The sequence below is a fragment of the Mesoplodon densirostris genome, chromosome 10 (genome assembly GCF_025265405.1).
Source record: "Mesoplodon densirostris isolate mMesDen1 chromosome 10, mMesDen1 primary haplotype, whole genome shotgun sequence".
Taxonomy (NCBI): Eukaryota; Metazoa; Chordata; class Mammalia; order Artiodactyla; family Ziphiidae; genus Mesoplodon; species Mesoplodon densirostris.
The window spans coordinates 37,305,338-37,356,372 of NC_082670.1; the positions used below are offsets into that span (position 1 = coordinate 37,305,338).

Sequence of the window (51,035 nt, forward strand, 5' to 3'; positions counted from 1 at the left end):
TTATCTTAAATAATATCCTGTAACAGTTACCTCAACTGTTAGGTTTGAAAATTCCTAGTCCAGACATCTAGACTGCACACTTGCTCACATTACACAAGGTCAAGCTGCCTTATGGAGAGTTAAGAATTCCCATTTGAACTGTATAGTTTGCAAAACCTGGACCAAAAATGGAAACAATGTACTTTTGTTTGTTTGATCACTTGGTGCAGAATTGCCCAGTGGCTGGCCAGCTACATAACACAAACATGGAAAACCGTAGTCATGTATTATCTAGTAGTATATCTAATAATACTGAAATTCTGAAGGATGAGTAGAATATTTTTAAACATCCACAGCAACTTTAATGTGATGTGAAAATAGCTGTGGTTTCTACTGATGGCAAAGACACAGATAATCTAATGTTCTGGGGCTTGTTGCCTAATGTATTAGTTATCAATTCTGCATAACAAATTGCCCCAACATTTAGTAGCTTAAAACAACATCTATTATCTCACACCATTTCTGAAGGTGAGGAATCTAGGAGCAGCTTAGCTCAGTAGTACTGGCTCAGGGTCTCTCCTGAGGTTGAAGTCAAAGTATTGACCAGGATTACAGCCATCTGAAGGCTTGACTGGGCTGGAAGATCCACCTCCAAGCTCACTCAAATGGTCGTTGGCAGAAGCCTCACTTCCTTGATGAGCCCTTTTCAGAGTAGGTCAGAGTGGGAAGTGCCCTCTTATCTCTTAGAGTTGGTTACTGAGACCCACAGAAGCTGGGTAACTGGCTGAAGGTCACAGAGCAAGTAAAAGGTAGACTTGAAGCTCAGACTCTTCCCCATCACATTTGCCACCTACACAAGTAATGGAACCTCATGCTGCCAACTCAAACAAAAAGAAAATGTTTTGGAAGGATACAGGCCAGCTCACAGGATTAAGGCAAGGCTGGACCAGGCTGTGTCAGTCTTCTGACTCAGGTGTAAGCAACAGAAATGGCTTCTGGGCACAGTAGTTAGAAACGGAATATATTGAAAGGATTAAAGGGATATATCAGAAACAGGTTTAGCAGCTATGCGGCCAGGAATAACACCCCAAGTGGTACTACAGAACCAGTCTGGTGGTTCCATAGTCACTACTGCCACCAGCACTTGGGCATGCACAACAAAGCTTGTATGGCAAATACTTGTGACTATGGACAATGCTGCAAGCACTACTGTCACGACTGCTTCTAGAAACACCTCATCAGCCACGATTCTCACAGAACACGATTCTGCTTGTCCCAGCATCTTTGCATCACATTTCCAGTTCACAGCTTGAATATGCCTAATTAAGGCATCCTTGTTCTGTATGCAGCTCTAGCCACAAGGGATTCCGGGAAAGCAAGTATATGATACTTTCAGTTTCTTTCTGGGGAAGTGGGCTTTGCTTCATGAGGAAGGGAACTAGTTAATAATGTGAAAGTAGTTTGGGTGCTGGATAGCCAAAAAGAAGGACAAATGTAGGTGAGATAGATACAGGAAAAGAACAGGAACCAAAGACTTTTGTAACAGCATCTTAAAATAATGCTTAATTTGTTCCTGCTGTTGCAGCTGGAGATTAAGATGGAAGACAGAATGGGAGATTAAGAGGTATAATAAGAATATATTCTCAAAAATGAAGAGTTCTTATGAATATATTAATATACTATTTTAAAAATTAATATACCCATAAGGATGTATCTATAAGAACAGTGTATTAACATATATAATATTAAAATTCATATATAAATTATACTTTTATATTTGAATAAATTTATTATATAAATAAAATAATAAATAATTTATTATATAAATATATATGATCTATATAATTTAAAAGAACAAAATTATTTTCATGAGGGAGAGTGCTCATGAAACAAAGCCCATCATTTTATTTTGGGATAAGGACATCCATGTTTGGTTGTAGAACTGTTCCAGCCTTTAAATACTAAATCCACACATCAGTTCTCTGACTTCCAGCTCTCTCCTTCAGATACTGTTCTTTGACCCTGTAGATACCTCCTGCAGGCCCGGGACTCACCTACTGTCTAATTATCATCTCCCTCCTGTCTTCATTTTTCACCCTAACCAGGCTTGAATCCAAGCTCCATCACTTCAACCCCATGGCACCCCCTTAACCAAAAGCCCAACTCTGTAATGTGGGGGTGTGGGTGAAGACACACCCAGTATGCTAGCTCTTGGGTGGGTAGGCAGCACTGCTACACCACTTCCACAGAATCTGATAAAACCTTTGTGGGAAGCTTTTGACCTTTCGGCCCTTTATTAGGATGTAGCTCACAATGGCTTTTTTCTTTTGTTCAGGGCGTAAACACCTAGAGCAGTGCCTAGTAAAAAATGGGCATCAAATAACTATTGCTGAATTGAATGTATTGGAAATATCCAGAATTCAAATAGCCACTAGATGACAAAAAATTCACACCAGATTCAAGTATTCACAGAGCCCGAAGGAGGTGGACAGCAGGGATAGTGCGTCTGGAAATTGGATTTGATGTGGGGATCTGGGTTAGACTCTGGTAAAGCAACAACACGCTGAAAATACCACTTGGAGATTAAATTAATGAGCTCAGGTAACCCCTGGTGGGCACACTGTTTGGGGATATTGTTTGGGGATGCTGCAGAGGAAGGAGGTCCAGCAAATAAGCATTTATTGTGCAGGATTCACAGGCTCTTCTAAAATGAAGAAATCAGCTAAACAAGACAGTTCATTACTTTTCATCAACACAAGGCCCCATCTTCTCCTCAGGAGCTCCTACTCCTACTGCCTCAACCCCCATTTACGGAAAAAGCTAAAAGACTTGACCAGCTGGGAAGTTTTACTGGTGTTCAGAAGAACAAGCCCTTGGCCTACGCTTAACAATGGCAGCATTCTGCTCAAATCAGGCCCTGCATCTGTTAACAAGACTGCTTCTCTGGGTAAGAGACAATGATTCCAGGATTCTAACCTTCTTAGATACTTCTTAGGTTAGGACCACAATGCAAGTTAGATGTCCTTTCTCTTAATTTCTATGTCAAGCAGATTTAATTGTAGAATTTTTTAGAGGCCTAGGGGAATGAGTTGTTGAGACAAACAAACCTAGGGCACCCCTGAGTTATCCTTAGATATGAAGTGAGACGATTCTATACAGAGTCAGGCTATAAAAAGCAAACAGGCAGTGGGAGAGACCTGCCCATCCCAAGCACTCTTGCAGATGTGGTGAATGCCTGGATGGTTGTTCACAGAGCAAAAAGTAGTGAGAGAGAAGAGCTGGAGATAATGAGGGGATTTAGGTCTTTCTATAAAAACAGCAGTTTCAAATCAGAAAAACAGATAACAGGTATCCAGCTATCCAACCCACAAAGGGCAAAGTCCCCCACCCTGGCACAGCCTGATTGCTGGGATGAAGCCTGCCTAGAGGTAGAGTAAGCCCTTTCTAGGTTAATGTAATCAGATGGATATGGGACACCTGCCACTCACTGCAAAGCACTTCACAGAGCTAGCTGGCTGCATTCATCTGCTTAATAAGGCCAGAATCTGAAACAAACCCTCTTTACCCAGTTTCTCAGAGCCCTGTTTTAGAGAACATGCCTTTAATTAGAGCCAGACAGCACAGTGGTGGGGCTCAGCTATACTGTGGTTTGGTGCTGCAAGGCAGAAAAGTTACCATGTATCTTTCTAGGCAAGCAAAATGTAGATGGTGTTTAATATCAGATTTCCCTCGAGGAAAAGAACATACTGTAGCTTGGAGAAGTGATTTCAAAGTTTGGGTTAATTTTTGGTTTGTGTCCTTTAATAACAGAACATTCAAGTTTATGTTTGTGAGCAGTGCAATAACTGGAATAATTATTTAGGCCTCACTATAACACATCACAGTATTTTAGAGATGAAAAAACGGAGGCTCAGAGAGGTTAAGTTGCCCAAGGTCACACAGTTACAAATGGCAGGGCCGGAATTCAAACCCAACTAGTCTGACTTTCAAATGTTTTCTTTTTTCTTTTCTCTTCTTTTTTTTAAAGTCTGTATTTAAGAGCTCACTTTCTTAACCTGTGTGGCACACTTGAGAGGAATGTGGTGTTCTGGAAGGAGAGGTTGCAAGTCACTCTTGTGTCCAGCAGCCAAGGAAGAGAAGGATCATTCTGTGAGATCAGTCTCTGCAGACGGCCTTCAGGCTCTTTGAGTTGAGATGTATCTCCTTTGAGGATCTTTCCTCTAATGATGTACAAGGGGGTTCACCGCAGAATTGTCTTAAAGAGTAAAAAGTGGGAAGCACTGGTCCCCAATATGACAGCCACCTGACTATGCAAGAACCAGTTAACTGTACAAACTACACAGCTCATTTGTAGTCACCCAACACAATTATACATCACTCAACATAAATTATAAGAATTTCAGTGGCAATGACACGAATCTTACTAGAAATGAAGTTGATTTTCTGAAGCCCTTACCTTGTCAAAATGTAAATGGCTATTCATACAAAGTGATGGTTGCACTATCTTTTTCTTGGATTGTTGGGAGCAGATACCCTGCCTTGGCTTTATTGAAGTTTTGCACTGTAGGGTTTTGGGGAATCGGAAGCCTAACTGATTTCGTTCTTATTTCAATGTAGACTAATGGACCTTCGGATGGAAGTAGTTATACTAGATTGTAGAACCAGACTTACTAGACCATTACTAACAAAACATTTAGAAAAAGTTATATCCGTAAATATTTTAAAAAAGAAACAGATTGAGCCTCCTTGATTTTAATAGAGAACTCCCACTAGGTGGATTTCCAGATTTCCCTTTTTTCCTTCTTCACATACCACTTTATGGGTTCTACGTCATTTTTGTTGCCATTATTTTTGTTTTGTTGTTTTAGTTAAAAGTATATATTCTGACATTTATTTAATAGGACTTTGTTTGAGAGCTGTATGAAGAAAAGAAAGAGTAAAAGGTTTAAAGCAATCTGGATCTTAAAAAAAGAAAACTGGAGAAACAAATTATGGTGCAAACACATAATAGAATAATAGGCAGCTGTAACAAAGAAAGAGGAAATTCCTTACGTTCTGACATAGAACAATCACCAAGATATAACTGAAAAAAAGCAAGGTACAAAATACTGTACAGTTTGTTATCATTTGTGGAAAAGAAGGGAAAGAAGGCCTACATGTGTGTTTTTGCTAGTATAGACAGAGAAGATCTCTGGAAGGATATACAAGGAAACAGCAACACTTGTCACTTCTGTGCAGGGAAGTGTCACTGGGGGACAAAGATGACAGGCTTTTTTCTCTTTAGGTCCTTTTGTACCTTCTGATTTCAAAACATGTGACCATATTGCCTTTTCAAAAAATGTATATCTGGTAGATGGAGAAAAAACAATTTACAAAATTCAACATCCATTTATGATAAAAACTCTTACCAGGGATTTCCCTGGCAGTCCAGTGGTTAAGACTCCACACTTCCACTGCAGGGGGCACAGGTTCGATCCCTGGTCGGGGAACTAAGATCCCACATGCCACAGGGCGTGGCCAAAAAAAAAAACAAACTCTTACCAAATTGGGTAGAGAGGGAACATATCTCAACATAATAAAAGCTATTTATGAGAAATACACAGTCAATATAATACTCAATGAGGAAAAGCTGAAAGCATTCTTGCTAAAATCTGGAACAAGACAAGGATGCCCACTCTCACCTCTTCTATTCAACATAGTACTGGAAGTCCTAGCCACAGCAATCAGACAAGAAAAAGAAATAAAAGGCATCCAAATTGGAAGGGAAGAGGCAAAACTGTCATCATATTCAGATGACATGATTCTATATATAGAAACCCCTAAAGACTGAACAAAAAAATGACTAGAACTTATAAATGAATTCAGCAAGGTAGCAGGATACAAGATTAACATACACAAATCGGTTGCATTTCTTTACACTAACAATGAAATATCAAAAACAGAATGTAAAAAAAAACCAATACCTTTCAAAATTGCACCCCAGAAAATAAAATACTTAGGAATAAACCTGATCAAGGAGGTGAAAGACTTATATGCTGAGAACTATAAAACATTAATAAAGAAAACTGAAGAAGAAAACTGAAGATGAATCAAAGAAATGGAAAGATTTCTCATGCTCTTGGATTGAAAGAATTAATATTGTTAAAATGGCCATACTGCCCAAAGCAACCTACAGATTTAATGCAATCCCTATCAAATTACCCATGCCATTTTCCACAGAACTAGAGCAAGTAATCCTAAAATTTATATGAAACCATAAAAGCCCAGAATTGTCAAAGCAATCCTGAAGAAAAAGAACAAAGCGGGAGGCATAACCTGCCCAGACTTCAGACAATACTACAAAGTTACAGTAATCAAAACAGCATGGTATTGGCACAAAAACAGACATATGAAGCTCAGTGGAACAGAACAGAGACCCCAGAAATAAAGCTACACACCTACAGACAAAGGAGGTGAGAATATACAATGGGAAAAAGACAGTCTCTTCAGCAAGTGGTGTTGGGAAAGTTGGACAGTCACATGTAAATTGATGAAGTTAGAACACACCCTCTCACTATACACAAAAATAAACTCAAAATGGCTTAAAGACTTAACACATGACACCATAAAACACCTAGAAGAGATCACAGGCAAAACATTCTCTGACATAAATCGTACCAACGTTTTCTTAGGTCAGTCTCCTAAGGCAATAGAAATAAAAACAAAAATAAACAAATGGGACCTAATCAAACTTACAAGCTTTTGCACAGCAAAGGAAACCATACACAAAACGAAAAGACAACCTACAGACTGGGAGGAAATATTTGCAAATGATGCAACTGACAAGGACTTAATTTCCAAAATATACAAACAGCTCATATAATCCAACAACAAAAAAACAAAAAACCCAATCAAAAAATGGGCAGGGGGCTTCCCTGGTGGCGCAGTGGTTGAGAGTCCGCCTGCCAATGCAGGGGACACGGGTTCGTGCCCCGCTCCGGGAGGATCCCACATGCCGCGGAGCCGCTGGGTACGTGAGCCATGGCCGCTGAGCCTGCGCGTCTGGAGCCTGTGCTCCGCAACGGGAGAGGCCCGCGTACCGAAAAAAAAAAAAAAAAAAAAAAAAAAAAAAAAGGGCAGAAGACCTAGACATTTCTCCAAAGGAGAAATACAAATGGCCAATAGGTATGTGAAAAGATGCTCAACGCTGCTAATTATTAGAGAAATGCAAATCAAAACTACAATGAGGTACCACCTCACACCAGTTAGAATGGCCATCATTAAAAACACTACAAGTAACAGATGCTGGAGAGGCTCTGGAGAAAAGGGAAGCCTCGTACAATGTTGTGGGAATGTAAGTTGGTGCAGCCACTATGGAAAACGGTATGCAGGTTCCTCAGAAAACTAAAAATAGAATTACCATATGATCTAGCAATCCCACTCCTGGGCATATATCCAGACAAAACTCTAATTCAAAAAGATACATGCACCCATATGTTCATAGAAGCACTATTCACAATAGCCAAGACATGGAACAACCTAAATGTCCACTGACAGATGAATGGATAAAGAAGATGTGGTACATATATACAGTGGAATACTATTCAGCCATAAAAAAGAAGGAAATAATGCCATTTGCAGCAACATGGATGCAACTAGAGATTATCATACTAAGTGAAGTCAGTAAGAAAAAGATGAATACCATATGATATCACTTATATGTGGAATCTAAAATATGACATAAATGAACTTATCTATGAAAGAGAAACAGACTCACGGACATAGATAACAGAGTTGTGGTTGCCAAGGGGGAAAGGGTTGGGAGAGGGATGGAGTGGGAGGTTGGGGTTAGCAGATGTTAGCTATCATATATAGAATGGATAAACAACAAGGTCCTACTGTACAGCACAGAGAACTATATTCAATATCCTATGATAAACCATAACGGAAAAGAATATTAAAAAAAGAATATATATGGGCTCTCCTGGTGGAGCAGGGCTTAAGAATCCGCCTGCCAATGTAGGGGACACGGGTTCGAGCCCTGGCCCGGGAAGGTCCCACATGTCGCGAAGCAACTAAGTTTGTGCGCCACAACTTCTGAGCCTGAGCTCTAGAGCCTGCAAGCCACTACTGAGCCCGCGTGCCACAACTACTGAAGCCTGCGCACCTAGAGTTCATGCTCCACAACAAGAGAAGCCATGACAATGAGAAGCCCGTGCACTGTAACTAGAGAAAGTCCATGCACTGCAACCAAGACCCAACACAGCCAAAAATAAATAAATAAATTTATTTTTTTAATTTATTAAAAAAAAGAATATATATATGTATAACTGAATCACTTTGCTGTATAGCAGAAATTAATGACATTGTAAATCAACTGTACTTCAATTAAAAATATTAAAAAACAAAAACAAGCAAACTGTCATGGCTGAGCAGAATCTTTGGAGTTGGTCTCTGGACACAAGTCCACCATCTCCCTAGATTACCGACTTTTCTTATTAAAGCACTTTTCCTTTCTTTAAAAAAAAAAAAAAGTTTATCTGTACTCTTCTAAAAATTTATATATCCCATGCAACCTATAAACAAAACATATGTATAGGGGAAACAGGAGACTGTTACATCAAGATGTAGTTATCTTTTCCTTCTTTTCTCTGTTTCTCCAGAATTTTTTGATTTGGTTATAATGGCTATCTTTAAAGTATTATTTTCTATGTTTAACTTACTTCTTCCTTGACTACACCAGTATTTCAATCAGTAATCCCATTGAGAAAGATGAAAATGAAGACTAGGGACGCCAGAATCCCCAAATACACAGGATTCAACAAAGGAAAAACCTACCATCCCTATGAAACACATGGGGTATAAATAAAGAACTACAGAGAACTGTTCTCTAGGTAGGCAGTAAAAAGGGAGAGGAAAATACCTTTCCATCTGGAAGCAAATCATTGAATGACATAATGCACAACCAGTTTCCTACTAGAGCTCCTCATTTTAAATAACTACTCTTCAACTTCCTGTGTTTTCCTTCATTCTCATCACTGGTAACCAAGGATACCACAGATTTTCCTAAGCTCCTATTTCCCAAACATCAAACTAGTTTTCTTTGTTTAAAATGGGAAAGCAGCAAAAGAGAAATGACTTTTAATTTTTTTAAAAAAGCATATCAAGTTCTCATAAAATCACTGCCCATGTTTGCTGAAATTGGGTAAAATAGATTTGGAAACAACTTCAGAACACCAGCTGAAAGAAGGGAATTCACTCCATCCCAAAACCAGGTAGCAGTGACTCATCTCTGGAATGAAAAGGAGACATACCAGTTGGGGGCTTAACAGAGCCCATCTGCTATGGCCACGATCTTGGCCTTGGCTTCTTAGGCTGACATGCACTTGAGTCTATCATCGGATACAGTCACTTTCTTAGTTGCAATTTATGAGCTGCCAGTGTTTACTTGTGAGACTGTCTGGGAGCTGGAAGGGAAGGAAGATAAATATACCAAAGCCCAGCTGAGCAACTGATAGGTTTTATATTTTATTTCCAGGAAATGACATTGTTTTCACAAAAAAGAGGTATGCCATCCTCTCAAAGAGAGGCTGCCTTCGCCTTCAGGGGCAGCCATAGGGATACACCCAACCTGCCCAAAACGTGTATCAACAGAGGTGCTTCTGAGGTACCAAAACAATAACAACGACAAACTTAAAAAGCACAACAGAGATACATAACCTGTTCAGTGTAGCGAAGCAGAGTCTCTTAAGTACTCTGAAGCAGTCGGTGCTTCAGACAATGGCGGCAGCAGGGATGGCCAACATGGAGGGTCGTGGCGGAGGACTTCCTAACTCAGTCTCTGTCCCACGTGACTCTGTCCCATGCTCTGTCTCAGAGCGGCCCCTGACCTGTCCATAGAGAATCCTCCAGACCATCCCAAGTTCCCACTGTCTGGCAGTCTTTCAAATGCCCTTGGAGTACGGTCTTCAGAACAGTCTCTTTGCTTTGGAGAGAAAAAAAAAGAGAGAAGTAAAGGAGGAGCCTGCATTTCCCTCCCCTGGCCTCCCTACTGCCACCCTCAGTCTTTTCCCCACACAGCAGCCATGGTGAGCCAAGAAAATAGATGGCAGATCATATCACTCTGCTCAAAGCCCACTCCTCGCTTCGCCAGAGTAAAAGTCGAAGTCCTTCCAAAGGTCTATAAACCCCTATACAATTTGCCCCCTGCCCAACCTCCTGACCTCACTTTCTATTCCCCTTCCCATCGTTCACTCCACTCCAGCCACACCACCTCCTTGCTGTTCCTCCTATCCCCTCTGCCTAGGACACCCTTTCCCCAGATGGCAGCATGGCCACTGCCTACTGAGCTTTACTCAAATACCACCTTCTTCAGTGACTACCTTAACTACTCTATCAAAAACTGCCAACGCTCTCCTCATCACTCCCGACCGCTTTCTTGCTTATTTTTTCTCCATAGCACAAATCGCATCTAACTTATTAGATTTTCACTTCTCTTTCTATTCTTCATACCTAGAAGAGTGTCTGGCACAAAGCTGGCCTTCAATTAATATCTGTTGGAGGAAGGAAGGAATTACATACACAGCAACAGGCAGGGAGAGGTGCAAGTTTTTCCTCTGTCCAGAGGGGGGTGGTGCACGGGGCTATTCACTGGCCGCTAGTGTTTTCCAATAGCTGTGCTTCCTTGATCCCAGAGAAGCAGGGATCTTGGCTTACACAAAGGGCAATCTCAAGACCTTCCTTGAGGTTAAGGTCTCAAATGCTTTGGTAGGCAGATTGAAAGTGTTATTAAATTTATATACAAGGGAACAATAAGAGTTTTGGGGGAGACACATCAAGGGATAAGGCAAGGAAGGACAGTAAGTGACAAAAGAAGAGAAGGGAAGGAAAAAGGGTGGGGCAAAAATGGAAGGTGGTGATGGAGGAATAAGAAAAAAAGCTTCTATTAATAAGTCTAATTTTTGATCCCATGATAATTTTGCAAAGCATGAATTTTTAAGTCAAAATTTTTAAAGAATCCAGTGTTATAAACTATTTGAGTGCATGCAGGTGGACACCCCGACCCATGCCAATCTTGCTGAGTGCCACTTTCTCTTAAACACTGTCCTATGCCAGGCAGGCATGCTGACTTCATGCACATGACCCCCTGGATTCTTGGGGCAATACTGGGTAGATAAAAAGTACTTGCTGGGGCCTCCCTGGTGGCGCAGCGGTTAAGAGTCCGCCTGCCGATGCAGGGGATACGGGTTCGTGCCCCGGTCTGGGAGGATCCCATATGCCGCAGAGCGGCTGGGCCCGTGAGCCGTGGCCGCTGGGCATGCGCATCCGGAGCCTGTGCTCCGCAACAGGAGAGGCCACAACAGTGAGAGGCCCACATACCGCAAAAAGAAAAAAAAAAAAAAAAAAAAAAAAGTACTTGCTAACAAGGATCCTCTATGGACGAGGTCAAGCTGGCAGACACTGTTACTGCTGCCATTCCCCACATAGTCCTTTACAAGGTTCTGTCTTTCAACAAGTGATGATGGGTTAACACCAGGGAAAGCCTTCCAGGTGGGCAAGCAGATACCCTCTTCAGAGGCTGTGAGTTTCTCCTGTCCTGTGTCTGGATCACGCTCCTCCTAGCCCACAGGAAGCTGGCAAGAGCCACAGGCCGTGTGATCTTACCTGGGCCAATCTTCCCAGAGACCACCAACCTCTGGAGGGACCTCTGTCTCAGATTCAGGAAAACTATGGTTCATAAACCCTTCTCCCCGCCTCAGCACCCCTGAAGGCCAAGGCATACTCCCACCAGTAGCCTCGGCTCAATATTATAGTATCAAGGGAGCTGGGAAGTACAGTTTGAAAAAGCCCCTGTACTGAAAATCACTGTTCTAAAGGACCAACAAGATTTTATTTCTAGATAATTTGCTTTTTTCTTTTCTGAGCACAACCCAAAGAAACTGTTAGGGAAAGCTTAAAGTGAGAATGTTAACACTCTTGTCAACCAACCAACACTTAATGAGAACAGAACAAATGGGACTGGGGGAGCAGTTGACAGAAGACTCTGCTCCAGCACCTCCCCAGCTGCAGAGGGAGAGCCTCCATAGCGGATGTCACAAAATGTCTTCTCTTCAGGAAAATCTCACGTCAATATCCCAGCAAGCCACAATTACTCATGCGACAAGCACTTACTCAACATTCGTTATCTGCCCCAGCTCCAGGGCACCCTTTCTCCAAACACAGGATCTGGCATCCTAACACTCTCCTCCTCCTCCTCTCCTCTGGATAATCTGGCCTCCCAGACTTTACAAAGGATCTATGGCTAATCAGTCATGAGGCATTACTCCTTCCGTGCGGATATGGGCCTTGAAGACAACAACCAGCCGAGGAGGCCTGGAGTGGGGCTGCTCTCGGTGGAATCAGAGGCCCGTGCTGCCACAGACGGGCAGGTCCTTCTCTCTGAACTCGGGATCAGAGCAACCGCTGCCCAGCAGGAAAATGGCCCTGCCAGTGTCAGAACTCAGACAATTACAGGCTTGCCAATTCTAGTTCCCAGATCCTACATTTGGTTCTTTAAAAATTCCCATGCACTGGGGATTAAACCAGCTTTCAATTGGCAAAGAAGGTTGGTATTTGAACTGAGAATTTTCTCTGAACTCCACACTGCAGCCCAATGAAGCTGCTGATGGCTCTGGCACATTTTCCTAAATCGGGCCTCAGAACCTTCTGTCTGTCTCTAGAGAAAACCTCAAAGCTGCACTCGTTGCGATAACTGCAGAAACCGAGACTGGTGCCAGAACTGCTCTCAGCCAGTGAGTGGGACAGGGAGGCCGATTCAGTTTACTGTGTTGGCTCCTGGTGTTACTAAAAAGGCAGCAAGGCACCAGATTTAGCCTCTGCAGAGAAAAGAGGGGTCTGATATTATCTACTCTGCGGTATTAACTCTGTGTGAGGAGACTCAGAGATGAATTTAGGACACAGGGCCCTTCTTTCCTTTTCCAGTGGCTGCATGCATCTACCATGCTCGGACTTTTGAGAAGAAACCTGGACGGGGGCTGGGTGAAGAAAGTACAAATGGGTGTGTGGAGAAAAGGGAACCCTCCTGCACTGTTGGTGAGAATGTAAACTGGTACAACCACTATGGAGAACAGTATGGAGGTTCCTCAGAAAATTAAAAATAGAGCTACCACACAACCCAACCCAACAATTCCACTTCTGGGTATTTAACCAAAGAAAATGAAAACATTAACTCAAAAAGATAAATCCATGCCCAATGTTCACTGCAGCGTTTTTGGCAATAGCTAAGATATGGAAGCAACTTAGGTGCCCATCGATAGATGAATGAATAAAGAAAATGTGGTATATATATATACAAGGGAATATTTCTCAGCCATAAAAAAGAATGAGACCTTCCCATTTGCAACAATATGGATGGACCTAGAGTGTATTATGCTAAGTGAAATAAGTCAGACAAAGACAAATATCATATGATTTCACTTAAATCTGGAATCTAAAAAACAAAACAAATGAGCAAACATAACAAAACAGAAATAGACTCATAAATACAAAGAAGAATATGGTGGTTGCCAGAAGGGGGAGGGATGGGGGAATGCGTGAAACGGGAAGTGATTTAACTTCCACTTACAAACTTCCACTTACAAACTAAATTAAGTCATGGGGATGTAATGTACAGCATAGGGAATACAGTCAGTAATATTGTAATCACTTTGTATGGTGACAGATGGTAACTAGACTTATTATGGTGATCATTCTATAATGCATAAAAATACCAAGTCACTATGTAGTACATCTAAAACTAATACAACACTGTAAATCAATTATACTTCAAAGAAAAAAATAAAAACAGGAATAACCCCCAAAAAACAAAGAGAAAGTACATGGTGTCCCCACCCACACAGAGACCCAGCAAACTTAAGCTCAAAGGCTGACCTTGGTCAAATCTGGGTTCCCAGGTCAGTGTTCCTCTCAGAAAGGGAAGAGAGAAGAAAACAGAAGGCATTCACAACACCTCAGTAGACACTTCCTAAGCCTTGGCTGTCCTCATGCTCCTCTGGCACTGTGTAGACATGTCTTGTTTGGGCCACCAAGGGGGGCACTGCAGGAACAGGTCACTGCTTCTCACGCCTCTGTGCTTATGCTAATTCCTCTGCTTGGAAAGCTACATACCTAGGGAACCTTTAGGACTCAGTTCAAATGGCACTTCTTCTGTGAAGCTTGCTCCCATACCTCCACCTGTCCAGGCCGAATTGACTGTCCTCTCCTCTGCAATTTTCCAGCACCCTATTATGGAACTTGTCACATTACCTACTTGCTTTTCTGTCTCCTCCGCAGACTATGAGAGCTGAGACAATACCCTGTTTATCTCTTTATCCCAGTGCAGAGTATAGTGTTCTTATAAATGCTTATGGAGTGACGGGAGGTGGACAGGACGAGCAATGAATTCTGCCAGATTCAAGTGGCTCCTGGGAGGTAAAAAAACCTATGGGGACTCAAAATTGGGCACAAAGTCCAATAGTACATAGTTGTCAGAAAAGTAGAAAACACTCTGGTTTCAAAGAACTGCCCCACCCTCAGAATGTCTTCCTTGGGCATAACAGGCTCAACACCTGGCCTGTGACAGGCTTGCTGCCCTCGCAATGGCTGACCAACAGAGGGCCAATTCCATACCATAGCTGCTTGCAAATCAGCATCAGATTTCTGGCCCTACTCAAAAGAGGCTGACATCTGTTGAAGGGCTAGGAGAAAGAGAGTGATAGACAGAAGATCCTGTTCTTAGCAGTGTGGCTTCTAAGCCTTCAGCTTCTCTGGACTTAGAGAAGGGAACATCCAAAGACACACATGAACATGAGTTCCCGATGGCCAGGTGGTGGAAAGCACCTGGAAGGCCAGTGAGCTTTTGGTTCTTCTCCTCTGATTGGCCTTTATGTGCAACCCATTGACCTCACAGCACTCTGGCTCTGAGCTTTCCCAGAGGGTCGTACTGTACTAGATTTCTAAAGGGACTGAACATGGTAATCAGATCCACTCTGCTCCTCTTTACTCTCATCTCTGCCCAATAACCAATCCTTCGGATCCATTGGCTTCCTTGTACTTTGCCCCAGGACACATTCTTTTGCCACCAGGACATTCAAGTCTCAAGCAGAGTGGCTCTGCAACCTTCAACACAGCAGGCCCCAAGTATGATGAGATCACTTGTTTAAATTAGCAGATATTCACTATGGAAGTATGGTTCCTTGAGGAAACTCACCCACCCCTTCCCTAATCTCTTTATTTAAACTCTCTCTGGCTGGGAAACCTGTTTGTACCACATCCTATTTATAATTTATTGTATACCCAACCCAAGATTTCTGTAACACCCGGACAGCAACTAAACTGTCTTGAACAACAGCACCATCTAGTGACCAGCACAGCAAGCTGTGTGACCATGTGTTTTTCTTTTTTTTTTTTTTATTTTTTTATTTTATTTTTTTTTTTTTTTTTTTTTTCTTTTTGCGGTATGTGGGCCTCTCACTGTTGTGGCCTCTCCCGTTGCGGAGCACAGGCTCCGGATGCGCAGGCCCAGCGGCCATGGCTCACGGGCCCAGCCGCTCCGCGGCATATGGGATCCTCCCAGACCGGGGCACGAACCCGTATCCCCTGCATCGGCAGGCGGACTCTTAACCACTGCGCCACCAGGGAGGCCCCATGTGTTTTTCTAATCACATCCTTTTTTATCCCCCAAACCAAGACACATACACCTAAGCCTCCCCATTCCCTGCTGGTCAAATAACAGTTAATTCTACCTCAAGTCTTTCTTACATGTTCATTATCTTTAACTCCCTTTACTTTTCCCAATTTCTTCCACCTCTTCCTTAGCTCAAGAATCATTTATCTTACTCTTCCCGATCCAAAAAACTCTGCCTATGTTTGTAAGTCCTTTGTTGAGGGGACTTACCTCTTGTTCACACCCACTCACCTTTTCGTTCCCTGATGAGGACAATTCGTCGTTCTTTCACTTCCGAGCTCAGATTATCTACCATCTTATTAATGCAATTGTCTAGAACCAGGGAGTGGGTTTTCGACTTGATGTCCTTTCGACAAATGGGGCATTCTATCTTCCGCTTCATCCACTCACTGATACAGTAGGAGCAGAAACTATGGGCACAGTTCAAGGTGACAGCCTATAATGGGAATGTGAACACACAGATCAGAACTGTGATGCTTACTTCCCCAGGGCGGTTGCGATCTCAGAACCAACTCAGATCACACTGCCAACATGGGTTAGCTACCCTGCAAACAAATGTCACTGGACGCAAGTAGGACTAGTAAGCGTGTGAATGTTTGGTATAAATACATCACTAATTCTCTCATGAAAACAAATGTATGTCCTAATGGTGAATTAGCACCTCAATTTTAATATATGAAGGGGAACACAGAGTGAATACTCAGTATACAGAATGGTAGGAGACATCATCTTTACTCAAAAGCAGCTAAAAAAGTATATGTAAAAGAGAACTTTGGCTGGGAAAAAAATGTAATGGGTTCAACTGATAGTGCCTTAAGTAAGTAAGCCTGTGAGACGAGAGAAAGCAGAAGGAAGTCTGTATGTGAGGGGCTCCTATGAGTAATTCCAATGGTCAGCTTTCTGCCAGGACACTTTTCACTCCCCAAAACATAAACCATTCTCCTCATTACTCTTGTCTATGTACATCTCCTAAGATACAACTTTGTGAGGCTCAAAAGTCTTCCTTCCTGTTTTTAGGATAGCAGTGGAAAATAACACAGAAATCATGTATTCTTCAAATGCCAAGTTGAGACCAGAAAGCCAACTAGGAGACTTTCTTAGTAACGAATGAGATAAATTCTCATAAACGGGACTAAAAACCTGTCTGATTAAAATGAAACCTCTTCCCAACACTGATTTTAAGAGGTGACCCGCAGAAAAGGTCAGGCACATGCTGTAAACCAAACAAAGTCAAGTTATTTGTCTCTTACATGTCGTGCAGATGCTCTGGGTTGGCTAACTCATCACCCATTCCAACCACCCTTTCCTTGTCTTCTTCTATTAGGGTCCGTAAGCCACGTCAAAAGAGCACGAACTGAGTTTCTCCAAAGTAGGGAATCAAATGACTAGAAACTATGGGGGAAATTATGACCCGAAGTCAAAGTAGATCCAGAGCAAAAGAAACAGGTCTACCCAGGAGAGATTTTTCAGGAGGCTAATAGACCCAAATCTCCCTAAAGTCCAGCAGAAAAAAGGAAGCAGTGTGTGTATGCATTTTCTTTTTAAAGGATTCTGAAAAGCACTGTCATTTAACAAATTGAGTTTAACACCTGTAGTGTAAGATGAACTGGACACAGATAGTAGAATGTGTGAAAATAAAAGAGGACTGTGCAGGACTTCCTTGGCGGTCCAGTGGTTAAGACTCCATGCTTCCAATGCAGGGGGTGTGGGTTCCATCCCTAGCTGGGGAACTAAGATCCCACATGCTACACAGCATGGCCATAAAAAGACAAAAAAAAGGAGAGCCTGTGCAAAAACAAGACAGGATAACAGGGAATTCCCTGGTGGTCCAGTGGTTAGAACTCTGTGCTTTCACTGCTGAGGGCACAGGTTCAATCCCTGGTTAGGGAAATAAGATCTCACAAGCCACGTGGTGTGGAAAAAAAAAAAAAAGACAGGATAACAGATGGTAACCTAGGAGAGATGTTTCATTTTCATAAGGAGCCTCAGAGTTCCTGAAATATGTTCCACTTGGCCACTGAATTCCCAGCAACCATACATCAATGGCATTTACCCCCCTGTTCAAAGGCTGCACTGCACACCTACTCTCAGCACTGTGCCCATTCAGAGCAAAGAAAGAATAGTTTTATTGAGCAGCTTTATTCTGATGCTTCAAATTTCTAATGCCATCTAATTCTGGATTGTGCCAGAATCAAGTGGTTCCCGGGAGGTAAAAAACCTGTAGGAGTTCAACACTAGGCACAAAATCCAACAGGACATAGTTGTCAGAAAAGTAGAAAGCACAGGACATTCTGACCTGTGGGAGGGTGGGGCAGCTCTCAGGTGGTTCTTTGAAACCAAAGTGTTTTCTCCCCAATACCAAAGAGATAAAGGCTTTATTACAGCCCAAAACATTGATTCTGCCAAACAGATACTCAAGAACAAATGAAATAAGAAAAAAGACAGTGGAGGTAAAGAAGACTACAAAAACAAATGAGAAGTGACTATCTCTAGCAGTCACTTTGAGGTCAAATAGCTACAGTAAGTTCCTGGAGGAAAAACATTCTTTAGAATGTTTCCCTACAGCAGAGGCAGTCTGTGTAGCCGAGGCTCCATTCAGGGTTGGGAGAGTGAGAAGGCATGAGCCACCATTCATAATTACCTCAATGAAGTATTCTGAACAAATAATACACTGGAGCTCATTCTCTAGCACGTCATTCACATGGCTAAGAACTTCCTCCTTCTGTGCTTGCACCTTCTCCTTCTCTTCCTGCAAAAACATACAACCCCACCTGTCATTCGGGAGAACCAACGAGAATGCAAAACAGGACAGGAAGCAGGGTTAATAGTCTGCAATAGGATTAAGAAGGAATCTAAATTAAAAATTCACCCTGGCACAGCAACATGAAAATAAAACTCTTTCCGCAAGGGTTACTGTTTCTCAGAACTGCTTTCTAATATAGGACACTATCTTCCTTTTCTTCCCTCTCTCGACTTTTTTAGTATGTATTCGCATTGCGGGTTCTGTCTTCTTCCCAAAAATTAACCAAATGAGAAAAACTGAAGGTAGCATACCCACTCCACCAACCACCCAAGACCAGAATGAGGCATTAAGTATCCTATAGCAAACTGCAGTTGAGGTGATACAAAATCATCCCAAGCAACCAAGAACTCACTGGATAAGAAAGAAATGAGGAACAGTCCATAAAGGTAGGAAGCTTGAATTAGTATGTAAGGTCCCTTATGTTCTTTGCAGCTGCCTCTCCTATAAAATAAGGATAATACCTATGTTCCCTAGAGGCAGGAGGCTGGAGAGATGGCCTCTTGAAGTACCTTCAGGCCCCACACTCTATGATGCTTGTCACTTCCCACTCCTGCAGTGCAATTTCCCTGTGTTTTCCCCAAGAGGTCAGACTGCTTGTAGACACACTTTTTAAGGAGGATCTAGGTGTGCTCTCTTGAAGCCAACATTTATTAAGTTACCTCATCTCCAAAACAGAAGGGATCAGGAGCCCCTTAGGGGGAGAGGAAAAGCCATTTAGGGTATATTTGAGTGGCTCATTTATTTCTCATGTTTTACGTTCTCTTCTAATCAAAGCAAAGACTGTCAGACTGCTTAGGGCAGTGAAGAGGGACTGGACCCAGTTATAACTAGAGTCAAGTTCCCTGAAAACTTTTGAATTACTGGATTTAAAAAGATGTGGTGGTTTCCTGGAGGCTGGGGAAGAAGGAACTATGTGATTTAAACAGAGGATAAGGATATCAAACAAACTAAAAAGAGAGACTCCTCCTTTTCTGTATTTTGCTCCAGATCTGTACATGAGGAGGGGTGGGCTGAGAGATGCAGTCAGACTCAGGCATAAGTTTCAGGTCAAAGGATGCAAACTGGTGACCTGTGGACTGGATCCAGCCTGAAGACTTATTTAGTCTGGCATTCATGGTATCAAAACACTGAACTATTGCCAATACTTGAAAACTGGGATACTTTACATAAACATTTGGATTTCCATCTTCCGTGGAAAACTCAGATCGGACAACACTGGGCTTGCATATCTGCATGGCAATGACTGGCTGCATCAGAGAAGAGCTGCGTCTTGGGGTGGGGGTGAGGGTGCACCTCTGCCTCACAGATCCTCACTATGTTCTTACACCCAGGCCACTTTACTCACTTCTATTATCGGTCTGACCCCAGTGGGCACTTGAGTTTACAAGCCCTAATTTAAGAGTTCCACTGATTTGATATGGGAAATAACTACACAAATGCATCTAGATGAACTATTTTTTATTTTGACTACACCACCCCTTAGCCTATATGAGTGAGACACTCTGAAGGAGCATTTACCACAGACAATGGACTAGACTCCAGGATGTGTCTTATTCCCAGCATTTTGCTTCTGGATAAAGGAAGGAAATAGATGTTGTCTTACAGGCAGAACCTTCTACAGCCCTAACTAATTTTACAGATTATTTCCCTTGAGGAAGGAAACGGCCATAACCTCTCCCTTCATTCACCATACCAACCTTTGCACTGTGGAAAATGCTGAGTTGCATGTGCCTACCAAATTCTAAACCTTCACCTTCTTTCCAGTACCTTGGTCTGCTCCAATTCTTTGTTCTTGGCTTGAATGATTGCTTCAAAGTCCTTCTTGCTGCGATTTAGCTCTTCCATCAGAGCCTGATGCTGCAGAAACATAGCAGATACATACTCAAGATGCGTTACACTGCATTGTTCCTTTCAGCCACCATGCCTGTCTCTCCCTCTGTCAGCAGCTTTGGTTCAAGAGACCAATGGATTGGCAATTTCAAAATAATGTTTTTGTTCCATCAGGACATCCCACTTACATGCTGCTTTTTTCAGGGAAAGGGGCAGATAGGGAGGGACGCCATCAAATCTATTAATCCCTCTGGAAATAACCCAACTTCTGTGGCCATCCAAATCAACTGAAGAATTTACACTGCCTTCCAGAGAGTCTGATTCTGTGGGTTTGGCTTGGGGCCCAGGGATGCACATTTTTTACAAAGCCACACAAGTGATCCTGGGAACAAATGCTCAAGAACTAGTAAGTAACTCTAAGGTTACCCAGCACTGGGAGCAGCTTTTAAGAAATAATCAGGGAAATATGGATTCAGGAAAACTAGATAATCATTTTCTTTGAAATGAAAAAGATCTTTAACCTATTTATTCTATAAATCACATACTACATGCTCATAGGCAATGCTGCCTGAACCCTGGCTGTGTCTTCTGGAAGCTGGCATGCCCAAGAGCTAACAGCTCATTCACTGTGACTAACTGCCTACATCAAATGTCAAGAGGTTCCATTTCTATGAAACATAATTTCTGAGCTCCCTCATACTTAAGTATATTTTAAATCTCATTTCAAATCCTTTTTTAAAGAAGGTGATCTTTCTTGTATTATTTTAATTCTTTTATTTGGTTTTTTCTTTTTTTTCTGTTTTAATGAGAACTATATTTTCAAATGGTGGACTCTTTCTGCCCATAACTAAACTGAGGAAGACCTGCTGACTTAAAAGTCCATGGGTTGGGAATTCCCTGGCGGTCCAGTTCTTAGGGTTCTGTGCTTCCACTGCAGGGGGCACTGGTTTGATCCCTGGTGGGGGAACTAAGATCCCAGATCCCACAAGCCATGTGGCATGGCCAAAATAAATAAATAATAATATTGTATCTATGTTAAATCTGCTGAATTTAATAACCGTGCTAGGATGATGTAAGAGAATGCCCTTGTTTTGAGGAAACAAATACTGAAGTATTTTAGGGTAAAGAGACGTAAAACATGCAATTACTGTTAAATACTGAAGTACTTCGGGGTAAAGGGACATAATACATGCAATTACTTTTAAATAATTCATAAAGAAATATACACATGGAGAAAGAGAGAAAATGGTAAAGCAACTCTTGGTAGCTGAACCAATAGCAGAAACTGCCTACCTCCACATTTCATATACATAAGAAAAATAGGGCTTCCCTGGTGGCACAGTGGTTGAGAATCCGCCAGCCGATGCAGGGGACACAGGTTCAAGCCCTGGTCTGGGAAGATTCCACATGTCACGGAGCAACTAGGCCCGTGAGCCACAACTACTGAGCCTGCGCGTCTGGAGCCTGTGCTCCACAACAAGAGAGGCCACGACAGTGAGAGGCCCGCGCACCGCGATGAAGAGTGGCCCCTGCTTGCCGCAACTAGAGAAAGCCCTCGCACAGAAACGAAGACCCAACACAGCCAAAAATAAATAAATAAACAAACCAATGAACCAACATATAAAAAAAAAAAAAAGAAAGAAAAATAATCTCCCAAGTCAGTTAGCTAATTTACACTTTGCAGCTGAAAGTGTGCTTTGCTGATAACTCAGCTGACTCCAATTCACCTTCTACATGTCCAGAATCACACTATATAACGGACATTCTGAAAACAGAAATGGACTTAAGAGTCCCAGTAACTTACAAAGTCTAGTCACTTGGCCAAGTCTCTTAACTACTTGCGGTTAAAGTATAGTTACTTATAAGATGCAAACATCAAAATGACATTTGTGAAGAGTGCGTTGTAAAATGCAAAGTGCTACATAAGTATGGGTAGTTTCTAAAACTGTTTGTGCTTTTTTACCCTCTTATAGCTGTGTTTAAAATGTTGGCTAGAAGAGTTAAAACTAGAAGAAACATTTTCTTTTGCACAGGAGTCCTTTTATGCTCATTGTTTGCTTATAAGGAAATACTTCTGAATAAGAATTTAACCATTTTCTGCGCACCTACATAGAAGGTAACAAATTATTACACTGTCTATAACTCAGCAGCCTTTCTAGGCTAGAACCTATTTCTGGCTTCTTTTAGGAGACACAATCATAACAAAAATATTTAATGTGCCAGGCATTGTGCAAAGTGGCTTACATACATTGTATAATTCTCACAAAAACTCAGTTAGTTCGATGCAATTATTATTTCATCACCAGTAAAATGGGGAAAACAACAGCAGTTGCCTCACAGGGCTGTTGTTAAGGATTTGAAAAGACTATACAAAGAGCATTTAGCACAGTGCCTGGCCAAAAGTAACCGCTGCACACAGTTTACCATTTGTTGGTACCTTCATTTTACAGATAAACAGACACAGAAAAAGGCAAGTGTAAGCAACAGGATTTTCAACTCAAGTCTGACTCCCCAAGTTTCTGCCACTTTCTTTCTTCTTCCTTTTTTTAAAATTATCTCCTCGTACAGTAGGGGGAAATAGTAAATCCCCATGATAGTGGCTGAACTTAAAGCCAGGAAACACCTAATTTAATTGTCTTTGACTGTCCTCACCCTCTACCAACGTCTGGTAAAGTGAGCTGCTCACTAACTTCTTGAACTAATGAAAGACTAGGTTTCTAACCCGGGTGAGCTAGATCTTTCTGGGCTGGGTAGAGTCTCCTCGTCTCTGAGCTGGTGTCCCTGGCTGCAGACCTGAAGAGGCTGTTCAGGTCCTGTTTGAGGAAACGGACTTGTCTTCCCTTCCTCAAAAAACAATTTACCAAGGGCCACTGCCCTCCGACCCACTAGGACTTGAAGGGCCCCAACCTACATTTGCCTGTGATAACTCCTATACATCTCCACCACCGCCACGGCAACATTTTTGGAGCCCAGCTCGCCCCCGCCTTCCTCTTGGCAGGCGCCGAAGGTGGTATTTCTGAAAAGATATTACTCAAGAAACACATTTTAAAATGTGTGGTCTGGGGGCTTCCCTGGTGGCGCAGTGGTTAAGAATCCACCTGCCAATGAAGGGAACACAGGTTTGAGCCCTGGTCTGGGAAGATCGCACATGCTGCGGAGCAACTAAGCCTGTGCGCCACAACTACTGAGCCTGCCTGCCACAACTACTGAGCCTGCGTGCCACAACTACTGAAGCCCACGCGCCTAGAGCCCGTGCTCCACAAGAGAAGCCACCGCAATGAGAAGCCCGCGCACCGCATTAAGAGTAGCCCCCGCTTACCGAAACTAGAGAAAGCCCGCGCACAGCAACAAAGACCCAATGCAGCCAAAAATAAACTAATAAAAAAACAATAAAATGTGTGGTCTGCAGAAAAAAAGCAGTTATGTCAGAAGTCCTGAGTATTCATCTTGACCACTAATTAGATGCATGTGCTTTAATTTTCTCATTTATAAAATGGGAAAATAGGTGCCCCCCTACATTGGGGTTAATAAGAAAAAAAATAATATATATGAGAGCACTCAGTAAGTTTTTAAAGCTCTATGTAAATGAAAGTTATTATAATTATAGGCCTGGAAAATGAAAAAGAACAGCTTCAGAAGGACCACCAGGTGGACCGAACAATAACCATGTTTGAGAGTGGTAGGTCCCCCAGGCATGCTGTTATAGAACCATGATCTAAAAGTATCCTATTTTAGGTTAATGAATGGAGACTGGCCAAGTGCATTATGCTAAATGATAGTGTGTTTTCCAGTCTGTCTCAGTAGAGGGTGAAGTGTTGTGGGTGCAGGGTGCTTAATGATTCCTCAGGGATTTTCAAGAGCAGAACCTTACTCTTTTCCAGTCAATTTCAAAACATTATCTGAATATTAATTTAATAATCCTCTAAATGGGAAACATGCTTACCCCCCCACCCTAGAAAATACACAAGCTGAGAAAATAAAATTCCAAAAAGACTGAATTTTTCACCTAATGCTTTCCAAGGCTGTTTGTGCACCCAAGGTAGGCACCCTCCCAAGCATGAAGTAATATGTGACTGTTAGCACTGTAAAAAGGTTGGGAGGTAGGTAAGCAATAAAAGAACCGAATGATATGGGCTTCCCTGGTGGCACAGTGGTTAGGAGTCCGCCTGCCCACGCAGGGGACACGGGTTCGTGCCCTGGTCCGGGAAGATCCCACATGCCGCGGAGCGGCTGGGCCCGTGAGCCATGGCCGCTGAGCCTGCGCGTCCGGAGCCTGTGCTCCGCAACGGGAGAGGCCACAACAGTGAGAGGCCCGCGTAACGCAAAAAAAAAAAAAAAAAAAGAACCGAATCATAAATTCTCCTGAACAAATTCTAATGCGATTACTCATTTTTCTCAAGGAGATACAAACACTCACTTCCTGACTTATAACAAACTACTAATCATTACACATAAAGAAGACAAAGGTTTTAAAGATGCAAAAGAACTCATAAAAAAATAAACAGAGGAGAGAGGTAGTCAAGTTAAACTAAATAAATTACAGGCAATCTTTTAGGATAATTTTATTCCTGTGAGCCTTGCTCCCTTCAGTAAATTGATACGTTTTGCTGACGGTTAAACTGCACATTCTCAACCTAACCTAAAATGTTTAATTGGAACATTCTCAGATGGTTTCAGGATGGCTTCAGCTCAGGAATGGTGAGGTAATGGAGGCCCTTGCAGGCCCTGGTGGCCAAGTCACAGCTCGCAATTTCCCTCTGCTGCTCTCACCTTTCTGGAAGCGCAACCACTCTCCTAGAGAGCCTCCTAATTGCTACAGGCTCATTTCATCTTCACCAAAGCAACTCATGCTCAAATGAAGATGTAAGCTTTCATGCTGAGGTCTGGCATGTCTGTGAGGCTCCAGTCTCCAACCTGATGGCGTGAGCAGCTGCCACCTGCTCTGTCTACAGACTGGAGATGCCGCAGAGGTGTGCGCTAAGCAGCAGAGGCAGCCGGTGGCCACAAGAAGCCTGGTTGCCCCCCGACTCCGCCGCCCACTATAAGCTCAGGACAATGGCAAGAGATTTACCTCCTGCAGAGCCTGGGCCAGCTGTTGCTTCAGGTCCTCTTCTCCTTGCTCTTTCTCCAAACCCTGCAAAGCCAAAAACAAAATGTAAGGTTACCCTGCAGGAAGGGGGAAAAAGGGACAAAATCCAGTAACAAGCAGAGCAGACCTGCTAGCGTGAGCATCTGGAAACAACAGGGGGCAGGGAGTGGGTGGAAAATCTCCCATTTTACTTCAAGCTGTTGGCAGTAAGGGACTTAAGCAGAATTAAATGGCTCAAATACTGCATACCTCAGGGCTGTCACCTTCAAGCCACCACTCAGGGTGTTCTGGAGAAACTTTGGATTAATACTCCAAGTCCCCTTCACTGGCTAATGCTGTGATTCCCAAAAGGATGTAAACTGAGAGCTTCTGAGTCACCAAGTATCTAAACTGAAACACAATCCCCTGAGCTGGCACTCACAAGCTCCACCATGTTTCTTTCCTCAATTCTGGCCCCTCTGTCTCTCACTCTGAGTCTTTACCACTTCTAGCCCATAAACTGCTCCTCCTCCTGCCTTGCCTGAGCTTATGCTATATCTCCTCCATCTGCCCCCTCGAATGTGGATGCCTTCTACATCATCACTCCCCTACATCCAGCACCTTCCAGAAGAACCTCTGGGCCCTTCCCTCCTTAAGAATTACCTACCTAGGACTTCCCACGTAAGACTCCGCATTCCCAAGGCTGGGGGTCCAGGCTCGATCCCTGGTTGGGGAACTAGATCCCACATGCATGCCACAACTAAGAAGTCCGCACGCTGCAACTAAGAAGCCCGCATGCCACAACTAAGAAGCCCGCATGCCTCAACTAAGAAGTCTGCATGCCACAACTAAGAGTCCACATGCCACAACTAAGAGTCTGAATGCTGCAACCAAGAAGTTCACATGCCACAACTAAGAAGCCCACACGCTGCAACTAAAAGATCCCATGTGCCGCAACAAAGACTTGACACAGCCAAAATAAATAAATTAATTAAATAAATATTAAAAAAGAAAGAATTAGCTACCCATTTAATATGCCAACTGGAAATTGTTCTCTAATTTAAATATATTGACTTGAAACTGTTCTGATTATTTTGTGTGTATAATACATCTTTGTCTCCTAACCAGATATATTCCTTAATGGCAAAAATCATTTATTAAGCATCTTTATACCCACCCAAACTCAAGTATAGTGCCAGGTAATGTGGGTGCTCAAAAAAATCTGTGTGGCTAATACGTATAAAATAGATAACTAAAAAAAAAAAAGAATGACGTGGAGAATTCCATAACAGACAGGGTCCTCCTCCCATTATAGTAGTTGAAAATGCCACATCCTTGCTTTCAGGATGTCCTCTGAACCCAAAGTGCTATCCTGGAACAACCAGACACCCTCAGAAACTGGTTACTTGAGGTTACAGGGAGTGCAAGATTCCACGCCATGGGGTGGTGGTGGAAGTATCATACGATAGCATTTAATTTCCAGAGGAGCAGCAGAAGTGATTCCAGGCTTGTGTTGAGACCCCCGCGTTAGCACTGCTGGCCCTGCAGGTGAGATGTTTGTGCCCAGTGACAACAGCAGAGCATCTTCCTTGGACTAGGTCTGTCTCATTCCTGACTGTGTAGTTGCCAGCCTTGTGTTCCCAGTCCCCCAGCAACTAATGTTGTTTAAATAAATTCCTTATATTGCAAAAAAAAAAAAAAAAAAAAATCTGTGTGGGAATTCCCTGGCAGTCCAGTTGTTAGGACTCCGTACTCTCAATGCTGAGGGCCCGGGTTCGATCCCTGGTTGGCGAACTAAAATCCCACAAGCCACGCAGCGCAGCCAAAAAAAACAAAAATTCTGTGTGAAGTAGCAAGGGTTAAATGAGCTTCTGAGCAAGTGGTAGGGGTAGGATAAATTCTTAGGAGAGGGGAATGCAACTAATAAACAAAGGACTAGATATACGTCACTAGGAGCAATTTATATATGGCCCTCTCATTCCTGGAGAAATTCTCTAAACCAGTCCTTTTTGCCTTTCTTTACCATTTTGATAAGGAAAAAGATTTCACAGCTATGTCTTGAAGCATGCCAAAAGCAGCCACAAATATTAACAGTAACTCTTGTTCCTGAGCACATAAGCCTTTAAAGAGAGCTCTACTCTGGTGAAGGTGTCATACACTAAATATGTAAAGATAAACCTCCATCTATTAATTTCAAAAACTAGTTCAGGCTGGAAAAGGGCAGCAAAAAGGTACACATAAGCAAGCAGTGTATACCCTTAGAAAGACCTATTTAATCCATGGCCTTGGTTAAGACCAGCAGTTTAAGGGGATAGCTGAGATTAGAATGAAATCTACAAACTGTTCAGAAATAAGCCAACACAACTGGTTGTTTCTTACCCTGAGTAAAGTACATGAAAGAGAAAAGCTTATTCACTTCAATACTGATTGGCCCCTCTTAGTTCTAAGTCAACAATGGGGAATTCTTGACATTCAGTATTACCTGAGCAAGTAGGTGAGAGTAAAACATGTGGCTCTTGCCAGATGGGAACTGACATTTTGAGCAGAACCAGGATCAGCCGTAGCCTAGAAGCTTTGTGCAAGAGCTTGTCATTTAAACAAATGACTTGAGGATGCAGACACATTTGCCCTCACCTTGACACAGCTAAGACAGTCATTATTTTATCTACTAAAGGCCCTGTGGAAGGTGGCTTATCACTCAACCCAACAACTGAGTCATGGTGTACCTGTCCCCTCTCATGCTGGCTACTCAGGTCAGACACAAACATTTTCTGCCTTTCTAGCCTCCCACTTCCTAGGTTAGCTACAGAGCTAACAAGTTGCCACGTAAATCAAGGGCAGAGTAATCAGGTGACCTACACCTGCCTTGGGTACAGGAATTTGGCTTGACCTCAGAATAGAGAAAGATTACTCATGAACACAACTATTGCGTTAATTGGGGTGTGCGGTAATTTGAGGGCATCTTCACCTTCATCCAACCTCTCTCTGAATTTACCTCAGTTCTGAGATGCGTCACCTTTACATCCTGTTATATCTTGGCTGGTTCCGCCAGTCACCTTTCCCCATCTTGGCATCCCAACTCTGGCTCTTGATCTGATCATCATGCTGAACCTCAAAAGTTTTCTGTTCCCATTACATCTCCTGTCCCTGGCACTCAGCACTTGGTCCCTGATACAGAAACAGAGAGTTCCGGCCAGAGGCTCACAAAGGGCCTGCCCATCCCAAGGGGCACTCTTGTCCTTCCCTCCTGTGTGGTACCTGGAGATGCTGCTGCTCTTCCTGGAAAGTCTTCTCCAGCTGCTCCACTCTGGCTTCCTGTTGGGCCTGCTCTGCACACAGCTGGGACTGTAAATCCTGCAGTTCCTGCTCCATTTTCACAATTTTCTTTGAGTTCGCTTTTTGGGTCTGCTTTTTCACATTCAGAACAGCTACCTGCTTTTCCTGCAACTGTGTTTTCAGCTTTAGAATCCTGGACATCGTTACCTTAAACAGCTCTAAGCTGCTGTGAGATGCTGAAGGATTTGAGGCTTTCTGCTTCTTATAATGAAGCTCTACAACTTCTGCGGGGCCTGGGTCAACACGAGCCCCTGTGGTCTTCCCACTTAGCCGAAGAGAAGTCAACTTAGGATCCAAATATTCAGAGGGTTGACTAGCCACTTCACCCTTCCCATGTGACTTCACTGGCTGACCAGGTTCACAAGACACTTTACTTATTTTGGATTTCAAATTTGAGGGGCCTTCAGCTCCAGAACCCTCTAATTCATTCAAACTAAATTTCCTTTTAGTTCTCAAGCCCTTATTTTTTTCCATCATCTGGTCACTTTTTGGGGAAAGACAAGGATAAATCCTCTCCCAGTCTTCTTCAGTAACTTCATATTCATACTCTGCATTCTCCTTATTTTCCAGAGGCACCCCAAGCTGGATGTGATCTCCATTATGGATAGAATAGACCTTTAAAGGTTCTAGACGTTCTCTGTTCAGCCAAACACCATTCAGACTCTGGGGAAAGGGAAAGAAAGACAAAATAAGTTTCATGATTTTCCTCCTCTGAATGGAATTTCTCTCCTGCTGCTGCAAAATCTTCTGTCTTTTCAGAAAGAAAATCCTTGGAGGCAGAGTCAAGATGGTGGTGTGGGAAGACGCGGAATTAGTGTCTCCCCACAAATAGGGTGCCTGCCGCCACTGGTGGGGGACTCTGATGCCCAAGGAGATGGGAGGAACCCCAAAGTGAACCGGTAGGACATAGGGAGAATGAGGGGGGAGGAGAAGTGGAGGCCAGATAGGATTGGCACCCCTGAGGCCAGGGAGATCAGGAGAGGCAGGCGGGAGGGGCCCTCCAGAAGGAGCGGGAGAAGTGCGGAGGGTGACTGCCCCACCACTGGAGCCCAGGAAGCCTGCTAGGCTCCCAGGTGAGGTCCCCTGCCCTCTGAGACCAGGGGCGGGGGGCATGCCTGGGCCCCTTCTGTTCCTTAAGCCTAAGCCCCACCCCCCACAGCCCCCAGGACCTTTTCCAGCCCTGTGGGTCCTGCGCATTGGCTCCGCCCACCACCCAAGCCTCGCCCTTGCTTAGGCCCCACCTTCCACAGCCAAGGCCTTCCCCACCCCCCACCCCCTGGCCCTTTTTTTCTTTTCTTTTCCCTCTTCCTCTTTTTTCCTAGTGTGATATACCTTCCAGTTGTTGATTCATCTATATTTTTTCTCTTTTTTTTTTTTTTTTTTTTTAAAGAAGATGTTGGGGGTAGGATTATTTATTTATTTATTTTTGCTGTGTTGCATCTTCGTTTCTGTGCGAGGGCTTTCTCTAGTTGTGGCAAGCAGGGGCCACTCGTCATCGCGGTGCGCGGGCCTCTCACTATCGCGGCCTCTTGTTGCGGAGCACAGGCTCCAGACGCGCAGGCTCAGTAGTCGTGGCTCACGGGCCCAGTTGCTCCGCGGCATGTGGGATCCTCCCAGACCAGGGCTCGAACCCGGGTCCCCTGCATTAGCAGGCAGACTCTCAACCACTGCGCCACCAGGGAAGCCCCTCATCTATATTTTTATTTTTATATTCTTTCTAACATACTGTTCGTTTCCTAGTCTAATTTTATTTTTTACTTTGTTACTGTTCTTTTTTTTTTCCACCCCACATGGCTTGCGGGATCTTGGTTCACAAGCTCAGGGTTGGGCTGAAGCTCCTGCAGTGGGAGCTTGAGTCTGAACTACTGGACTAACAGAGAACCTCAGACCCCAGGGAATATTCATCAGAGTGGGGTCTCACGGAGTTCATCAACTTAGCACCAAGACCCAGCTCTGCCCAATAGCCTACAAACTCCAGTGTTGGAAACCTCAGGCCAAACAACCAGTAAGACAGGAACACAATCCCAATCATAAAAAATAAAAAAGAGAGACGGCAAAAAAATATGTCACAGATGAAGAAGCAAGGTAAAAACCTACAAGACCAAGTAAATGAAGAGGAAGTAGGCAATCTATCTAAAAAAGAATTCAGAGTAATGATAGTAAAGATGATCCAGAATCTTAGAAATAGAATGGAGGCACAGACTGAGGAAATATAAGAAATGTTTAACAGAGATCTAGAAGAACTAAAGAACAAACAAACAGAGATGAACAACACAATAACTGAAATGAAAAATACACTAGAAGGAACCAATAACAGAATAACTGAGGCAGAAGAACGAATAAGTGAGGTGGAAGACAAAATAGTGGAAATAACTACTGAGGAGCAGAATAAAGAAAAACGAATGAAAAGAATCGAAGACAATCTCAGAGACTTCTGGGACAACACTGAACGCACCAACATTCGAATTATAGGGGTCCCAGAAGAAGAAGAGAAAAAGAAAGAGTCTGAGAAAATATCTGAAGAGATTATAGTTTAAAACTGCCCTAACATGGGAAAAGAAATAGTCACACAAGTCCAGGAAGCATAGAGAGTCCCATACAGGATATATCCTAGGAAAAACACACCAAGACACATATTAATCGAACAAAAATTAAATTCAAAGAAAAAATATTAAAAGCAGCAAGGGAAAAACAAAAAATAACATACAAAGGAATCCCCATAAGGTTATCAGTGATTTTTCAGCAGAAACTCTGCAGGCCAGAAGGGAGTGGCAGGATATACTTAAAGTGATGAAAGAGAAAAACCTACAACCAAGATTATTCTACCCAGCAAGGATCTCATTCAGATTCAATGGAGAAGTCAAAAGCTTTTCAGACAAGCAAAAGCTAAGAGAATTCAGCACCACCAAACCAGCTTTACAACAAATGCTACAGAAACCTCTCTAAGTGGGAAACAAGAGAAGAAAAAGACCCACAAAAACAAACCCAAAACAATTAAGAAAATGGTAACAGGAACATATATATCGATAATAACCTTGAATGTAAATGGATTAAATACCCCAACTAAAAGACACAGACTGGCTGAATGGATACAAAAACAAGACCCATATATATGCTGTCTACAAGAGACCCACTTCAGACCTAGGGACACATACAGACTGAAAGTGAGGGGATGGAAAAAGATATTCCATGCAAATGGAAATCAAAAGAAAGCTGGAGTAGCAATACTTGTATCAGATAAAATAGACTTTAAAATAAAGACTGTTACAAAGATAAGGAGGGACATTACATAATGATCAAAGGATCAATCCAAGAAGAAGATGTAACAATTATAAATGTTTATGTGCCCAACATAGGAGCACCTCAATACATAAGGCAAATGCTAACAACCAGGAAAGGAGAAATTGACAGTAACACAATAATAGTAGGGGACTTTTGACACCCCACTTACACCAATGGACAGATCATCCAAACAGAAAATAAGGAAACACAAGCTTTAAATGACACAAGAGACCAGATAGATTTAATTGATATTTACAGAACATTCCACCCAAAAGTGGCAGAATACACTTTCTTCTCAAGTGCATACAGAACATTATCCAGGATAGATCACATCTTGGGTCACAAATCAAGCCTCAGAAAATTTAAGAAAATTGAAATCGTATCAAGCACCTTTTCTGACCACAACACTATGGAGATTGGAAACCAATTACAGGAAAAAAACTGTAAAAAACACAAATACCTGGAGGCTAAACAGTGTGCTACTAAATAACCAAGTGATCACTGAAGAAATCAAAGAAGAAATTAAAAAATACATAGAAACAAATGACAGTGAAAACATGATGACCCAAAATCTATGGGATGCAGCAAAAGCACTTCTAAGAGGGAAGCTTATAGCAATTCAAGCTCACCTCAAGAAACAAGAAAAATCTCAAATAAACAATCTAACCCTACACTTAAAAAGACTAGAGAAAGAAGAACAAAGAAAACCCAAAGTCAGTAGAAGGAAAGAAATCATAAAGATCAGAGCAGAAATAAATGAAATAGAAACGAAGAAAACAATAGCAAAGATCAATAAAACTAAAAGCTGGTTCTCTGAGAAGATAAACAAAATTGATAAACCCTTAGCCAGACTCATCAAGAAAAAAAGGGAGAGGACACAGATCAACAAAATTAGAAATGAAAAAAGGAGAAATCACAACTGACATTGCAGAAATACAAAGGATTATAAGAGACTACTACAAACAACTATATGCCAATAAAATGGACAACCACAAAGAAATGGACAAATTCTTGGAAAAGTACAATTTTCCAAGACTGAACCAGGAAGAATTAGAAAATATAAACAGACCTATCACAAGTAATGAAATTGAAGCCGTAATTAAAAATTTTCCAACAAACAAAAGTCCAAGACTAGATGGCTTCACAGGCGAATTCTATCAAACATTTAGAGAAAAGCTAACACAGATCCTTCTCAAACTCTTCCAAAAATTGCAGAGGGAGAAACACTCCCAAATTCATTCTATGAAGCCACCATCACCCTGATACCAAAACCAGAAAATGATATCACAAAAGAAGTAAATTATAGACCAATATCACTGATGAACATAGATGCAAAAATCCTGAACAAACTACTAGCAAACAGAATCCAACAGCACATTAAAATCCCATGATCAAGTGGGATTTATCCCAGGATGCAAGGATTCTTCAATATACGCAAATCAATCAATGTGATACACCACATTAACAAATTAAGGAATAAAAACCATATGATCATCTCAATAGATGCAGAAAAAGCTTTTGACAAAATTCAACACCCATTTATGATAAAAACTCTCCAGAAAATAGGCACAGAGGGAACCTACCTCAACATAATAAAGACCACATATGACAAACCCACAGCAAGCATCATACTCAAAGGTGAAAAACTGAAAGCATTTGCCTTAGGATCAGGAACAAGACAAGGACGTCCACTCTCGCCACTCTTATTCAACATAGTTTTGGAAGTCCTAGCCACAGCAATCAGAGAAGAAGAAGAAATAAAAGGAATACTAATTGGAAAAGAAGAAGTAAAACTGTCACTGTTTGCAGGTGACATTATACTATACATAGAGAATCCTAAAGATGCCACCAGAAAACTACTAGAACTAATCAATGAATTTGGTAAGGTTGCAGGATACAAAATTAATGCACAGAAATCCTGGCATTCCTATACACCAACAACAAAAAATCAGAAAGAGAAATTAAGGAAACAATCCCATTTACCACTGCAACAAAAAGAATAAAATACTTAGGGGTAAACCTGCCTAAGGAGGTGAAAGACTTGTATTCAGAAAACTATAAAACACTGATGAAAGAAATCGAAGATGACATAAGCAGATGGAGAAATATACCATGTTCTTGGATTGGAAGAATCAATATTGTGAAAATGACTATACTACCCAAAGCAATCTACAGATTCAATCCCTATCAAACTACCAATGGCATTCTTCACAGAATCAGAACAAAAAATTTTACAATTCGTATGGAAACAGAAAAAACCCCGAACAGGCAATCTTGAGAAAGAAAAACGGAGCTGGAGGAATCAGGATCCCTGACTTCAAACTATACCACAAAGCTACAGTAATCAAGACAGTCTGGTACTGGCACAAAAACAGAAATATAGATCAGTGGTACCAGATAGAATGCCCAGAGATAAACCCACGCACATATGGGCACCTAATTTACGACAAAGGAGGCAAGAATATACAATGGAGAAAAGACAGCCTCTTCAATAAGTGGTGCTGGGAAAACTGGACAGCTACATGTAAAAGAATGAAATTAGAACACTACCTAACACCATACAGAAAAATAAACTCCAAATGGATTAAAGACTTAAATGTAAGACCAGACACTATAAAACTCTTAGAAGAAAACACAGGAAAAACACTCTTTGACATAAACCACAGCAACATCTTTTTTGACCCACCTCCTAGAGTAACAGAAATAAAAACAAAAATAAAATGGGACTTAATTAAACTTAAAAGCTTTTGCACAGCAAAGGAAACCATAAACAAGACGAAAAGACAACCCTCAGAATGGGAGAATATATTTGCAAATGAAACAACAGACAAAGGATTAATCTCCAAAATATACAAACAGCTCATGGAGCTCAATATCAAAAAAAAAAAGAAAAACAATCCAGTTAAAAAATGGGCAGAAAACCTAAATAGACATTTCACCAAGGAAGACATACAAATGGCCAAGAGGCACATGAAAAGATGTTTAACATCACTAATTTTTAGAGAAATGCAAATCAAAACTACAATGAGGTATCACCTCACACTAGTCATAATGGCCATTATCAAAAAATCTACAAACAATAAATGCTGGAAATGGTGTGGTGAAAAGGGAACCCTCCTGTACTGCATGTGGGAATGTAAATTGATACAACCACTATGGAAAAGAGTATGGAGATTCCTTAAAAAACTATAAATAGAACTACCATATGACCCAGTAATACCATTACTGGGCATACACCCTGAGAAAACCATAATTCAAAAAGAGACATGTACCACAATGTTCACTGCAGCACTATTTACAATAGCCAGGACATGGAACCAACCTAAATGTCCATCGACGGATGAATGGATAAAGAAGATGTGGCACATGCCGCGGAGCAGCTAGGCCTGTGAGCCATGGCCGCTGAGCCTGCGCGTCCGGAGCCTGTGCTCCGCAACAGGAGAGGCCACACAGTGAGAGGCCTGCGTACAGCAAAAAATAAAAAATAATAAATAATTAAATGTGGCACATATATACAATGGAAAACTACTCAGCTACAAAAAGAAACTAAATTGAGATACTTGTAGTGAGGTGGATGGACCTCAGTCTGTCATACAGAGTGAAGTTAAGTCAGAAAGAGAAAAACAAATACCGTATGCTAACGCATATAAATGAATCTAAAAAAAAAAAAAGAATGGTACTGATAAACCTAGTTGCAGGGCAGGAATAAAGAGGTAGACATAGAGAATGGACTTGAGGACACGGGGTGGGAGGGCGAAGCTGAGGCCAAGTAAGAGTAGCATTGACATATATACACTACCGAATGTAAAACACTTGGCTGGTGGGAAGCAGCAGCATAGCACAGGCAGATCGGCTTGGTGCTTTGCAATGACCTAGAGGGGAGGGATAGGGCGGATGGGATGGAAGCTCAAGAGGGAGGGGATACAGGGACATGTGTATGCATATGGCTGATTCGCTTTGTTGTGCAACAGAAACTAACACAGTATTGTGAAGCAATTATACTCCAATAAAGATCTATTAAAAAGAAAGAAAGAAAACCCTTGAAAACAAATAGAAAAGAAAGGTTCATAAACTGCCATCCTTAGAAACAGCATTCTTCAAACAGCACTTTGGCTTTTTACCTATGTGATGTTCATTTCTCCAGAGAAGTGCCTGTGTAACAGGCAGGAATCACCTTATTACTGGTGGATGAATTACTCAAATAAATGCAGTAGCATTAAAAGAAACTGAAATCGAATAGCTCCTACTGATGTAAACTGGGGGCAATGGCCCAAGACTGGAAAAACTGCTAAGAGTGAAGGAAGTAGCATCTAATGATGAGGTTCCTAAGGTATGCTTGGCCAAGAAAGTCATGCAGGCACTGTCTCTGGATGTGTGTGGCCCCTGAACACATTGGTGAATGAAAAAACACTTCCCAGTACACGTCAACCAAAAAAGAAAGTACCAATACCTTGTACTGGAGTCAAATCGCAGGTGGGATCTGATCCAAACAACAGCACCAGAGGTCCACGGGTAACAGAACATGTGGTTAAGAGCTGGAGCTCTGGACTCAGCTTATTAGTTGCATGGCCTTCACCAATTTACTTAACCTCTTTGTACCTCAGTTTTGTCTGTAAAATAGTACAGTTCCTATCTCATACTGCTCCTGTGAGGAATGACTGAGGTAATACATATAAAGCACCTAGCACAGTGACCCACATAGAACAAATGCTCGATATTTACTTTTGTGGTTTAAATTAAATCACGGTGTGGGGATTAAGAGCATGAACCTGAAGTCAGACTGCCTGGGTTTGTATTTGGCTCTATTACTTAACAGCTGTGTGACTTAGGCAAGTTTCTTAACCTCTCTATGCCCCAGCTGCCACATCTATAAAATGGAAGATAATAATAGTCTCTCCCTCATGGTGTTTGTGTGGATTTAATGAGGTAAAATATGTACCGTACTTAGAAAAGTACCTGGCACATGGTAAGCATTATATAAGTGTATACATAAGTGTTCACTACCATTATTTTGTTCTGTCTCAACTGATTTATCAACAATCACTTCAACTCTGTGCTCAGCATCTTGCAAAGTAAATATACCTAGTACAAAAGCAGAAGATATGAAAACATCTTTTAGCAGCTGACCATGGAAAGCAAAACACAAGGGCATATTTAAGCAAATGTAGGATTACATAGCACAGCCTATAAATGCAAAGGAATATCATGTAGAGCTGGGTTACCTAAGAGATGCTAAATGGAGATGCTAGGTCCTAAAATAGACCTGAAGCAAATGCAACATTTGAAGTTTAAAGAGACAAGTGGGCATTTTAACCCATATCCAGGACTTAACTTTGGGGGACAGGACAGAGATGAAGCTCACATCTGAACAGGGACTAAGGCTTATGTTTATGTTGGTAAAAATGGCTACCTACACTCACCAAGAATACATACCTGGTCAACCCAAATATGAAGGACAGGGGGCTGGACCACAAGGCACAGAGGATCCAGGGGAGTAGAGACTGGATCTCAGCTCTGGTTTGGTATTAGGTCCTGGTTTCTGCTTCTATATTATTTGGCTCAAGCAGGGAGAGGGAGAGAAAGACGAACACAGAAACACACAGAAAGACTGGCTTTTACCTCACTGCCTTGGGCCTAACCTGGCTTATCTGTCAAGCTTCTCCTGAACTTTCCATTCATATTCAGCCTGAGAAATAGGAAGTGATCGGTTCTGCAGACTTCTGAAACAACACATGAGGAATTAATAAAGGAGGGGGATGGAGACCAGAAGAGTCAATATTAAAATATACATAGGAAAACAGTCCCAGGGAAAGTAATATGACATAGGAGGCCACCTAATGCCAAGATACAGACGTTTAAGAAAAACTCTAAGGCAAAGATAATGTTAAATAAATAAAGAAGGCTATAGAAGCAGCCCAAGACGAGAGAGAACAAGGATTCCCTAAAAAGCTGGGGCAAACTCTTTTTTTTTTTTTTTTTCTTTTTTTTGCGGTATGCGGGCCTCTCACTGTCGTGGCCTCTCCCATTGCGGAGCACAGGCTCCGGACGCGCAGGCCCAGCGGCCATGGCTCACGGGCCCAGCCGCTCCGCGGCATATGGGATCCTCCCAGACCGGGGCACGAACCCGTATCCCCTGCATCGGCAGGCGGACTCTCAACCACTGCGCCACCAGGGAGGCCCGAAGCTGGGGCAAACTCTTGAGACATATGGCAGCCCTCCACTAGATCCTCTGTATTAACCTGCCTTCCTTCAGAGCCCTTTAGGTCTGAAAAATAAGCTCTCAAAATTTTTCCATCACATTTTATCCTTGGATGCCTCTGTTTACCCATTAATCACTCTTCGGTGACACCTAGTAGTATAATTTGGACCAAAGGCCCAAATCGGTTCTGTTCACATAGTGACTGTAGAAAAGATGAAAATGCCATGGCTATACAGGAACAGTCAAGTACTGCCCAGGATATGATTTCAAATACAATGGTTTAAATAAATCAAACTCTGTTCAATACTTTCTTGATGCTGGTTTTCATAATCACCAGTCTGAACAATGTCAGCAGCAGCAAAGTGATAACCAAAGAAAAGCCTGCCCAATGTCTCAGTCATCAATGAGGAAAAGGTGGAATAACCCTCACCCCCTTAAATACTAATTACTTCACTTAATGCTCAATCTCTGTCCAGCATTTTTAATCAGTTGTTGAGAACAGTAGAAACCCAAAGCCAAAAAGCCAATGTTTCCTTGCAGTTCTCTAGATGACTTATGTAGCTCAGTGGTTCTCAGCCCTAACTGTAGAGTGAAATCACCTGGAAACGTTTAGAACAAATAGCAGTGCCTGAGTCTCAACCTTAGACTGAATTAATTGGTCAGAGATGGGACCTAGGCATCACAATTTTTAAAGCCAGGTTTAGACACAAACACTGTGTATAATCATATCAAGACACAGGGCCCCTTTGCAGTCAACCCTTCACCCATATCCAGGCAGCTACTCATCTGATCTCTACAAAGGTCTGCCTTTTCCATAATGTTGGGTAAATGGAATCATACACAGTATGTACCCTTTTGAGTTTGGCTGCTTTCACTTAGCATGATGGCTCTGAGATGTGTCCACTTGGTTGCATTACAGTAGCTTGGTATTTTTATTGCTGAGTAGTACTCCAGGGTATGGGTATATCAGCTTGTTTCTCTGTTCCCTAGTTGTTTTCTTCCAGTTTTTGGTGATTATGAATAAAGCCACTATAAACATTCAGGTACAAGTTTCTGTGAGAACGTAAGTTTCCATTAATTTGGGGTAAATACCTAAAAATGGAATCGCTGGGTAAGTGTATGTTTAGCTGTAAGAAACTGCCAAATTGTTTTTCAAAGTGGCAGTACTATTTTGTTTTCTCACTTGCAGTGTTTAAGAGTTCCAATTACTCTGCATGCTCACCAGCACTTAGTAGTGTTTTATTTTAGCTATTCTAATAGGTGTATCAGTCAATATTTTAAAAAATTCTTTACTAAAACATAACACACAAACATAAAAACATACAAATCATAAATGCACAACTAGGTGAATATCACAAAATGAACACTCAGTGTAACTACCACAAGGTTTAAAAAAAAAAACAAAAAATCCCCACATTATCAGCATCCCAGAAACATCCTTATGCCTCCTTCTAGCCACTAAGTCCTCCCCCCCACCCCATAAAGTGACTACTAGCCTGGCTTAACATCACACGTTAGTTTTGCCTGGTTTTGAACATTATACAAATGGCATGAAATAATATGTATTCTTGGGACTTTCCTGCCGGTCCAGTGGTTAAGAATCCGCACTTCCACTGCAAGGGGCATGGGTTTGATCCCCAGCTGGGGAACTAAGATCTCGCATGCCACGTGGCACAGCCAAAAAAAAAATATATATATATATATATATATATATTTTGTGTGTGTGTCTGTTTTCTTTCACTCAATATTACGTTTGTGAGATTTATCCATGTTGTTGGATATAGCAGTAATTCATTCAAATTCATTACAGTATAGTGTTTCATTGTAAGAATATTCCACAGTTTATTTATCCATTCTACTGTTGAAAGACATTTGGGTTGTTTCCCTAGGAGTGATAATACTGTATGTGTGTATGTATGTATGTATGTATGTATGTATGTATGTATATACACATACATACATACACAACTTTAATAAATAATGCCAAATAATTTTCCAAAATAGTTGTACCAATTTACACTTCTACCAAAAGACTACTTGCTCCATACCCGTGCTAATGTCTGGCATCATCAAAATTTAATTATAGTTACTCTCTGACTACAAGGTGTGTTGTGGTACTCCATCATGCTTTTAACTTGTATTTCCCAGGGACTTCCCCGGGGGCACAGTGGTTGAGAATCCGCCTGCCAATTCAGTGGACATGGGTTTGAGCCCTGGTCCGGGAAGATCCCACATGCCGTGGAGCAACTAATCCCGTGCGCCGCAACTACTGAGCCTGTGCTCTAGAGCCCGCGAGCCACAACCACTGAGCCCACGTGCCACAACTACTGAAGACGGTGCGCCTAGAGCCCATGCTCTGCAACAAGAGAAGCCACCACAATGAGAAGCCCATGCACTGCAACGAAGAGTAGTCCCCGCTCACCACAACTAGAGAAAGCCCGCGCACAGCAACGAAGACCCAATGCAGCCAAAAATAAATAAATAATTTGTATTTGTATTATTTATTGATCAAATAAATAATATGATCATTAATGAAGTTGAACAATGTTTCATGGCTACTGAACATTTGGAAAGAATCTTTTGTGAAGTGCCTGGCTCTTGCCCACTTTTATTTTTTTTTAAATTTATTTATTTTAGTTTATTTATTTTGGGCTGCGTTGGGTCTTCGTTGCTGTGCGTGGGCTTTCTCTAGTTGCGGAGAGTGGGGGCTACTCTTCATTGCGGTGCACAGGCTTCTCATTGCGGTGACTTCTCTTGCTGTGGAGCACAAGCTCTAGGCACGTGGGCTTCAGTAGTTGTGGTGCACAGGCTCAGTAGTTGTGGCTCGCAGGCTCTAGAGAGCAGGCTCAACAGTTGTGGCGCACAGGATTAGTTGCTCCGCGGCGTGTGGGATCTTCCCGGACCAGAGCTCAAACCCACATCCCCTGCATTGGCAGGCGGATTCTTAACCACTGCACCACCAGGGAAGCCCCTGCCCATTTTTAATACTGGGTTATCTTTCTTTTTCTCATTGATTTGGAGTTCTATATACATCCGAGTATAAGCCTTTCACTGATTATATGTGTAGCAAGTATCTTCCATTCTGAGCTTGCTTTCACTCTCTTAATGATATCTTTTGATGAATGGAAATTCTTAATTTTGATGTGCTATCTCCAGTATTTTTTAAAAGTATCCCATGTATGGGCAAAATTGGAAACAGGGCTGAGAACCACTGCTCTAGCTGCTGGGAGACCAGAAGTTGAATTGTCCCAAGCACCAAGGTTTGTTCAGACTCAACTGTGCACAGAAGGGGTTAAATCAGATCATCTCTAAGGTCCCCTTTTCGGTGCCAATTTATATTTTGCTCACAGTGCCTTGCCAAGAGTGCTGAACCAATTTACTTAGCATTTATGCTCTCTTTCAACACCATGCCAACTCAACTTAATCCTAGTGCAGGAAGGTACTTTCTCCATCAGTTTAAATCTAGCAGGTTTATGCATGCAAAATGAGGCCGCTGGGCAGGCCTACAGAATACCTGTGATACTATGAATTATAATAAGAAATATATATTTGGTATTCATCCCCATTTCTAGCACAGAGCTTCTAAAACCCTCAAAATTTCCTAAGTGGTAAGAGATCAAGGTAACTTTTGTTAATGTTAATGAGGTGACTTTTGGAATGCACGAGGGTCACCTATGAGGACTGGGTGCCAGGGGAACCAATCCTGTGATTGGAGAGTTGGAACTTTCAGTCTCACCCCTCAACCCCCTGGGAAGGGAGAGGGGCAAGTGGTTGATCACCACTGGCTAATGATTCAATCAATTACACAAATGTAATGAAGCCTCCACAGAAACCCAAAAGGATGGGGTTTGGAGAGCTTCCTGGTTGGTGAACACCTGGAAGTGCTACGAGAGGGGCAAGGCAAGGACACTCTATGCCCCTTCCCATATATCTTGCCCTATGAGTCTCTTTCATTTGGATGTTCACCTGTATCCCAGACCATATCCTTTTATAATAAACTGGTAAATCTAAGTAAACGTATTCCTGAATTGTGAATCGCTCTGAAACTAATTTATTAAATCCAAAGTGGGAGGCAGCAATGGGAACCTCTGATTTATAGCCAGTCAGCCAGAAGTACAGGTGGAAACCTGGACTTGGCAACTGGCACCTGAAGTTCAAGGACAGGGTCCTTGGAACTTCCAACCTACACCCAGTTAGTTGGTGAGAAGCACAGATGTTAACCTGGGGTTGTGACTGGCATCTGAAGTGGAGGGTGGTCTTGTGGGACTGAGCCCTTTACCAGTAGAATCTGATGCTATCTCGGGTTGACAGATGGGTGGGGGGATGTCCCCACACCCGTTGGAATTGGTCTCAGAATCATTTTAATACCCTTCCTTCTAACAGGTATCTTTAAAATCCTTTCAACCAGAGCAGTGCAAAATGGTGTCCAAAGACTTTTCACACTTCCTAATCCTTAACTGTTGACACCAGAATTTCTCTCACTTCACACTATATTTTCACTATTCGCAAGTGCTTGTATATCTGCACTTCAGGTATTTCCTAATTGCTGGGCTTTATACACTATTTCACCTCCCTTAGTATTCACATTTGATCTGTGGTTTTCAAATTTGTTTCAAGCAAAAAAAAAACCCCTATATTCAAAGGAAATCTTCCTTAGAGCACTAATGTATGAAACAGATGAAAAGTGAGAAGAGGGGTTTGCTCTGATGGAAAGAAGTGGGAAAGAAAAGGAGCTAAGGGCAGTCAGCTCAGTTCCTCCCCCTCCCCATGTCCTGAATCACAGTTGTACTCCAGAATCTTTGTCAGATTCCCGAGATCTCTCGACCTCCAACTCACAAGAGACCAAGTCCCCTGGTAACTTAATCTAGTTTCTGGAATAGGACCTATTGCCCCAATTCAAGTGTTCCCTACAAAGTAACTAACTTCAAGTCATTAGACTTTATTGTGGCATAACCTAATCTCTGGCAACATAGAGAAGTAGTTCTCTCTGGGAAAGACAAGTAAGTGGGTAGCCTAGGGGAGAAGATATCTTCTTTTAATTTTGAATCTTTTAATTTTGTACCATGTATTACCTCGGGGGGGGGACCCTAACTTAAATAAACAAAAATTGAATAAAAGTAACTAGGCTTCCGTGGATTACTGTACCTTGTTGTCCATAATTGTCCATTGGCCCTCGGCATTCTGCTTCAAAATACAGTGGTTTCGGGAAATCATCAGAGGGCAGATTTTTGATACCAACTGGTATGTGACACCAAATCCTCGCCCTACAGTCACCTAGGAAGACAACGACAATGTAAGAGACACAATCAGCCACCGTACTGAAAAGAGAGGTCCTTTACAATCTTGTCAACCAGCAGTATCCACAAGTCCTGACTTATGAAACCAGACTCCCATGAAACCCAAACAGCTCGCTGGCCATCTCCTCCTTCAGCTGCCATGCGAGCCACTGGCTAGAAAAAGGTAAAAAGTTGTGACAAGAGACAGCTGAACATTAATCATGGAATGTCAGGGTTGGTAGGACTCTGAAAGGTCACCTGGTTCAGCCACTCATGGGATGGAGGAATTCTTTCTATACAACCCCATCAACTAGTCTTAAACACTGCCAAGAACTATAGCTTCTACATAAGACAGTCCTTCCAATTTTTTAATGGCTCTGACTTGGCATCTTTCTTCCTATAAATTCCATCCATCAGCCCAGGCTCTGCCCTGGGCACCACCAGAAAATCTCCAATCCTCCTTCACAGGACAACTATAAAATGTCTACTGAATCTTCCCTTTTCTTGGCCCTATGTTCCCAATTACTTCAACGTAACTCCACGGCATAGGTTTGAGTCTTTTTGCCATCCTAATAGGTCTGTGAAGAGACTCCTGGTTTATTTTTATTCCTGGGTGCCACATTAAGAAAAATAAACCTAATTTTTATTACATAGTCAGATGCAAGTATCACTTTCCCAGTTCTAGATATTATCACTGGAGCATATAAATTGCATTAGCTTTCACAGCAGATCTATCATACTGCCAACGTATCCTTAGGCTTAGGAATGATTAAATTTCTTGGTCTAACCCCCCCCTAAGAATTTTTATGCTAAGTCATGTCTCTTCTGTCCTATCCTTGACTAGTTGGTAAATTTGGATTCAAGAGCAGGACCTTACATTGATTCCTATTAAATTTCATCTTGTTAGTTCAGCCTATCATGAGCTTGTCAAGACCTTTCTGAATTTTTCATCTGCCATCAGACATACTCAATATCCCTTCCAGCTTGGAGTCACCCACCAAATTGATATGATGCCCTCATTCAAGACAGATAAAAAGATTAAAACAGGTTGTAACCAAAGGCAAAGCTCTCAGGAAAGCCTAGTAAACATTCCACCACACAATCTAGGAACACCTTGAACCAGTTATAATTCAACCAAAAGATGGAAAAGTCCTTGTTTTCCATCTTATCCACAAGGTCAGCATGAGAGCCTCTGGAAAAGCTTGCAAAGAAGTCCCAGTTCACATCTATCATATTTTCCTGACAGACGAGTCAAGTTCATAATAACCCTGTCAAGGAAGGAAATAAAATTCTTCTGGGATCCAGGTCGTAGAATTCCCTGCTTATTCTTCTTGGCGCACATGCCACCTCTTTAATGACCCATACCCCAACCTAACCTGGGAACATTAAGCCAAATAGTCTGTGGTTTTCTAAAAGCTGCACTTTTTGTTCCTGTTGAATTCTTTCAAAATCATGCCTGTCCTCCTGAGTCCCTCAAAGACCACCACGACGCTCTGTCCCAATCTATTGCTCACCACAGACTCTCATCTCAGTAACTGACACTACCACCCAACCTACTGCTTAGCCCCAAACCCAGAAGCCATCTTTGATTCACTCTACATCCCTCATTCCCACATTCAAATCATCAGCAAAATCTACTGGCTGTTAATTCAAATATGCCCTAATCTATTCACTTCTCTCTCTCTCTCAGTGGCCACTACCTTAAACCAAACAGCACTGTTTCCTCCAGTTATGCTGTTTTGTTTGTTTGTTTGTTTGTTTGTTTGTTTTTGCGGTACGCGGGCCTCTCACTGTTGTGGCCTCTCCCGTTGCGGAGCACAGGCTCCGGAGGCGCAGGCTCAGCAGCCATAGCTCACGGGCCTAGCCACTCCGCGCCATGTGGGGTCTTCCCAGACCGGGGCATGAAACCGTGTCCCCTGCATCGGCAGGCAGACGCTCAACCACTGCGCCACCAGGGAAGCCCCACTTATGCTGTTTTTGCTCCTGTGCCAGCCCCCATTCTTCACACAGTAGCTGGGGTGGTAATGTAAAAACTTTAAACCAGATCTTTTCCCTTCTTAAAATTCTCTCATAATCCAAACTTCCTTCCACAGCCTTTAAGGCTCTCAATGTCCTAACCCCCTCTACCTCTTTAGTGTTATCTCACATTATGGTCAGAAACACTACCTGAGGGTACTTTCACCTGTCCCCTCTGATTAGAACATCCTTCTCTCAGACATTTGCATGGGCTCCTTATCTTTCAAGTTTCAGCTCCTCAGAGGCCTACCTTGATTACCTAATCTAAAGTTGCTGCCTGATCCCTCCCCAGCCATTGCATTCCTTCACATTATTAGCATGCACTTACCACATCCAAAATCATCCTGCTTGTTTCATTTATTTTTGTCTACTTTTATTTACTTTTCTAAATTTATATTTAGAATTTAAATTTCATGAGCAGGGACCTTATCTGTCTTGTGTACCATAGTACTCTGTACTCCTCAGAGCCTCTTTCTGCTCAGTAAATATCTGTGAATAAATGGAAGAACAAAGAGATCTTGCTTATGAGTCCTCCCAGATTCCAGGAGATGGGCATTTTTTTAGGTCAGAAGTTGGAAAATGGGTTATTACCACTGGAAACTATGGAGCAGCAGCCAGGAACCGTACAATCTGACTTGTTCCCCTCTACAATGTTGTGGTGATCACCTCCACCAAAACCCTGAATCTGAAGTTTTTCAATGCTTTGACAGTTTGCCAGAAATTCCATTAATTATAGAAGTTCCTCTGAATTAATATATATACCCTTTAAAAATGGAACGTTTAAGGATTTATCTGTCATCCATATTCAGTAGGAATTTCCATTTAGGTAGCTTCATTTCTAATAAAGAAAGTATTAAATATTCCATTTTAATACCTGAAGGGAGACAGTCAGATTGCTATTATGGGTAGCCTGGAGAAAGTAATACAAAAAAGGGAGATGAGCGCCTTTCTCTGAAATCACCTCCTATGAACTCTGAATCCAGGAAAGGAAGGAAACACTCTTTTTTGTCTTTCCCTTCACTGTCTGGTCCTAGAATTTACCTTGATATATTGATAATTCATCCACACCATGATTAGAGTCTGCATGAACTTATTTGAATATCCCAGCACCACGCATAACACAAAACTAAATTTCCCATGGGAACTGAGTGCCAACAAACTGCTAACTCGTTGCTGGGGATTGTTTCCATTTACAACAGTTTTGCAAGCCAGTACCGACAGTACTGGTCTACAAGTTCATCTTGTCCTTACCCACCTTCGCTAATGCTTTCCTCCTAGGCATGACTCCTACTGTTTCCCAAATGACCAACAACTCCTCTAGGACCATCCTTTTCCTTTTTCCAACCCTCTTAGGGCAAAGAGCTTCATGAAAACCAAATACAGGAGAAGAAAAGAGAAAAATGAAGATACTATGATTTCCCCCAAAGGCCTAATCACTTATAGGGCCTGGGAACTAGCTAATTTGCAATAAATCTCTATCTAATTTGTTTTTCTACCAAACTCTCTGGATTGGTTTAAGAAGTTTAAAGACACCCATTCAGGCAGACAATTTACTACAGTATTCCCTTCAATGAAATGAGAGGAACCTTGTTTTATTATTGTAGCTGAGAATCTGAGGAGTACTGGGAAGGCAAGAAACTGACTTTACTCTCATTATAACTAAGTAATATCAGCACACCTCCTAAAATCTTATGCACACCGGCCTGTGCTATGGTTTGGGGATGATTACAATATAAGCAAGACTTCATGTCTTGGCTTTGACTCAGGCCTCTGTCCATACACACTGCAGGCTATGCTCCAACTACTTCCTAAGGTCCGACCTTGCAGACAGCCAGGCCTGGGCGGCCTCTCCTCCACATAGGTCCCAAGGCAAGCCAGTCTTCTTGCTGTATCTTCACCATTCACTCTGGCTTGTATGGCTCCCCCCTCATAGCGGTGGTCTCACACAAAATTATCTGATAGTTTAAAATATGTGTAGGAGTACTTTATAGTCCTCTTGTCCTTGCTGCAGGAGCTTTAACCTTTGTGCCTGCCCCCTCCCCAAGACTCTCAGTGCTACCAAGCTATTCAGAAGTAATGAATTAATCCACCACAACTGAATCTTAAAGAACAATTAACATGACCACTAAATTCCTTACCGGGTTGTGTGTGAATGTGGTATATGTGCAGGGCTCAGATTAAGTGATGTATGTGAAAGCCAAGTCCTATACAAAATAAGGTATAGTTACTATTATTCAGGTATTAGTATCTTCATTTGTTAAACTTCCTAAACGTATATGCTTTTGGAAAGGGTCGTGCAGGGAAGGCCAATGCTCGAGCTGAAAGAATGAATGCCTAATATGGACTTTTAGGCATAACGTGGATAGAAGAGAGACTGGGGGCAGAGGTATCTTCCTCGTGTTCTTCAATTCACAGCATACAAGTAATCCTTTACAATCCCCAAATCTAGCAACATTTAAGGCTGGACCTGAATTCCTCCTCTGACTGTTCTTAGGATAGTACTAAATAAACCACATCTTGGCACTTGATCATACAGTCTGCCTGGATGTTCTCAAACTGCTTCATTGCATAAAATCCTCTTTCCCCGTTCAAGCAATAAACTCTTTGAGAGCAAAAGTCATTATTATGTGTCCCTCTCATACTACAGCAAACAATGCAAGTACTCAGTAAATACCTGGGAGACTGAATTGAGACTATGTAACTTACAGGAAAAATCTAGTTAAACATACAAAATTATCAAAAGACTTCTTTATCCTTCACACAAATCATTTCCAAAACCAAAACGGTTCCCAATCACCACAAGCTGGTCCCTGATCCAGCCCTCCTTCCCAAGCTGATTGCACTCTCCCCTCCCCCCTTCCATCACCCTCTAGAACCACCTCACGAGTCCTAGCGGCCCCCAACTGAAACCGTGCCTCACCTGTCCTCTTTAAATTCTTTTCTTTGTATTTATAACCGCATTAGAGAACATCATAAGCAGCTTCTGGAGAGAATTCTTGTATTTCTGTACCTCAACCCATCTAAGGGGGTGCCAGTCGGCAGTACCGAGACTCACAGGATAATTGTGGCCCATACCAAAGCGCCAATTTTCCTCAAGAGTTGGAAAGGAAAAGGGCTTTTTAACGTCAAAGTCTGAGTATTTTAAGGGACACAACCTCAAACTCGCAATCTTTTGCAAAATAAACTTGAGAAAGTTCACGCTCTCAGCAGTCCTCCGAGGTCCTCCCCCCACCCCAGACCCCGGATGGTTCCGTGACTCTCGGAAGTTGGGGCAGTTCCGCCTGCCAGTTCCGCCGCCCCGGCAGGGCGCAGCCGCGTGCTCCGGGTGCGACCCCAATAGGGGCTGTGCCAGCCCCCCAACCCATCAACACAGTCGCCTCCTTCCCCCGCGAAACCCCAGCAGTCCTCATATCCTATACGCCCACCTCTCGCTCTGCCCCTCTACCAGGCTCCTTCCCGCAACCCAGACACCGGCCCCAGCTCGCCCCTCGGGCCTGGGCCGCTCTCCACTGGGCCATCTTTTCTCCCACACTGTCGTACTTCCCCCGGACACCGCCCATCTCAGACCCCCCCAACCCCTCGCACCAGACCCCTTTCTCCTTTCCCTCCCTCCCAGGGCCCACCCTTCACCGCTCTCTTCTCTTCCTCTTCCACCTCCACTTTTCCATGCATCCCTCCCGCCGGGACGTCGGGGCTCCCTCCGGCCCGTGCCTCCTCCAACTCCCTTCCCTCATTTTAGGAGGACCCCCTCCCCCTCACCTCGTTTCCATCCTCCAGCAGCAGCCACTCGGCGTTCATCCCCACGCGCCGCAAGCACCAGCTCCGGTCACCAGTGCGGCCTTCCGTGACCAGGGAGCCAGGATCCCCCATAGCCTACTCGGCCCTGGGTCGCGGTCAGCACAGAGCGAGACCCCGACCCGGGCTCCCCCCGCCTTTTGGTTTCTTCGCGGGCGCCATACCTACACTACAGACAGAAGCAATCGCTAGGCGTTCGCGATCTAGGCGAAAGCTCGCTTGGGCTCCGCCCGCAGCCCGCCCAAGGCCGGCAAGCCGGAGTCACTGCGCCTGCGCAGGAGGAGGGCGCTTGGGACCCTGTAAACCAGGTGAGGGCGGTCTAGCCCCAGGGCCGGCACTTGTTTCCCGATGCGCCCTGATGCGCCCGATACACCTTTCTCACCCTTTATAGTACCCCCACCCCAGTTCTAGCCTCCCCACACTGGAGCCTCTTCTCTCTTTTCCTCTCTGTTTTTAAAATTTTTGCTTTGTAACGATTTCCATGTTATTTAAAATTATAACCAACTTTTAAACAACTTTTGTGATAAATTTAAAATCTGTTAAACCTGTTTCTAAACAGCACCTCTTTTGCACGATCTTCTTTTACTACCGCATTTTTAAAAACTCACACTGAAAAAAAATTATTTAAAAAATAAAAAGAATTCCCTGGCTGCCCAAGTGGTTCGGACTCTGAGCTTTTGTTGCCTGCGCAGGATTCCACCCCTGGTGGGGGAACTAAGATCCAGCAAGCCGAAAGCCGTAAGGCGCGGCCAAAATATATATATATATATATATATTAAAAAAAAAAAAAAAAAACTTAGACTGTACTAGGCAAATCTATCCAGGCAGAAAGCACAGTTACCTGCTGCTAGGTGTGGAAGCCAGAGGGTTGAATGCAATGGACTTGAGGGAATTTTCGGAGGTGATAGAAATGTTCTAAAACTGAATTGTGGTATACACCGGCACATAATATTGTACATCAACTGTAGGGAATTAAAATAAATAAATAGGGCTTCCCTGGTGGTGCAGTGGTTAAGAATCCGCCTGCCAATGCAGGGAACACGGGTTCGAGCCCTGGTCCGGGAAGATCTCACATGCCATGGAACAACTAAACCTGTGCACCACAACTACTGAGCCTGATCTCTAGAGCCCGTGAGCCACAACTACTGAGCCCTCGTGCCACAACTACTGAAGCCCGTGCACCTAGAGCCCGTGCTCCGCAACAAGAGAAGCGACCGCAATGAGAAGCCTGCGCACCACAATGAAGAGTAGCCCCTGCTCGCTGCAACTAGAGAAAGCCCACGCACAGCAACAAAGACCCAATGCAGCCAAAAAATAAATAAAAAAAAATTTTTTTTAAAAAATAAATAAGTGAAAATGAAACTAGATTGTGGTGATGATTGCACAACTGTATAAATCTACTAAAAAGTCCTTGAAGCATACACTTCCAATGGATGAATTTTTTTCAATTTTATTGACGTATAGTTGATTTACAATGTTGTGTTAGTTTCTGCTGTAGAGCAAAGTGACTCAGTTATACATATATATGTTCTTTTTTTAAAAATATTTATTGACTTATTTAATTATTTGCGCCCGGTTTTAGTTGCGGCATGCGGGATCTTCGTTGCCGCATGCAGGATCTTCATTACCGCATGCAGGATCTAGTTCCCTGGCCAGGGATCCAACTTGGGCCACCTGCATTGGGAGCACTGTCTTAACCACTGGACCACCAGGGAAGTCCCTGTATGTTCTTTTTCATATTCTTTTCC

General features: G+C 42.6%; 1 protein-coding gene across 2 annotated transcripts; it reads right to left on the bottom strand.

The window, feature by feature from the left end:
• Window positions 1–9,462: 9,462 nt before the first annotated feature.
• Window positions 9,463–49,550, bottom strand: RNF8 (ring finger protein 8). Of its 2 annotated transcripts, XM_060109862.1 has the most exons (8): window positions 49,252–49,549; window positions 43,346–43,474; window positions 28,642–29,382; window positions 25,387–25,449; window positions 20,253–20,342; window positions 18,324–18,431; window positions 15,914–16,118; window positions 9,840–9,943 (listed from the first exon to the last, which is right to left on the bottom strand). In XM_060109862.1, exons 1-8 carry the CDS (start codon window positions 49,360–49,362, stop codon window positions 9,927–9,929), a joined length of 1,464 nt encoding a protein of 487 aa, XP_059965845.1. In that variant the 5' UTR covers window positions 49,363–49,549; the 3' UTR covers window positions 9,840–9,926. The 2 variants fall into 2 exon arrangements, with proteins under 2 accessions (XP_059965846.1, XP_059965845.1); XM_060109863.1 differs by lacking the exon at window positions 15,914–16,118 and having other exon boundaries at window positions 9,463–9,943; window positions 49,252–49,550.
• Window positions 49,551–51,035: the final 1,485 nt, after the last annotated feature.

What these genes read in the sequence shown, in the direction of transcription:
- RNF8 (XM_060109862.1), bottom strand. Translation starts at nt 49,362, where the DNA reads ATGGGGGATCCTGGCTCCCTGGTCACGGAAGGCCGCACTGGTGACCGG. An exon ending in TGCTGGAGGATGGAAACGAG is followed by an intron (nt 43,475 to 49,251) that starts GTGAGGGGGAGG and finishes TTGTCTTCCTAG; the next exon opens with GTGACTGTAGGGCGAGGATT. An exon ending in TGGCCCAGGCTCTGCAGGAG is followed by an intron (nt 20,343 to 25,386) that starts GTAAATCTCTTG and finishes ATGTTTCTGCAG; the next exon opens with CATCAGGCTCTGATGGAAGA.